Below are 72,089 nucleotides of genomic sequence, written 5' to 3'. Positions count from 1 at the left end.
ACAAAACCCAAGACTCGGAGAGACTTACAAGGATATCAAATCATGCATATTAGAAATCAGCAAAGATTCAAATATATATCATAGATAACCTGATCACAAATCCACAATTCATCGGATCTCGACAAACACACCGCCAAAGAAGATTACATCGGATAGATCTCCATGAAGATCATGGAGAACTTTGTATTGAAGATCCAAGAGAGAGAAGAAGCCATCTAGCTACTAACTACGGACCCGTAGGTCTGAAGTGAACTACTCACGAGTCATTGGAGGGGCGATGATGTTGATGAAGAAGCCCTCCAACTCCAAAGTCCCCTCCGGCACGGCACCGGGAAGGGTCTCCAGATGAGATCTCGCGGAAACGGAAGCTTGCGGCGGCGGAAAAGTGTTTTCGTGGACGCCCTGATTTTTTCTGGATTTTTAGGGAATTTATAGGCCAAAGACCTAGGGCAGGGGAGCGCTAGGGAGGCCACAAGCTTGGTTGCCGCGGCCTCCCCACGTGGCCGCGACAACAGGGCTTGTGGGCTCCCTGTGGGCCCACTTGCTTGGCCCTCAAGCCTCGTGATCTTCTTCCGTTCTGGAAAAAATCATTTTGGGGATTTTATTCTGTTTCGACTCCGTTCCAAAATCAGATCTGAAAAGAGTCAAAAACACAGAAAAAACAGGAACTGGACTTGGCACTGAGTTAATAAGTTAGTCCCAAAAAAGATATAAAAGGTAAACAAAACATCCAAAGTTGACAAGATAACAGCGTGAAACCATCAAAAATTATAGATACGTTTGAGATGTATCACTCCTCGACCTCAGCGACAACAGGAATGGAGCGCGGGGAGTATCGCCTCGCTGCTGGACATGGCGGCGACGCCGGACGTCGACGGAGCAGGAGGAAGACGCCGGGAGTGCTGCTCTCTTCTCTTTGTTACTGATCTACAGAGACTTACCGAGGGGAAGCAGATAAGGAGGGAGATGGAGAGAGGTGGCGGCGCAGATGGGGAGAGAGGGGAACCCTAGGGAAGAGGGGCACGGACGCCCACGCTTTATGGGGTGTCCTCGACGTCTGCGCTTCACAGCGGCTCGCGCACTCTCTCTGCTACCTGACGGAAAGCAGGCGCGGGGTGTAGACGCCATCAGAGGAGGAAGGAGGGACGCGCTGCATGGGCCACCGCGCGAGGGAGAGTAGCTGGGTCACGGGAGGAGAAATGGGCAAAGGCTGGCGACAGAAAGAAAGAAAGGCTCTCTGAGAGGATTTCTGTTTTCTAAATAAGCCAGAGCAGGTTTGAATCCAAAGCAAAACTGATGGGGAATAAAAATAAAACAAATACCCCTGGTCATAAGGGAATTATGACCAATTTGAATAAAATAGAAAAGAATTATTTGGGGCAACTAAATATTTTCAAAACAACATTATCATTGGCTGTTTTGGGAATATTTGCACGTGTTGAAACTCCTTTTAAAACAGCATTTCCACATCTCAAAATCACCACAAAATATGCTAACACATGGGCATTTTTAAAACAGAGAAGAGGCAAAAAAAAATTATTTGGGCTTGAGATAAATAGGAGGGAGATAGTTTTGAAGGCTATGCAAACCACATCTATTCCTATTATCACATGCAATCTACTAGACTTGCACCACACCACACATATCACAAAACTACATATCACACAAGATAACGCATCACCTCATATGACCACAAGCAACAACACATGACACATGGCATGATATGGAATGCATGCATGCAAAGGAAGAAAAATAACAAGGTGACACATGAATTCACATGCATTGATAGCTCTCAAGACAATGACAAGTTGGACCCACATAAAGAAGGTTCCAAAAAGGGAAGGTTACACACTTGGGGCATTACAAACTCTCCCACACTACAAAAAGATCTCGCCCCGAGATCTACGCCTGAAAGAACTCCGGAAATTCAGAACAGAGGTGATCCTCGCGTTCCCAAGTAGCCTCTTTATCGGAATGGTGTGACCATTGCACTTTGAGAAATTTAACAGTCTTGTTGCGGGTCTTGCGCTCAGTCGCGTCGAGAACCGCAATTGGATGCTCACGATAAGATTGGTCAGGCTGAAGGTCGATGTCTTGAAGATGAACAGTGCACTCGGGGGTCTTGAAGCACCTCCGGAGCTGAGAGACATGGAACAAATCATGCACATTTGCAAAGTTTGACGGGAGCTCAAGCTGGTACACAAGGTTGCCTCTCTTGCCAACAACTCTGAACGGGCCCACGAAACGAGGCGCAAGCTTGCCTTTGATGCCAAAGCGCTGCATACCCTTCATAGGCGACACCTTGAGATAGACGAAATCATCAAGCTCATAAGACATGTCATGATGCTTGCTATCATAATAGCTCTTCTGACGGGACTGAGATGCTCTGAGGTTGTCGCGAATGACCCGACACATCTCCTCAGCTTCTTCTATCAAATCATTCCCAAGGATCTGACGCTCGCCGGTCTCGGACCAGTTGAGCGGGGTACGACACTTCCTGCCATAGAGAATTTCAAACGGAGCTTTGCCACAACTAGCTTGATAACTGTTGTTATACGAGAACTCCGCAAAAGGCAGACAATCCTCCCACTTCATGCCAAAAGAGATAACATAGGCTCTCAGCATATCCTCAAGAACTTGATTGACTCGCTCCACTTGACCACTAGTCTGAGGATGAAAAGCTGTGCTGAAGCGGATCTTCGTGCCCATCGTAGACTGAAAAGAGTCCCAGAACTTGGAAGTGAAGATACTTCCGCGATCCGAAGATATCATCATAGGCACGCTATGCAAAGACACAATCCTAGAAGTGTACAACTCTGCAAGCTGAGCTGCTGAAATGGATTCCTTGACTGCAAGAAAATGAGCCACTTTACTCAACTTGTCGATGACGGCGAAGATGGCATCATTACCCTTCTTGGACTTCGAAAACCCGGTGACGAAATCCATCTCAATGTGATCGAACTTCCACTCGGGAATGGGCAAAGGATGCAAAAGACCTGCTGGACGTTGATGCTCTGCTTTCACCCTTCGACATACATCACATTCATTTACGAACTGAGCAATCTCACACTTCATACGAGTCCAGCAGAAGGTGTGTTTCAAGTCCTGATACATCTTGGAGCTTCCAGGATGAATAGAGAGCAGAGGGTTATGAGCTTCTTCCATGATTACCTTTCTGAGATCACCTTTCGGAATGACAAGACGATCCTCAAAGAACAACGTGTCCCTGACATCAACGCTGAAGCACTTATACTTGGGAAGACTCTTTGCCACGCCAATCTTGACTTTCTTCACCATAGCGTCAAGAAGCTGTGCTGCTCGGACCTGATCTTTCAAGGTAGGAGAGATCTGAAGGTTTGCAAGAAATCCCTGAGGTACTAACTGAAGGTTGAGCTTCCTGAAAGACTCACAAAGACCAGGCTGGAGAGGTTGCATAATAAGACTGTTGTAGTATGCCTTCCTGCTCAAAGCATCTACCACGACATTAGCTTTGCCTCGTGTGTACTCAACACTCGGATTAAAATCTTGGAGCATCTCCACCCAACGTGTTTGCCGAAGATTCAGGTTAGGCTGAGTGAAGATGTACTTGAGACTCTTGTGATCAGTGAACACTTCAACCTTACGTTCCAACAAGAGGTGTCTCCAAGTCATCGGAGCGTGTACCACAGCTGCTAGCTCAAGATCACGCACAGGATAGTTCTTCTTCGCTGGCTTCAACTGCCTGGAGGTATAAGAAACCACTTTCTTCTCTTGCATTAGAACTGCACCAAGACCCTGGAGAGAAGCATCGCAGAACACCTGGTAAGACTTGGAATCATCCAGAGGAACCAAGACTGGAGTGGAGGTGAGCTTCTCTTTGAGTGTGTCGAAGGCCAACTGACACTCTGGAGACCAAGCATACTTCACACCTTTCTGAAGAAGACTTGAGAGCGGCTTCGCAATCTTGGAGAAGTTCTCAACGAACCTTTTGCAATAGCCTGCAAGCCCAAGAAAGCTTCGAAGCTGTTTCACATTCTGCGGAGGCTCCCATTCAACAATGGCCTGCACCTTGGACGGATCAACTTTGATGCCCTCGGGAGAGATAATGTGACCAAGATAGACAACTTCTTTCAGCCAGAACTCACACTTGGAAAACTTGGCATACAATTTGTACTCTCTCAGCTTATCAAGCACCAATCTGAGATGTTCTTCATGTTCTTCCTCAGTTTCAGAAAAGACCAGAATGTCGTCGAGGTAGAGCAAGACAAAGTCATTCTTGAACGGAGAGAATATGTAGTTCATCAATCGATAGAATGTCGGAGGAGCATTTGCCAGGCCAAAAGACATGACCGTATACTCATACGAGCCAAAACTAGTCCTGAAGGCCGTCTTCGGAATATCTTCTTCGCGAATGCGAATTTGATGATAGCCCATTTTGAGATCGAGCTTGGAGAAGACCTTAGCACCTTTCAATTGTTCGAACAACTCAGTTATGTTCGGAAGTGGATATTTGTTCCTGATTGTCTTCTTGTTCAATGGACGGTAATCAACACACATCCAGTCCGTGCCATCCTTCTTCTTGACAAACAGAACTCCACAACCCCACGGAGACGAGCTCGGTCTGATCAGACCCAAACGCTCCTGCTCATCGAGTTGCCTCTTAAGTTCCTTCAACCCTTCTGGACCCAATTTGTACGGCCGTTTGCACACCGGCTCGGTACCTGGCTCAAGCTCAATCACAAATTCAACTTCTCGGTGCGGAGGCATGCCTGGCAGCTCTTCTGGAAACACATCTTCATATTCGCAGACCACTGGGACTTGCAAAATAGGATTGATTTCACCCTTTTCATTCAAAGAGAACAGACGGATTGTATCATCGCGCGCCGCGAATATAATCACGTCCTCCGAAGAGTGGGTAAGCTTCACTTCTTTAACTTCACAATCAATCAATGCCTTGTTTATGCCCAACTAGTCCATACCAAGGATCAAATCAATGTCGGAATTGCCCAAGACAATAGGAGACGCCAGAAAAGAATAACTGCCCATTCTGACAGAAACATCCGGGACCCGACAATTGGAATTCATCAATCTCCCAGGAGAAACTACTGAGATAGGCTTAACCAAATCTTGACAAACAAACTCATGCTTTGCAAAGAATGGACGGGACATGAAGCAATGTGATGCACCAGAATCAAATAACACTTTAGCAGGAATATCATTAACGAGGAGGTTACCCATGATCACATCTGACGAGTTTTCTGCATCAGCTGCATTCACCATGTTGACTCAAGCTGACCCGGGGTTGAACTTGACAAGAGCATTGCTTGGAGGTTTGCCTGGAGGAGGAGGCGGCAGACGAAGCTGAGAAGTGCACTTGTTGGCATAATGACCCTTCTGCCCACACTTGTGACAAGTAACATCTGCTGGCTGCCGGTACTGAGTCTGAGGAGGCCCTTGCTTCTGATGCTGGAATCTCTACTAAAAGACTGGGTTGGGTGGGTGGGAAGAACCACGACCACCAGAATGCTTGAGCTGCTGCGAGTGCCGAGGAGGAGGAGGAGACACCCAAAACTTCTGTTGCTTCTGAACCACCTGAGTAGAGGAAGAGCTGGAATCTCTAAATCGCTTCTTAGAATTCTCCACCCTGAGCAAGGCTGCCTCTGCCCTGAGAGCTAAGTTGTAGAACTTGTCGAACTCCTCAGGATCGTGCAAAGCAAGAGCTAACTGCAAATCCTCTTTCAAGCCACCTCTGAACTGATAAATCTTGCTCTTCTGATCAGGGATATCCTGCAAGGCGTATCGGGCTAGCTCGTGGAACTCAATGTTGTACTTGTACACGGAATTACCACCCTGCTTCAAGCGCCTGAACTTCTCACGCATTTCCTCCACGAAGCTGGAAGGAATGTAGTGGGATCTGAAGTCACGGCAGAACTCATCCCAAGTGATCACTCTAGCGCCTCTGGAATCCCTCAACTATTGCCACCAGATAGATGCTTGCCCCTTCAGCTGGAAAGTAGCAAATTTGACGAAATCATCAGGACGAACATTGCTACACTCGAAATGCTTGTGCATATCACGGATCCAACCCTCAGCGTTAAACGACTGGTCACAGGGAGTGAAAGTCTTCGGCTGATTCGACAGGAACTGACTCAGATTAGCAAACTGATTGCCACCATGCTGAAAATTGCCTTGCTGCTGATTACCCCTCTCTTGCAACAACTGTAGCAGCATCTGGGTGTTTGCATTAGTAGCAGCCATCACCTCTTGCCAGGCCTCTGCAGGAGGAGGCGGCGGCGGAGGATTCTCGGGAGGAGGAGGTGGTGGCGGCACATCCTCACGCCCTGGGTTCCGACGAGTTGGTGGAGCCATCCTGAAGACGGACAACACATTAGCCCAGAGAATAAATTGAAGAAATTGCTGAATCAAAATGACAAGAATATCTGAACAGGAATAAGCAATTGCACTCGAACAAAATAGTAAGAATGCTTCCTCAAAGTGACGGTCGACAAAATTCTGATTAAGACCATTGCAAACAAGTATGAGCTAGAACTGCTCGGAACAAACATATGATCGAGATTTCATCCGATATCTTCATGGATAAGATCGCACGGGCTCGAATTTATAGTAGCCATCCTGTGCAAGGTAGTGCACACGACATACGAAGTATCCCCGAGTCGTAGCGAGCTACAAGGACTCTTTAAGACACAACGAGAACCGCTGTAAGACGACCGTGAACAAACACACCCACTGAACATCGAATCCCAACCTCACATCATGCATCTGTAGGAAGAATGTCCTATAAGTTACTACTTGATATCTCACCTATGAATTCCCGAAACATCTGGTCATGCAATCTGGTACACGGATACAAGGAGTAATATCACACAACTCCTACACTAACCCGTCACCTATATCACATCCGTCAACACACAACCAGAATCCCGGACCTTCATCTACAACAGACCCTCGTGATCACAATGATACAAAGTATGACAGTACTCCCGAACAATCTGCACCAGTACTGGGGACATCTCACCACTACTAGTATTGAAGCAATAACGAACATCCTTCGTTCTTAGATACTCAGAAATCTGAATGATGGCGATGTGCGCAAGAATCCCCTGGAGCTCAACTCCCCGGAAGAAATCAAGGTAGACAGGAGGCACCAAGACAGAATTCCATCACATCGAAATCATATAGATTTCACAAATACACGCGTGATCCTAAAAAAAATTTGAGCGAGAAAAGGAGTAGAATAAAGATTTCCTAAGTCGGGAACCTCACCAGAGCATGGAAGAGGAGAAAAAAGAATCCTACTCTCCGATATAACTAAGAATCAAAACATTTTACTAGACTCGACTCGGCCAAGTACGATCACACAAAGAATCCTATGGTCGTAAGGCTCTGATTACCAAATTGTAACGACTAAGATGCGGTCCTTTCCGATTTGGGGATCGAGGCCCCGAATTGGAAAGAAGCGCATCTAAGCGTTTCGCAAACATGGTAACATAACACATACATAAATAATAGAGGAATGACAATAAGGGATTCAACTGTCATCTCATAAATATATCAGATTTGCATCACGCATCCAAACAAGGTAGTTCCGCTACGGACTACAAAACATGAGAAATGATTATGCTACCCTGCATGCTTGCCCACGATCACGACCACGCCTCAGTCTTCTGGATAGTTCACATACAGGCGGTCGCTCTCCTCATCGTACTGCCATGTCAGCTGCGTGCCGTCGGGATCACCTGTCTCGGGGGTACCTGAACCTGTTGGTGTTGTGAAGGAATCTGTGAGCCACGGGGACTCAACAATCTATGACCTCGGTGCCAGAACTAGTTAAGTTATTAGGTTGGAAGATGGAGTGTTTAGGTTGCAGCATCCTAAGCTTTATATGGTGGCTATCTTACGTAGAACATGAATTGAAGGTGGTCTATTCTAGCGGTCGATAATAGATGATCACTAAGTGATCCTGAACACCTACCTACGTCAATCATAACCCCACCGTGTTCCCGATCGAAGAGAGATCTTTGAAGGGGACAGTCACTGTTACACACACAGTTGGCAATTTTATTAGCTTATGTTTAAGTTGTCTATTACCGGATGTTAACAAATATTCCAAGTTGCCACATAACCGCGGGCATGGCTTTCCGACAGATTAAACCCTGCAGGGGTGCTCCAACTAGACCATTACAAACGTACACGGGCCGCAAAGTAATCCTCTATCACGAATCTCGTGATCTCGTCGGATTCCTTAGAGGAAAACCTCAACACTGGGAAGAACCAAAGCTTCACCGGGATTCCTATACGCAAGATATATCGCTAAGGTAAGACAAGACTAGCAAGACCTCCCGACGTGTCGACGACCCTGATAAGAGCTGCGTATCTCAGTCTCAGGACACGCCGGATGGGCACATCGTACAATGGCCTGATAGACATCTCCCGAGTTGCCTCGGGTTGGCCCCGCACACGACTCTAGTTTGGACCAACACTCATGAGGAGCACTCGCCCGGGTTGTTGATTAAAGATCCTCGGGGTGATCATTCCCTATGCAGATTATCATTAAGTGATTAGCAAATTAACACCAATGTTGGGTCCTGCTGGACAAGTCTTATCACTACGCGATTTATCAAATGGGTCCCCACAACAACCCCGAACGTGTTAGGAGCGATCAATATGGAATCAAACACCGGTAACCGGTAACTATGGCGGCAATAACGGAACAAAACACCCGGCAAAAGGCTAGGCCTTCCGTTATTTACCAAGTATATAGGTGCATTAATTAAATAACAGATTTAGCATAATGATATCAAACTCATGTTATCACATGAGACAACTGCACCTGCATCTAGCAACGCTAACATTAGTAGCTGAGCAAAGCCTACTTAGCCATTCAAGATTTGCTAGGAAGGGATAAGTGTTTGGGTTTCATGGCAATTCAGGAGGCAATTATTTCAGTGGTAGGCAGCGATCATCAGATGGAAGAAACGTAATCTAGCATAACAAGTCTAGAGATCAAATCAAGGTCATATCATCTTGCGTGTGATAGCCTCAGCTTGGAACTGCTCTTGTTCGTCCTGCACGTACTCTCCCGAATCCACGTACTCGTTCTCCGATCCCGGTGCTACTCAACATCAAAATAACATCCAATGAACAACATCACCTCAAGATGCAACAAGCACATGATGCATGTGATGAATATGAGCATGCATCACTATTTCTATCACTAGCACAAGCATGAGAAGGGAATGCAAGTTCCTGGACATAACTGTACACTAAGCATAAAACAAACCAACATGGATGGGGTGGTGCAAAGAATATCACCACACCATCAACTATGCACTCACAAACATCAAAATACCAAAACTACACAATCTGCCATAACCAGCATCATAGCACTTTGTGAGCTACATACAAAGCACCTACAGCCACCCAAACATGCCTAATAAGATATGTGGCAATAGCTATCCAAGAGTAATACAAGCACAAGCAAAAATATCACACAGAGGAGTTACATACAGAAAGTTACACAGCTGCAAACTTGCCCAAAAATATCAGATTTCAGGGACGTGGTGAAAATTCCAGATTCCCACTATCTGTTTATGCTCTGAAGCATTTTGACAGCACCCAAAACAATATCTACAGGACTCCAAATGGAATGAAAATTTACAAGGAGCTAGACAAACACATAATCTTCAACTTTCCTGTTGAAAGCTAAGGCTGAATCACAACACATTGACCTGCACAAGTTCATCAACACGAGAAGAAAATATTAACATATTCTCAGACTTCACTAATCTGGAATTTCATCCACATGCCTACTTTGATTGGGCACAACTTGCACATATGGATTCCTAAGCATGAAACAAAACCAATATGTGGTAGATGGGGTCACCCTCTACTACCACAACCAAGAAACAAACCCTTGGGCTCACCACATCACATGGAACAAATCCCTAAACATGGAACAAATCTGAAATATGTCATCTCCAGAAAATGTTCCAAAGGAAAAAATGACTTCAGCAATGGATTCCTGGGATGATTCTACCCCCAAAACATATATAAAACATATGCACTTGCTTGGAACAAAAGGGCACAAACTAGGAAAGAAAAACTACATGGAATCATATCTAGTGAATAGTGCATCATCACATGTGCTATTCACTAGAGCAACACTTGGTCAAGCTCTTTCACATGTCCACAATAACAAAGGTGCACATGAGGGGTAGACCTCATGCTCATGTGCCTTGGCACACCATCATACACCACACACATCAAGCACATGCATAACTTCACCCACACTTGCTAGAACCACTACCAGTAGCTACACACACATCATGCACTCTACTCATACACTAACAAGATAGCACAAGTGCACATGCAAGGCTCACCAAGCTTTGGGCATGGGTAGGTCACCACTCCCTTACACACACATCAAGAGGAGAGCACCTACACAACACAAGGTGGGTGAGGGGGGAAACCCCCACACACACATCACTACACGCACTACTTGCACCACAAGGGGCACAAGCAAAACACCTCCACATCTTATCACCGTCTCACATACACACACTTGCACCACAAACCTATTACACCACTACACCACAACACCACACATAGCTACACAAATGAAATCTTCACATGCAGCAAAATAAAATACACCACAAAAGAAGGAAACAACTAGCATAAATAACCTGACTCACATGCACCTGCAGTCACTGTTGCTAGCAATAGCAATACACAATAAAAGATAAAAACATGAAAAAATATAAGGGCTAGGGGGGGGGGGGGTCGAACCCAAGCCCCTCTGAACCTGCTCTGCTGTTGTTGCCAACCTGCTACTGCCACTGCTTCGACAAAGAAGGGAAGCTTACATAGATATCTCCTCTACTGCAGCTATTCTACTGTCGAAACAGGAAAATAAACAAAAGGGGAGTGAACCAACTGGGATTTGAACCCTGCACCTGACAGAACACACACAACTGCACGCGCTGCTAAACACTAGGACTCTCATCGGGATCTGACAAAGAGAAGGGGTTATGGTAGGTATACTGACATACCACTCTGCTCTACCCACAGCTAGACGCCGGCGACACGGAGGCTGCCGGGGCTGACTGCTACTGCTGCTGCGCCACGAAGGGGGGAGACGAGCACCTGCTGCTACTGCTACACCACGTGCACCAACATCAGCAACTAACTACACAAAGCACACTCATGCAACATACAGGCAGACAACATCTACTTCTGCTCGTGAGAGGGACGCACCGCGAGTCCTCTTGCCGGATCTACTCGAGGGAGAGGGGAGGAGAAGGCCAGCTCACCTAGGGAAAGAAGGATAGTCGCCGATCGGAGGAGGAGTCCGGCTGGAGAGGAAGAAGATGATCTGAAGGAGATCTGCCGTAGAGCGAAGCAGAGGTCGAAGTGCACCGGGGCCGAGGCGTTGGCGAGCTCGTGCCCGTCGGTGAGGTCGCTCCTCGACCTCAGCGATGGCGGGAATGGAGCGTGGGGAGCATCGCCTCGCTCCTGGACATGGCGGCGGCGCCGGACATCGATGGAGCAGGGGGAAGACGTCGGCGAGTGCTGCTCACCTCTCTCTGTTACTGATCTGCAGAGACTTACCGAGGGGAAGGAGAGAAGGAGGGAGATGGAGAGAGGTGGCAGCGCAGATGGGGAGAGAGGGGAACCCTAGGGAAGAGGGGCACGGACGCCCACGCTTTATGGGATGTCCTCGACGTCTGCGCTTCACGGCGGCTCGCGCGCTCTCTCTGCTACTTGACGGAAAGCAGGCGCGGCGTGTAGACGCCGTCAGAGGAGGAAGGAGGGACGCACTGTGTTGGCCACCACTTGAGGGAGAGAGTAGCTGGGCCGCGGGAGGAGAAATGGGCCAAGGCTGGCGACAGAAAGAAAAAAGGCTCTCTGAGAGGTTTTCTATTTGCTAAATAAGCCAGAGCAGGTTTAAATCGAAAGCAAAACTGATGGGGAATAAAAATAAAACAAATACCCCCTGGTCATAAGGGAATTATGACCAATTTGAATAAAATAGAAAAGAATTATTTGGGGCAACTAAATATTTTCAAAACAGTATTATCATTGGCTGTTTTGGGAATATTTGCACCTGTTGAAACTCCTTTTAAAACAACATTTCCACATCTCAAAATCACTACAGAATATGCTAACACATGGGCATTTTTAAAACAGAGAAGAGGCACAAAATATATTTGGGCTTGAGATAAATAGAGGGAGATAGTTTTGAAGGCTATGCAAACCACATCTATTCCTATTATCACATGCAATCTACTGGACTTGCACCACACCACACATTTGACAAAACTACATATCACACAAGATAACACATCACCTCATACGACCACAAGCAACAACACATGACACATGGCATGATATGGAATGCATGCATGCAAAGGAACAAAAATAACAAGGTGACACATGAAATCACATGCATTGATAGCTCTCAAGAAAATGACAAGTTGGACCCACATAAAGAAGGTTCCAAAAAGGGAAGGTTACACACTTGGGGCATTACACTTGAACTCGTGCCAAGTAAGCTTTTGCCCTATACCAACCTTGTGGGGTACGAACTCCTACCTCGCCATTAACGGGCGGCTTCCTCCAGTCCGAGGATTTGCCGTGGAGGCTAATGTGGCCCATCAGGTTTGGACCGTGCGATGGGGGAACCCGATGGACCCATCTCGAATCACGCGAGGGAAGGGTCACGGACACCCCATCAGTTGGAGCAGCTGGCGGCGTCGCTCCTGGAATGGGCGCCGGCTATGTACCCTCCCCGTCGGTCGGACGTAGATCATGCAACGGGAGAAGCCGCTGGTGCCATCTCTAATCCATAGTTTAAAAAACCGAATCGGAAATCAAACCGAAAAGGTTGTCGGTTCAGGTTTTTATCGGTCGGACCGCCAGTTCACCGTTTCGATTTTTGGTTTTTAAGCAAAAAGTAATAAATGTTGAGTAATATATGTGCTAATATAGTGTGAAACAATGGTCAAATAAAATTATTTTCATGTAGTGCACAACAAATTAGAATAGTTGACCTGTTCTTTCACCCGTTTTTCAGAAAACCGACCGGTTTGATCGGTTATCTCCGGTCTGATTGCAGAACGGTCTTATTAGCTTAAAAACCCGATGAGGCTGCCGGTTCCGGTTATTTCCGGTCCGACCGCCGGTTCGGTCTAGTTTTTTAAACTATGCTCGAATCACGCAAGGAAAGGGTCATCGAGCACACCATTAATTGTTTAGCCGGTGGCGCTGTTCGTGGACGGGCGCTGGCAGCGTGTGATATCTCCGGCTCAGCGGATTAATTCTGAGGAGGCGCGGTGACGGATGGGGTGGCACGACACAGATGGCTGGTCTTCCACGGTTATATGCAGCGGGGTGTGGTTCGGCTATACTTTTGGAAACGAAAAGGAACAATCAGGTGATAGTTCATTTGTGAGTTCGACAGTTCGTACAACCCAATAAGTTAAGCGGGATTAGTGATGGAATACCATGCGGGTGGAGGGTTAGTGCTGACGTGGCCGCACGGAATGAAGGCTGACGGGGACAATTTGCATGTTGAAATAATTGGTAGTAGTGGGGATCAACTTCTTAAGAATGTAAGATGTGGCAGAAACAAGTGGGCATACAGAATTATTCTATAGTGGATTACGTTGGCTATGGGTTTTGTCATTTCATTCTTATTGGAGAAAATGATGATGGCTGCAAAATATTCATTTATGCATCCTTTAATCTAACTTGGCGAGAGAGGAGCCTTTGGATGGTGCAGGAAAAGTTGAGAGCCGGCAAGTGATACGTCTCCGTCGTATCTATAATTTTTGATTGTTTCATGCCAATATTCTACAACTTTCATATACTTTTGGCAACTTTTTATACTATTTTTGGGACTAACATATTGATCTAGTGCCCAGTGCCAGTTCCTGTTTGTTGCATGTTTTTTGTTTCGCAGAATATCCATACAAACAAAGTCCAAACGTAATAAAAACTTACGTGGATTTTTTTTGGAATATTTACGATTTTTGGTAAGAAGAGTCAACGCGAGGCGATGCACGGAGTGCCCACAAGCCCTATCGCCGTGGCCAGTGGGTGGGACCGCGGCAGGCAGGATTTTGGCCACTTCTTAAGGCGGTTGGTGCCTTTATTTCGCCGTAAGAAAGATAATATTCGGAAGAAAATCGTGTTAAAATTTCAGCCCAATTGGAGTTACGGATCTCCGGGAATTTAAGAAACGGTGAAACGCAGAATCTGGGAGCGCAGAAACAGAAGGACACACAGAGAGAGATCCAATCTCGGAGGGGCTCTCGCCCCTCCGGCGCCATGGAGACCATGGACCAGAGGGGAAACCCTTCTCCCATCTAGGGAGGAGGTCAAGGAAGAAGAAGAAGGAGGGGGGCTCTCTCCCCCTCTCTCCCGGCGACGCCGGAACGCCGCCCGGCACATCATCCTGTGAAGGCGATCTACACCAACACCTCCGTCATCTTCACCAACATCTCCATCATCTTCCCCCATCTATATTCAGCGGTTCACTCTCCCGCAACCCGCTGTACCCTCTACTTGAACATGGTGCTTTATTCTACATATTATTATCCAATGATCTGTTGCTATCCTATGATGTCTGAGTAGATTATCGTTGTCCTATCGGTGATTGATGAATTGCTATGATTGGTTTAATTTACTTGTGGTTATGTTGCTGTCCTTTGGTGCCCATCATATGATCACGCGCGTGGATCACACCATAGGGTTAGTTGTATGTTGATAGGACTATGTATTGGCAGGCTAGAGTTACAGAAGCTTCAAACCTAGCATAGAAATTGATGCATATGGGATTGAAGGAGGACCAATATATCTTATTGCTATGGTTGGGTTTTACCTTAATGAAGATTAGTAGTTGCGGACGCTTGCTAATAGTTCCAATCATAAGTGCATAGAATTCCAAGTAAGGGATGACATGCTAGCAGAGGCCTCTCCCACATGATACTTGCTCTCGATCTAGTAACGTAGTCAATTTCTTAGGGACAATTCCGCAACTCCTACCACCACTTTTCCACACTCGTTAGACACTCGAAGTTGTTTCTTTATCTAACCAGCCCCTAGTTTTATTTACGTGTTCTTTACTTTCTTGCAAGCCTATCCTATCACTCCTACAAAGTACTTATAGTTTCATACTTGTTCTAGGTAAAGCGAACGTAAAGTGTGCGTAGAGTTGTATCGGTGGTCGATAGAACTTGAGGGAATATTTGTCCTACCTTTAGCTCCTCGTTGGGTTCGACACTCTTACTTATCGAGAAAGGCTACAATTGATCCCCTATACTTGTGGGTTATCAAGACCTTTTTCTGGCGCCGTTGCCGGGGAGCAATAGCGTGGGGTGAATATCCTCGTGTGTGCTTGTTTCCTTTATCACTAAGTAGATTTATTTGCTGTTCTAAGTTGTTCTCTATCTTTAGTTATGGATATGGAACACGAAATACCAAAAAAAATAGGTGTACTTGCTACTCATGGAGATGGGGAACCTCCTAAAACCCTCGAGGCTCGTTATGTGGAAAATATTATGCACTTCTTTAATAATCCCGAGGAAGCCCCATTCAATTATATAATGGGATACACGTTGGATCAACGTGAATACTTTAGGGATTATCTCTTGACTCAAAAAGGGAAACTTTTATGGGATCAAATCCATTTGTTGAAATGGTATGCTTGGGAACTATGCAAGAGATATGGTGTTACTTGTTGCTCTAGGATGAAGGCTCCACACCTTCCCTTTTCTGTGAATTTAATGATCATAGAACCTTGGCTTCTTATGCTAATGGTATATATGATTACTATGATGTGGATCAAATAGAAGAGTTTGTTGCTTTTATGGGTGCTTATGAAATCGAGGCTCTATTTAAAAGGTGTGATGATAATGATGATGCTCCTTACCGATCTGAAAAGTTGGCTATGCTTCGTTATTGTTATACTAATTATGAATATAATGCCCATATTGAACGATTTAAGGAGAAATCCTATGCTGCCCAAGAAGAGACTATTATTTTGCAGGAAACTATGGAAGAATAAAATGCTGAAATTGTGAGCTCATTAGATGAAAAAGATGAAGAGGAGAGTGAAGAACAAAAGGAGGAAGAGCGGACTAGCTAACCGTGTCCACCTTCTAATGAGAGTAACTCTTCTGCTCATACATTATTTAATTTCCCTTCGTTCTTACCGAAGGATGAATGCTATGATCCCTTGTATTCGTTTGAAATATCCCTTTTTGATGAACTTGATGCTTGCTATGCTTGTGGCCATGATGCCAATATGAATGATGCTTATGGAGATGAACTAGCTATAGTTCCTTATGTTACACATGATGATTTTGATGAATATAATATGCATGTGCTTGCTGCTCCTACTTGCAATTATCATGAGAGAGGAACTACATCTCCACCTCTCTATGTGCCCAATACGATAAAATTGCAAGAAACTGCTTATGCTATGTATTGGCCTTTACTTGGTGTGCATGAATTGTTCTTTTATGACATGCCAATGCATAGGAAGAGAGTTAGACTTCGTCATTGCATGATATATGTTACCTTGTGCTCACTACTAAATTTCAAATCATTGCTAATTAAAATTGGCTTTGATACACCTTGGGATCCGGGTGGATCCATTACTTGAGCACTTTATGCCTAGCTTAATGGCTTTAAAGAAAGCGCTGCCTGGGAGACAACCCAGAAGTTTTAGAGAGTCATTTATTTCTGTTAAGTGCTTTCATTTAGTTTAAAAACAAAAAAATATAGAGGGAAACTTAAAACTTTTTCAAAAAGAGAAGTGATTGAAAGGTGATGCATTGTGGAAGTGAGGGTCGACCTTGAACACTTGTGTTCATGCTCATGGAAACAATGTAGAATTTTTCATGGAAGTTTCTCACAAAAATAATTATCCCCTTGTACAATTCCTTTGTGTTTTTTAAAAATAATGTGCCAAGCAAAGCCTTTACGATTAGTTTGGGTGATAGTTGTTTGATCACGCTGAGAAAAGACAGAAACTTTCTTCTCACAAAATTAATTTTCATTTTTATTATGGAAGAGATTTTGAGTTGATTCTTTTTCTGATGATTGATATGCAAATTTTACAGACGTTAGAAATTTGTCAGATTTTTTGAGATAACATAAGTATACGGAATATACAGATTGCTACAGACTGTTCTGTTTTGACAGATTCTGTTTTCTATGCATTGTTGTCTTATTTTGATGAATCTATGGGTAGTATCGGGGGGTATGAACCATGGTGAAGTTGTATTACAGTAGATATAATGCTAATATGAATTTACAATGAGTTCACAACAGTACTTGAAGTGGTGATTTATTTTATTATACTAACGGGTCTCACGAAGTTTTGTTGAGTTTTGTGTGATTGAACTTTTCAAGTTTTGGGTGAGAGCACTATGGATGAAGGAATAAGGAGAGGCAAGAACCTAAGCTTGGGGATGCCCGAGGCACCCCAAGGTAATATTCAAGGAAGACTCAAGCGTCTAAGCTTGGGGATGCCCCGGAAGGCATCCCCTCTTTCGTCTACAATCTATCGGTAATTTTACCCGGAGCTATATTTTAATTCATCACATGATATGTGCAAATGCTTGGATCCTCCTTTGTGTTTTTTTCCTTTTTATTTTATGCACCATGCTGGTATGAGATAGTCCTTGGTTGGCTTTATAGAATGCTTCTTATGCTTCACTTTTATCATTTGAAGTTTGGATTGCCTGTTTCCCTACACATAGAAAACCACCATTTGTAGAATGCTCTTTTGCTTCACTTATATTTGTTAGAGCGGGGCATATATTTTGTAGAAAGAATTAAACTCTCATGCTTCACTTATACCTATTTAGAGAGTTAACAGGAGTTGGCCATTCACATGGTTAGTCATAAAATCCTACATAAAACTCGTAGATCACTGAATATGATATGTTTGATTCCTTGCAATAGTTTTGCGACATGAATATGTGATATTAGAGTCATGCTAGTGAGTAATTGTGTATTCGTAGAAATACTTGTGTTAAGGTTTGTGATTCCCGTAGCATGCACGTATGGTGAACCGTTATGTGATGAAGTCGGAGCATGATTTATTTATTGGTTGTCATCCTTTGTGTGGAGGTCGGGATCGCGCGATGGTTAACTCCCACCAACCTTTCCCCTAGGAGCATGCGTGTAGTACCTTGTTTTGATGACTAATAGACTTTTGCAATAAGTATGTGAGTTCTTTATGACTAATGTTGAGTCCATGGATTATACGCACTCTCACCCTTCCACCATTGCTAGCCTCTCTAGTACCGCGCAACTTTCGCCGGTGCATTACACCCACCATATAGCCTCCCTCAAAACAGCCACCATACCTACCTATTATGGCATTTTCATAGCCATTCCGAGATATATTGCCATGCAACTACCACCGTTCCGTCTCATGACATGTGCCACCACTTCCATATTGCCATTGCATGATCGTAAGATAGCTAGCATGATGTTTCCATGGCTTGTCCGTTTTTTGATGTCATTGCTATGCTAGATCATTGTCACGGTACACTACCGAAGGCATTTCATATAGAGTCATCATTGCTCTAAGTGTTGAGTTGTAAGTGTGATGATCATTATTAATAGAGCATTGTCCCATGTGAGGAAATAAAAGAGGCCAGCGAAGCCCATTTACAAAAAAGAGGCCAAAGATGCCCACCAAAAAAAAGAGAGGCCAAAGAGCCCACAAAAAAAAGAGAAAAGAGAGAAGGGACAATTGCTACTATCCTATTTCCACACTTGTGCTTCAAATAGCACTATGATCTTCATGACAGAGAGTCTCCTATGTTGTCACTTCCATATACTAGTGGGAAATTTTCATTATATAACTTGGCTTGTATATTCCAATGATGGGCTTCCTCAAAATTGCCCTAGGTCTTCATGAGAAAGCAAGTTGGGTGCACACCAACTAGTTTCTTTTGTGAGCTTTCATACACTTATAAGCTCTAGTGCATCCGTTGCGTGGCAATCCCTACTCACTCACATTGATATCTATTGATGGGCATCTCCATAGCCCGTTGATACACCTAGTTGATGTGAGACTATCTCCTCCTTTTTGTCTTCTCCACAACCACCATATTCTATTCCACCTATAGTGCTATGTCCATGGCTCACGCTCATGTATTGTCTGAAAGTTGAAAAAGTTTGAGAACACTAAAGTATGAAACAATTGCTTGGCTAAAACCGGGGTTGTGCATGATTTAAATACGTTGTGCGGGGAAGATGGAGCATAGCCATACTATATGATTTTGTAGGGATAACTTTCTTTGGCCATGATATTTTGAGAAGACATGATTGCTTTGTCAGTATGCTTGAAATATTATTGTCTTTATGTCAAATGATAGACTATTGCTTCGAATCACTCGTGTTTTAGTACTCATGCCATGATTAGATTATATGATCAAGATTATGCTAGGTAGCATTCCACATCAAAAATTATCTTTTTTATCATTTACCTACACGAGGACGAGCCGGAATTAAGCTCGGGGATGCTGATACGTCTCCGTCGTATCTATAATTTTTGATTGTTTCATGCCAATATTCTACAACTTTCATATACTTTTGGCAACTTTTTATACTATTTTTGGGACTAACATATTGATCCAGTGCCCAGTGCGAGTTCATGTTTGTTGCATGTTTTTTATTTCGTAGAATATCCATACCAAACAAAGTCCAAACGTAATAAAAATTACGTGGATTTGTTTTGGAATATTTATGATTTTCGGGAAGAAGAATCAACGCGAGACGATGCACGGAGTGCCCACAAGCCCTGTCGTCGTGGCCAGGGGGTGGGCCAGCGGCAGGCAGGCTTGTGGCCACTCCTTAAGGCGGTTGGTGCCGTTCTTTTGCCGCAAGAAAGATAATATCCGGAAGATAATCGTGTTAAAATTTCAGCCCAATCAGAGTTAGTATATCCGGGAATTTAACAAATGGTGAAACGCAGAATCTGGGAGCGCAGAAACAGAAGGACACAGAGAGAGAGAGATCCAATCTCGGAGGGGCTCTCGCTCCTCCACCGCCATGGAGACCATGGACCAGAGGGGAAACCCTTCTCCCATCTAGGGAGGAAGTCAAGGAATAAGAAGAAGGAGGGGGGCTCTCTCCCCCTCTCTCCCGGCGGTGCCGGAACGCCACCCGGGACATCATCGTGTGACGGCGATCTACGCCAATACCTCCGTCATCTTCACCAACATCTCCATCATCTTCCCCCATCTATATTCAGCGGTTCACTCTCCCGCAACCCGATGTACCCTCTACTTGAACAAGGTGCTTTATGCTACATATTATTATCCAATGATGTGTTGCTATCCTATGATGTCTGAGTAGATTATCGTTGTCCTATCGGTGATTGATGAATTGCCATGATTGGTTTAATTTGCTTGTGGTTATGTTGCTGTCCTTCGGTGCCCATCATATGATCGCGCACGTGGATCACACCATATGGTTAGTTGTATGTTGATAGGACTATGTATTGGCAGGCTAGAGTGACAGAAGCTTCAAACCTAGCATAGAAATTGATGCATATGGGATTGAAGGAGGATCAATATATCTTATTGCTATGGTTGGGTTTTACCTTAATGAGCGTTAGTAGTTGCGGATGCTTGCTAATAGTTCCAATCATAAGTGCATAGAATTCCAAGTAAGGGATGACATGCTAGCAGAGGCCTCTCCCACATGATACTTGCTATCGATCTAGTAACGTAGTCAATTGCTTAGGGACAATTCCGCAACTCCTACCACCACTTTTCCACACTCGTTAGACACTCGTAGTTGTTTCTTTATCTAACCAGCCCCTAGTTTTGTTTACGTGTTCTTTAGTTTCTTGAAAGCCTATCCTATCACTCCTACAAAGTACTTATAGTTTCATACTTGTTCTAGGTAAAGCGAATGTAAAGTGTGTGTAGAGTTGTATCGGTGGTCGATAAAACTTGAGGGAATATTTGTCCTACCTTTAGCTCCTCGTTGGGTTCGACTCTCTTACTTATCGAGAAAGGCTACAATTGATCCCCTATACTTGTGGGTTATCAGGAAGGAAACAACATATTCACATCTAAAACATCACGGCAATGTGGCGATCAAGAGTTCAGGAGGTAGAGTAATAACTCTAGCAGACACTCTAAAATCAATAGCTTTTATAGGGCTCAAACGGTTTGGAGGAAACAATAGGACAGGAATTTGATAGGATGACAAGTGTCCTAAGGGTTTGCCTTGCCTCATTCCTATGCAAAAGACGAGTTTTAAGTGGATGTATAGTTTCCTCAAAACACACATAAAATGAATAGTATTTTAAGGGGTTCCTGTGTGTTTCCTATATAAAATAACACACCAATGAAATCTCTATGAAAATCCTCCGCACTGAGTGACGCTTATAAGCTTTGCTAAAGTTTTTAGAGTGCACTCCCAAATCAGAAACTATAGGTTATTTACCTTATCTCCCCTTTCTTCTCCCAGGTCATATACTTGCGACGAGTTAGGGTTTTTAGAGAGGAAATGCGGACAAGGACGACTGCCCTCGGCATGACAACCTCCTTAGCAAGTCGGGAAGGGCAGAGGGAAGCCCACGTCGAGCTCCACGACAACGATAATGGCAGGTGAGGACGGAAAGGTGATATGAATGGAATTTTTGGATATGTCAACAACAATACAACGGTGGTGTAGCGAGATGGTGGAAGGCGAGTTGAACGTGAAAATTCGCTGGCACAAAAAGGATCCGAGTGCCCTCTATATTATTCCATCTTCTCTAAATGAGTCAAAATGAGCGTTTTTAAATGACTCTCTAAAATTATAGAATAGATGATTTTTTGGAAAATCTGTTAAGAGTTGTTTTCCTCTTCTTCTTTTGTTTCTTCTATAGAAGCCAAGACACTACAACCAAAAGGAGTTTACACCCACCATTTGCATAACAAGATTTACATAATCATCTATTCACATCATCGATCAAAATAGATTTGTAATTACCGAACTCATTCGGCGGAATAGACCGATAAACCTAGTAGAAGGAAAGTAGGGTCACAATAACCACCACATATGTGGTAGGAGTAACAACAACTTACACCCTCAATGAACAATTGTTGCGCCACGTCATCGCATGCATGCACGAGTGAAGAAACTGATGATGTGAACAAGAACCTTTTGTATTTTTAGTTTTTAAAATGTTTTATCTCTTAAATAAAAAATTTGATTGAAAAACATTTTCATCATTAAATCCGTCGTGACGAGATCTTTGAAACTAGATTTCACATCGATATGTTTCGATGACTTTTTTCCATTAAAAGTTCTCATGTCTATTGCACATGAAAATGAGGCCTAGGGTCCGTACTTTCGCTAGTGCAATCTCTAAAGAATGTTAATATATTTGGATCACATAACAATCCCTCAACGTGCGATGAAGAATCACTCCAAAGTTCCTATCTAACGGAGAACATAAGAAGAAATTGTTTGAAGGGTGTGAAACCACCTCAAAGTTATTCTTTCCAATCAATCCTTCCAAGAGTTTGTACTAGAATAACAAGTTGTACTTTCCGAGCAAACTATTCAAGAGTTCATACTAAAATAACACCACTGATACATATCAATCAACCCTAATGTCACCTAGATACTCGAATGTCACCTAAAGTATCCGTGGGATAATTATACAACATGCATCAAACAATTTCAGATTCTTCATATTCAATCGAACACAAAGAACTTCAAAGAGCACCCCAAGATTTCTATCGGAGAACATAGTACGAAAACGTGCATCAACCCTTATGCATTGATTACCCCAATGTCACCTCGGGAATCCACGAGTTGAGTGCCAAAACATATATCAAGCAAACCACTTGAATACCCCAATGTCACTACGGGTATCCGCATGCAAGACATACATCATATGCTCCCAAACCTGAATATTCAATCCAATGTAACAAGAGAGAGAGAGAGAGAGAGAGAGAGAGAGAGGGTGGGAGAGAGAGAGGGAGAGGGAGGGAGGAGAGGGAGAGGGAGAGGGAGAGGGAGGGAGAGGGAGAGAGAGAGAGAGAGAGAGAGGGAGGGAGGGAGGGAGGGAGGGAGAGGGAGAGCGAGGGAGGGAGGGAGGGAGAGAGAGAGAGAGAGATCTACTTGTACAAACCCATAGCCCCAAGGGTGGACTACTCCCTCCTTGTCATGGCCTCCGCCGGGATGATGCCGATGGCCACCGGAGATGATCTACCCCTCCGGCAAGGTGTCGGAACGGGCTCCCGATTGGTTTTTCGTGGCTACAAAGGCTTGCGGCGGTGGAACTTCTCATCTAGGTTTATTTCTAGAGGTTTCCCTATTTATAAGATTTTTGGGCGTTGGAATCACACCAAGATGGGCCACGAGTGGCCCACTAGATACCATGGCGAGCCAGGGGGCCGGCGCTCCGTGGTGCCTAGTGGGCACCAGGGGGGCCTCTAGTGGTTATTTGCTCCAGTATTTATATTTTCTTCCAACAAAATCATCAAAAAGTTTGATCCAATTCCGAGAACTTTTCTTCTACACAAAAAACAACACCGCGGTAGTTCTGCTGAAAACAGCGTCAGTCCGGGTTAGTTCTAAATAAGTCATATAAAGTGCACCAAAACCATATAAAAGTATTGTAAACATAGACAAACATGGCATGAATACTTCATAAATTGTCGATACGTTGGAGATGTATCATCATGCATCTAATCGACTCTACCTTTGCAAACGTTTGAACAAGACTCCTTGTGAAATTCTTATTGGTAACAAGCCCAACCTCAAGTTCTTCTTGGTGTTCGGTTGTAAGTCTTTCATTCTCAAGAAAGGTGTCTATTTGACTAAGTTTGAACCTAGAGCTCAATAGGGCACATTTGTTGCTTATGCTACAAACGCTCGTGCTTATCATGTCCTTAGCAAGTCCAATGGACTCATTGAGAAGATGCATAACGTGGATTTTGATGAAAATAATGGCTCCCAATTTGAGCAAAGTGGTCGTTCTGATGTAGGTGATGAAATTCCTCCCCAAGCCATAAGAAGAATGGGTGCAGGATACTTTCTACCCATTGAGGAACCCCTTGTGGCCGAAGGAGAAGGACAATGTTCCACTCTAGTGGAACCATCAATGACGCAAGACCTACACGCTTCCAAAGAACAAAGTAAAGGCCCTCAACCTTGTGATCAAGATCAAGGACAAGATTAACCTCATGATGGTAGTACACCAAGTGATGTACTTGATAAATCTCACTCCTCCGAGCAAGCTCAAGATCAATAGCAAGCCCAAGATCAAGAGGAAGCTCAAGATCAAGATCAAGCTCAAGATCAAGAGCAAGCTCACAATGGCGGTCGCGGTCACAAAAATGTTCCTCCTCAACCTTCCATGAAGGAGATTCTAGAAAGACGTGTGATATGTCTCCATAGTATCTACTTTTCCTAACGCTTTTGCTCTTGTTTTGGACTCTAATTTGCATGATTTGAATGAAACTAACCCAGACTAACGGTATTTTAGCAGAACTACCATGATGTGGTTTTTTGTGCGGAAATAGAAGTTCTCGGAATTTGACGAAACTTTCTGGATTTTTTCATGGAATAAAAGAAAAATACAGGAACCAAGATCCATTGGAGGGGAGGCCCTAGGCGCCCACTAGGCACCAGGGCACGCCACCCCCTCTTGGCGCGGCCTGGTGGGTAGTGGGGCCCACAGGGCTCGGCTGAGCCAAGCTCGAGCACTATAAAATCCTATTTCTGGAGAAAAAAAAATAGGAGAGTAAGTTTCATCATGTTTCACAATACGAAGCCGCGCCACCTCTTGTTCTTCATTGGGAGGCCAGATCTGGAGTCCGTTTGGGGCTTTGGAGGGGGAATCTTCGGTCTTCAACATCACCAACCCTCCTTCATCGCGAATTCCATGATGCCCCCACCGAGAGTGAGTAATTCCTTCATAGGCTTGCTGGTTGGTGAGGAGTTGGATGAGATTGATCATGTAATCGAGTTTGTTTTGTTAGGGCTTGATCCCTAGTATCCACTATGTTCAAAGATTGATGTTGCTATGACTTTGCCATGCTTAATGCTTGTCACTAGGACCCAAGTGCCATGATTTCAGATCTGAACCGTTTATGTTTTCACCATTATATCTATGTTCTTGATCCGATTTTGAAAGTCACATGCATCTACTACGTGTTAGGATGCGCATACCCCAAAGTGACAATAATTGGGATTCTTTCCAGTGATTACCGTAGTATGAGGAGTTCATGTATTCACTATGTGTTAATGCTTTGTTCCCGTTCTCTATTAAAAGGAGGCCTTAATATCCTTTAGTTTCCTTATGGACCCCCCTGTCATGGGAGGGTATGACAAAAGATGTCATGGAAGTTCTTTTTTATAAGCACGTACGACTATTTACGGAATACATGCCTACAGTATATCGGTGAACGGGAGCTAGTTCTATGTTGCCATATTTATGAATGATACATGATGGATATCATCTAGCAAAGTCACCGATCCATTGCCTACAAGTTTCCACATATTGTTCTTGCTAAGTTACTACTGTTGCTATTGCTGTTACAACTGCTACAAAGCTGCTATCACGATTACCGCTATAGTTATTACCGTTACCACTACTATCAAAACTACCATATTACTGTGCTACTAATCACTGTGTTGTAGATACTAATTCTCCAAGTGTGGTTGAATTCACAACTCAGCTGCTAATACCTGCAAATATTCTTTGGCTCCCATCGTGTAAAATTTATAAATTTGGGTTGAATACTCTACCCTCGAAAACTATTGCGATCCCATATATTTGTGGGTTATCAACTTGCCGCCAAGAATGCTGCCAAGATTAAACATAAACAACATATCCTGGAGAATGTCCATGGTAGCTTGAAGAGAGGGGTAACCACTTGTAGACCATTAACAAACTTTACTGCTCATCATGCGTTTGTTTCTTGCATAGAACCCCTAAAGGTACAAGAAGCGCCCGAGGACATGGAGTGGCTTGAGGCCATGCATGATGAACTCAATAACTTCGAGCACAACAAAGCTTGCGGTTGGTGCCAAGGCCAAAGGAGAACCACAACGGCATTGGAACCAGATGGATCTTTAAGAATAAGCAAGATGCAAACGGTTTCACCATTCACAACAAGTCAAGATTGGTAGCACAAGGCTACTCCCAAGTCGAGGGTATCGACTACAATGAGACATTTGCTCCCGTTGCTCACCTTGAATCTATTCGCATGTTGCTTGCATTTGCTTCTCATCATAATTTCAAATTATATCAAATGGATGTGAAGAGGGCATTTATTAATGGTCCCCTTAAGGAGTTGGTATATGTCAAGCAACCCCCGGGGTTCGAGGATCCCAAGTTCCCCAATCATGTATACATTCTTTATAAGGCACTCTATGGCCTCAAACAAGCCCCATGTGCATGGTATAAGCACCTTACCGAGATGTTTGCAAGATCATGGAGGTGGAGGTTAGGGCGCCTTTGTCGTCGTTGTCGTTGTCAGTGAGGCATGACTTGGCAGTTGACGATGCCGATACACCGCCATGGAACGCGACCTTCAGAAATGAAGGCTTATTCCTGGCAAAAAGGAGAGTAGATCAGCAGGAGGGCCGTGGATGAGACACCAGCATGGAACGCGACCTTCAGAAATGAAGGCAAATTCCAGAAAACAAAGCACAATATATCAGCGACGGGGCCATGGAGGAGATCCACGTGGGTTGAACCTGAGGGGGTGGGGGTGTGCCATCTAACCTATGTCATGTCCCGCATCAAGTCTTCGTTGTCGATGAGCTCGATGTTGTAGCGGGCTGCCATGACATATAGACATGCGTGAGCCCGCTAATTTAAATCCTCGGAGATTCATCATACTGAGCTTCCCAGGGGGCCTCGTAGGGCACCTCGACGTTGTCCAGCGGACATGCCTCGATATACCTCCTTTTTTGCCATTTGAGCTCCCCACGAAGCATAGTCGGGCTGCAACGCTCTAGAGTGGGGGTGGGGGTAGAAATGGGGATGGGGATCTGTGGGAAAGGGGGTGTTTCATAGGCTCGCACAAGGGGGTGGACCCAAGTCATACGTGAATTCGACATGGATGAAAACTATTGTCGAATGCACACACGACTCTAGTCCAACCCCTTGTGATGGATCTTCATGAGGACAGTCGGGCCGGGCGGCGGCGCTGGCGGTGACGATGATCTAGCTAGGGTTCGAGCGAGGGAGGAGTGGTGTGTGTGAGCGAAGGTTTTCCTCTTCTTCCTTTTGACATAATCTGAGCAAAGTTTTTGTGGTGCGGGGAGGGGACGGGCAAGTGGTGTTTGAGGAAACGTCGCGGCTACTGAAAATTTTACTAGACGGGAGTGTAATGCCGGGATGCCGGGGCTACTGGAAATTTAGATTACAAGATTGAAGCAGCACGGCCCGTGCGGGAGTAACAAACATGGCACACAGCCAAAACGTAATAAGTTTGTGCTATCAAATAGGAAAAACCTGCAGAACCGCCATTTTTCAAATTGCTCAAGGTTGTAGATATTTTTGAGAATGTGAGGGAGGTCTCGTGGAGCCCAATCGTGTGACCATGCTAATGTGACACGACACGACCGTGGAACACGGGTAGTTGGAGCCTCGGAGGAATGATGTATGTTGAGTGTACAATCACAAACGGTTGTTTTTTTGGAATCGTCTGCTATTTACTCCTATAATAATAATGTAAATGAGCATTTTCACCACACAAATGCAGGAAATGGGTCAGAACACAAATGCACCTGCATGTGGAATAAAAATATGCATGCAAAGGGTGGTTTGATATGTTCAAATACCCAATGCACAACTTTAAAGTGGCACATGTCTAGCGTGCCGCCACTTTGTGTCGGCGAGAGGGAATCATAGCTATGAATACATTCCCCAAACTAGGTCTCACGTCACATCCTGCCGTAGCACAAAAATCAAACCTACATGAATCCAGCATGGTTAAACCACCCCGTCTCGCTTCTGGTCGAAGGTGGACAGTGGAAGATGCGCCTCGCAACACGGTCATCCCTGGCCCCACCTAGGTTCATGACACACACGCATTATAGTCCCCCACCCACACACAGAAAGAGAGAGAGAGACTTCGATCCGATTGGAGGGCATCTCACCAAAACTTTCTCTAACACGGACCAAATAATTAACCTTGGTCAAACCTCTCTTGCTATCGGTCAAAGTGATGGACATGTGGCACACACATATGTTCGGAAGTGTTGCATTGCATTTGAATTAATCATGTGGTGGAGTGTCCAAGGACGGCAATCACATGCATGTGGCACATACATATCTTCGGAAGTGTTGCATTGCATTTGAATTAATTAATATGTGTGTCACATGCTTTGGAATCGAAAAGCCACCCCAACACACAAGAACAAGGGTTCATGACGCATATAGCTAGTATGTCGAGCACCGATGGGAACGATTCACACGTACGTAGTCATGCGCTTAGACTTTGATAATTAAGAAACTCATTGACCTAATATATATATATATATATATATATATATATATATATATACGCGATGTACTTTTTATAATATGCCCTTTTCACATATAAATAAAGCAGTATATACGTAAACCTTTAAAAATATGTAAATTCAGATGAATTTTTTCATGAAACACACTTTAAGCTATCTAGTAATTATTAATGAAGTATATTAAAAATAATAATGAGGTATAAAAGACTCATCTATGGGTACATGAGGAGCGAGAGTACGTACTTCCAAAAATATATAGCCAATTTCCTATATATATATATATATATATATATATAGGAAAAATACATTCTACCACCCAGGGGTAGTTACCCCACTTGTTCAGTATACTACCATGCGGGAGTATATATACTAATTTATCATTTTAATTATGTTCATATACTATATACAAGATTTTTCAAAGTGAGTTACATGAAAATATTACAAGTTGACCCATAGTTTTTATTATATTTGTGAAATACATATATATTTGTATGTAAAAAAGAGCATACACAAAATATGATACATACTACAAAAAAAACAGTATATATACTACCTAAACATGATTATATACTACATACTACACATACATACTCTTCAATTTGATACATACTCCATACAACATACAAAACGCAAGTGGTGGTAACTACCACCGGTGGTAGATAAAATTTGTCATATATATATATATATATAGGTAAATTATCTAGGGCACCTAGGTACCTGGACACCTTGATTGTTTTAGGTATGTATCACTCCACAATGAATGTTTGATTTGTTTCCTAACTATTCTTCATGCAAGACTTTCCATACTTATATTTTATTTATGTTTTAAGGATTAGGCATGCAAGACTTGCCATACAATAAGTTGTATTAATTTTTGATTTTGTTTCCTGAATTGGTGGGTATCTAATACATGTATTTTTGTTTCCTAACGATATAATAGGGGTATCTAATACTTACTAAAGAAATTACGTACATACGCATGCTTTTTTCCTATGTATATATGCCCATGCATGATTTTTTTTACGTCCATATATCCACTCATGATTCTTTTTAGTTTTATTAGAAATGTATATTGCATGCCAATACCCACATATGATTCTTTTCATACATACAAGGACCTAAGATTGCATGCCCGCATACAATTTTTTAATGCACACATGCTTTGGAAATATATACAAAACTATATACTTTGGATGGTTTGTACCCAAAAACTGATACACTCTTTTTAATAGACGTATATTATTTTGAGACATACCCACAAATGATATTGAAGATATATCTAGAAATACATGTACACACACGATATTATGTATTTATTGTCTAGGGGTATATACTCATAAATTTTATGCCGAGGTATGTAAATACGACGAGTATGCACTTACAAAAACAATACTGTGTACTCTAGGTATATATAGACACAAAAAACAAATCTATATATACTAAATAAGTGAATCCATACATACGTAATCCATACATAGGTTATATATACCATAACAAAAATCAAGAAGAATCCACCGTGATAACCACTTTCTTGTTTTTAGTCAATGCGATGGACATCCACACGGGCCCATGAATGGCTTCCCATCGACAACCTTATGATGGACTGTCCGAAGACGACTACCGTCTAAACGTGGATCTACATATGGATGGAAATATTGTGTGATGTTTAAATACCCAACACACAAACCTTGATGTAGCACCCTCGCTAATCACAAAGTCCCCATGCGGAGCGAGGTTGAGGACACATAATATTATATGCCCCCCAATTCGAGCTGAGAGGAGGCATTCATGCGTACACATCCGCTCAAATTGTACCATAGGATAATCTCACATCATGACCTACCGGATCCACTGTAATTAATCTATTTCGTTGCGGTCAAAGTGATGGACCGCACACACGAGGTCATAGATGGGAGCGACGCTGATAACTACATGAGAGGGGCGATGCCCGATGACAACCTCCGCCTCCATGCTGTCCTAACATATGTATGGAGGTCATGTGTGATGTTTTGAATACCCAATGCACACCTTTTATGTGTCACCTTTGCAAACCGGACCCCTCCCCCATAGGTGCACGACGTGTACACTTACTTGTAGCCGGTGGGAGCACATGTACACATGCGCTCAAGCTTTCATGTGGAATCTCACCATGATCTAGACCGAAACACATACCAAAAGACGAATCTACCTTTGATCAACCCATGCTGCGCCATCAAAACTGAAAGGCCGCGGGGGGGGGGGGGGGGCAGCGAATGGGTGTGTCGGTGATAACTGCACAAACATATGCGTGAACAGGGCATGAGATGCTTTAAATACCGAATGCATGACTTTTGATTTGGCATGTACCTCACAAACTGGACAACCCCACATGGTGGCTTACGACACATACTATGGTGGACCCATCCCAACCCATCCCACCACACCACCGCCACTTCGAGGCATGCATGTCCAACTTTTTATCTAGTGAACATGTGACAATAAGAGCGTTGTGGTAAAATTTGTAGTTCTAGAGAACATTAATACATTTCTTACATTAAATTGATTCCTTAGGGATTTAATTTATAAATTTTAAATTTGAACTATAAACACATGCGGTTGTGCGCCAGAATGGATTAGAAATCAAAGATTACATCTTGGGTGCATTTTTAGTCGCCATGCAAACACAGACAATAAATTTCAAACATCTCGGCATCCTGGGTCGGCCACAAACCTTGAGAGTCTTGGTTTTCAAATTCCAGAAAATCACCAGCTAAGTTAGAATTCATGAAGCATTGACATGATTTCATGATATGGAACAAATAGGTCGTGGTAAATAAATTGTACAATTTGAGATAAGTTTTCATCTAGGCTTAATAGATGCAACACACAACTAACACGGTAACACCACAAATGGTTTATTAATCCAACCCATTGAATTTACAACAACACTGCACGTGTTGTAGCTTCGGTTAAGTAATAATCAAGCGGTAAAATTAATCCTCAAAAACGAAAAACAATACACGCCCCGCAATCCGTGCAAGCATTTCTGATTTGACGAGACACATGCTAGGAGGCCGCCGCACAGGCTGACCGGGAGGTGTGCGAACACGTGTGTGAGTTGATGGGAGGTGTGTTTTCTACGTAGTCTCACAGGGAGACGTGCCACCAGGCGTGTGAATTGATGGTACGCAGGCTCACGAGGAGGCGACCCACCCCTTTGAACCGTTGCCCGCCTCCCTCCGACTGCTCTATTAATGGTGCCCAAGCCGCTGGTTTTAATAGGCGGCATTACTCCGCATTATTGCTACATATACACAATCAACTCCCTGCATCCTCCTCATTGTTCTCAGTCGTCATCAGTAGCCTCCCCTAAGTGCACCATGAAAGGGAGTGACCACGTCGGGACCGGCAAAGCACCCGAGCACAGCGTGAAGCGGGGCATAAAAATTGTCTTCACTGCTGATGATGTGTCGTGTAGACAACAGCGCGGCCTTGACGTTATCCCTACTGTCATGCTTCCCCAGTCGGAGCCGGTGACCCATAGCGACTCTGATGACCACTTCGGTGATGATAACCACTCCGATGGAGAACTGGTTGGTCATCTATACCCATTTTTGGTAAATACATTGTAGATAGGGTTTCTCTTGTTACAAATGGTATCTACAAATGATTTTGCTAATAATTCGATCCACTAGGATAGGTGATCGCTCTAATAATTTGTACCCAGATCTTACAATCCATTTGAATGTCCTACATAGATGACTGACATTTTTTTGGACATGTACTAGTGTTTGCAATCCATTTGTGTAGCCCGATCTTACAATCCATTCATAGCTAGATCTCAATTTATGCATTTCTTTCACCAATATCACTTGAGATTTAGGGTTCACACTGTCACATAATATATTATGTTTCATAAACTCTACCTCGCTGAATTCACAATATAAAATATACCAACGTCACATTTTTTACTATATGTATAAGTGCTATCTAACGATGTTGACAACCAAGATGAAGACATCCATGAGAGGTTCAAAAGGCAAACCCTCAGGGAGCTTAAGGCTGGAAAGCATAATAGGCGTGTCTGGAAGAATGGGAGCTATGGATGCCCGTTCTGCAACCATAAGATTAACAAAATGTATACTAGTGTTCTGGCGCATTTAAGAGGACGAGTCGTTGGCTCCTTTAGGCAGAAGTATTCTCATAGGACGGCGCATGCCGCGTACATCTCTAGAATCTTAACGTCAAGCATGATAGTGAGATGTTTGATTGAATCTATCTAGTTTGTGTGTATTATATCTATGCCTCTATGCTTGACTGTATATGTTCATCAGTTGTACTACATGCTGGTGAGAATATGTCTAGTGAACTAATAGTGCAATGTAATTGCGGTCTTAAGCTGCGATCAATATGGTTTATTTGATTTTATGCATATCTTAGACCAACCTATGGTACACCATAGCGCAAACAACTTATTAGCGTGAATCCTCTTTGTTACTTTCAGTCTTCCCACACAATTTTATAATAGGAACCATCTGCCCACAACACACACAACTTTGGAACCGTGTGCGATGACTTCCATCACTTGTGTTCTGATTGTCCACAATGCATCCTCACGGATCTCACGTTTGAACCGCAGGATGAAGGCAGATCAAACAGATGTCCGTATCTCCATCAGACCGGAGTGCTAGTTTTTTTGAGAGTGATATTTTAGATTTATCACACACTGTTGGGTCTGTAAACTTTTGCCTCCGAAGTACATTATATTTTGGGATGATATTTACGCTTTATCGCACACGGCTAGCTATACGAACTGTTGCCTCGAAAGCACATTATTCTAGGACATAAAACCCTCAGCACCCACACGTCACAAAACCCTCACCACCCCCTCCCCTTTCCCGTCTCCAGTAGAACCTACAGTACTCCTCCGGGCCTCTGCATGTCACCGCCTATCCCCACGGTGACCACTTAGCTCGATGCATGTCGCCGCCGCCGCGCGCCGCCAAACACCCCAAAATTTCGCCCCTGCCGCTTGCCGGCGCTTATCGGCACTAAGTTTCTTGATGCTGCTCAACCGATTGGGGAATCTTTCGTACTAGTCCCCCCATGGATAAGCAGGTAATTACAATCTACTTAAATATTTACGCTCATCTCTTATCCCAGTCCGTCGGCCCCTTTTAATCACCCGACCAAAATCGTCGTGGATTCACGTTCCTTCTAGCTCCGGGGTTATCCTCCTTTTTCAAAAAATGTTCCTTCTAGCTGATTCGAGGGTTTTCATTAATAGAGTGTACAATGCAAGGACACATCAGGGCTATGCGGCCTCGGACAGACAGCCGAGGAGTTCCATCTCACCATACCAGATGACTTCATGAAGCGCACAGTATGTTCAATTTCACACTACCTGGGTTGACATGGCCTATACTTTTTCTGAACCTATGCTATATATTTCTACATCTGAATAAAAGGTGCCACATGCACCATATATGTCAAAGGTGATGTCTTCTTCTTCTTCTTCTAAATTAGGCAAATTAATGTTATATTGTTCTTCCGTTTACTCTCATATATATTTGAATGACATCATGGTTACATTATCTTTTTACTTATAATTTTTTGTCCTTTCATATCAACTCATGTGATGTTCTTTTAACTACTCCCATACTAGCATGTTGCCATATTCTTTAACAATCTTATTAATTCCTGAAGTACATCCCTTGTTTTGCAACAACAACTGTAGCAATAAATCTTGGACTTTACATAATTGAAGACTCTAGGGATGTCATATTGAGCACAAACCATGGATTTACAATCGTTGTTTCTGTAAAAATTGATGAAGACTGTCACTCCTATTTTGATATAGGACTTTGGCCAGAAATTTCTAAGTTTTATGTACTGAAAGCAGACACTAAAATTGCGCTGCACCTAAAAGAGCCTCACACCATCCATACTTTGTTGGAAGTAATTGTTCTTTCTAGTATCTTCATGTTGACTTGCGCAGCAATATCAAAGTAATCGTGTAGTATTTGAGCAACCAATTGGGATTTCATTTTCTGAATCTGTTAAATCTGTCCCTACCTAGTAACTTGTAATTACCAATGCACTACTCATCTGCCCTGATCTAGCTACATAATCACTATCCTCCCACTTCTCTACACATGACAGAAAGTGCCGCCACCGTTGATACTCTGGAGGTGGAGGACGAGGTTTCCAACAAGCGAAGGCGGGCCGAGCCAGAAACACAAGCACCTCCGGCATGTCTAGACTTCACGAACAACCTCCTTGACGATATGTTGACAGTGTTCATCTCCCTCCTTCCAATCGAAGATGACATGCGCACAACCGTCCTCTCTCGATGATGGCGCCCCCTATAGAATTGTGCTACTCTCAGCCTCATCAATGAGCACTGATACGTCTCCAACATATCTGTAATTTTTGATGGTTTCATGCTATTATCTTGTCAAACTTTGGATGTTTTGTATGCCTTTTATATTTTTTTGGGACTAACTTATTAACTCAGTGCCAAGTGACAGTTCCTGTTTTCCCATGTTTTTGACCCTTTTAGGGGAGGATTTTAAACGGAGTCCAAACGGAACGAAACTGCCAAAAATATTTTTTCTGAAACAAAAAAAGATCGGGAAGCCTGAGAATCAGGGCAGGGGGCCTGCAGGGACCCCACAAGCCCCCTAGCCACGGCCAGGGGGGCCCGCGCCTCCCTGGCTTGTGGGCTCCCTGGGTCACCTCTGCCCTAAGACTTTCGTCTATAAATTCCCTAAAATCCTAGAAAAAATCAGGAGATCATCGAAAGTACTTTTCCTCCGTCGCAAGCTTCTGTCTCCGCAAGATCCCATCTGGGGCACATTCTGGTGCCCTGCCGGGGGGGGGGCTTCGGATACGGAGGGCTTCTTCATCAACACCATGACCTCTCCGATGATGCGTGAGTAGTTCACCATAGACCTACGGGTCCATAGCTAGTAGATAGATGGCTTCTTCTCTCTCTTGGATCTTCAATACAAAGTTCTCCATAATCTTCATGGACATCTATCCGTTGTAATCTTCTTTTGCGGTGTGTTTGTCGAGATCCGATGAATTGTGGATTTATTATTAGATTATCTATGAATCTTATTTGAGTTTCTTCTGATCTCTCTTATGCATGATTTCATATCCTTGTAATTCTCTTCGAGTTGTGGGTTTTGTCTGGCCAACTAGATCTATGATTCTTGCAATGGGAGAAGTGCTTTGTTTTGGGTTCATACCGTGCGTCGACCTCACCCAGTGACAGAAGGCGTAGCAAGGCACGCATCATGTTGTTGCCCTCAAGGGTAAAAAGATGGGGTTTTCATCATTGGTTTGAGATTATCCCTCTACATCATGTCATCTTGCTTAAGGCGTTACTCTGTTTGTCATTAACTCAATACACTAGATGCATGTTGGATAGCGGTCGATGTGTGGAGTAATAGTAGTAGATGCAGAAAGTATCGGTCTACTTGTCTCGGACGTGATGCCTATATGTATGATCATTGCCTTAGATATTGTCATGACTTTGCGCGGTTCTATCAATTCCTTGACATAATTTGTTCACCCACCGTAATATTTGCTATTTTGAAGGAAGCCTCTAGTGAACACTATGGCCCCCAGGTCTACTCCACACCATATTTTCAGCCTTACACTTTTTCTTCGTTGCACTTTCCGCCTTCAGATCTCACTTTGCAATCAATCTTGAAGGGATTGACAACCCCTTTATAGCGTTGGGTGCAAGCTCTTTTGTGTTTGCGCAGGTACTCTGGACTTGACGAGATTCTCCTACTGGATTGATACCTTGGTTCTCAAACTGAGGGAAATACTTACTGCTCCTGTGCTGCATCGCCCTTTCCTCTTCAAGGGAAAAACCAACGCAAGCTCAAGAGATGACAGAAGGATTTCTGGCACTACTGCCGGGGAAGAACTTTTGTTGCCCTAGCAGAAGAATTTCTGGTGCCGTTGCCGGGGAGGATCAAGTCAAGAACTCATCCAAGTAAGTGTCGCAAACTCATCTCTTGCATTTACTTTGTTTGCCAGTTGCCTCTCGTTTTCCTCTCCCCCACTTCACAAATTTTCCTTTTTTGTTTGCCTTTTTCGTTTGCCTTTTCGTTCGCCCTTTTCTCCCGCTTGCTCTTTGTGCGCTTGTGTGCTTGCTTGCTTGCCGAAGTCACCATGACTGAAAACACCAAACTTTGTGACTTCTTGAATACTAATAATAATGATTTTATTAGTACTCTGATTGCTCCCGCCACTAGTGCAAAGTCATACGAAATCAATGCCGCTTTCCTGAATCTTGTTATGAAAGAGCAATTCTCCGGCCTTCCTAGTGAAGATGCCGCAGCCCATCTTAACACCTTCATTGAGCTTTGCGATATGAAAAAGAAGAAAGATGTGTATAATGATGTGATTAAATTGAACCTTTTTTCCTTTCTCGTTGCGAGATCGAGCAAAAACTTGGTTTTCATCTTTGCCCAAAAATAGTATCGATTCTTGGGATAAGTGCAAAGATGCTTACATATCCAAGTATTTTCCGCCGGCTAAGATTATCTCTCTCCGTAATGATATCATGAATTTTAAGCAACTTGATCAGGAACATGTTGCACAATCTTGGGAGAGAATGAAATTGATGATTAGAAATTGTCCCGCTCATGGCTTGAGTCTTTGGATGATTATACAAATCTTCTACGCTGGCTTGGATTTCGCTACTAGAAATATCTTGGACTCCGCCTCAGGTGGAACGTTCATGGAAATCACGTTAGGAGAAGCCACAAAACTTCTAGACAATATCATGACAAACTACTCTCAGTGGCACACTGAAAGGTCACCTACTAGTAAGAAGGTACACGCTATAGAAGAAATTAACTCGTTGAGTGCTAAGATGGATGAGTTAATTAATTTAGTTGCTAGTAGAAGTGCTCCTTTAGATCCTAATGACATGCCCTTGTCTTCTTTGATTGAGAGTAGAAACGCTAGCTTGGACGCTAATTTTGTTGGTAGGAATAATTTTGGCAACAACAATGCTTTTAGAGGAAACTAAGTTCCTAGGCCTTTTCCTAGCAACTCCACTAATAACTTTGGCAACTCCTACAACAATACTCATGGAAATTACAATATATTACCCTCTGATCTAGAGAGTAATATCAAAGAGTTCATCAACTCGCAAAAGATTTTCAATGCGTCCATAGAGGAAAAACTACTCAAAATTGACGATTTGGCTAAGAGCGTTGATAGAATGTCTAGTGATGTTGATGCTTTGAAAGTTAGATGTGCTCCTCCCAAGATCAATATGGATGAACCTTTGAAAGCTATGCGTGTTTCCATGATTGAGAGCAAAGAAAGAACCGCCCAAATTCGTGCTAGACATGAATGGCCTAAAAAGGCGTGTTCTCGTGATAAGAATCACGAAGATCTTAAAGTGCTTGGTGTGAGTCCCATTGAATCTTTGTTCTCTTGTGTCAAACCTAATGATGACGGGGCTGGATATGAATCCACTCTGGTTGAAAAGTGCCCCAATTATTCGGAGTCCATCTATCTTGATGCTAAAAGCATTGAAAGTGGAGTAGAAGATATTAAAACTTTGAGTAGTAATGAAATTTCTACTTTGGATTTCAAGGAAGTCAATTATGATAGTTTCTCCTTGATTGAATGCATTTCCTTGATGCAATCCATGCTAAACTCTCCACACGCTTATAGCCAAAACAAGGCCTTTACCGATCATATCGTCGATGCCATGATAAAATCTCTTGAAGAGAAACTTGAATTGGAAGTATCTATACCTAGAAATCTTCATGATGAGTGGGAACCTACTATCAAAATCAAAATCAAAAACTATGAATGCAATGCTTTGTGTGATTTGGGTGCTAGTGTTTCCGCGATTCCAAAGTCTTTATGTGATTTTCTGGGTTTTAATGAGATTGAAGAGTGTTCTCTTAATTTGCATCTTGCGGATTCTCCTATCAAGAAACCCATGGGAAGGATCAATGATGTTCTTATTATTGCAAATAGGAACTATGTAACCGTGGATTTCATTGTGCTTGACATTGATTGCAATCCTACATGCCCTATTATTTTTGGTAGACCTTTCCTAAGGACCATCGGTGCTATCATCGATATGAAGGAAGGGAATATTAGATTTCAATTTCCTTTAAAGAAGGGCATGGCTCAGTTTCATAGAAAGAAAATAATATTGCCTTATTAATCCATGATGAGGGCCACTTATGGTTTGAGCACCAAAGACGACGATACGTGATTCTATTGCTTTTATGCCTAGCTAAGGGCGTTAAACAATAGCGCTTGTTGTGAGGCAACCCAATGAATTTATTTCTTTTTATTTATGCTTTTTTGCGTCCACACCATCATAATTCTGTTGTGATTGTGTTTTTTGTGTTTATTTTTGTGTTTGAGCCAAGCAAAACCTTTATGACTAGTCTTGGTGATGGTTGTTTGATCCTGCTGGAAAAAGGCAGAAACTTTTCGCTCACGAGATGATTTTTCATTTTTATTCAGAAAGATATTTTGAGTAGATTCTTGTTGCTGCTGGTTGATATGCCTTTTTCCCAGGCATTCGTAATTTTTCAGAATATTTTAGTTACCAGAAGTATACGAAGTATACAGATTGCTACAGACTGATCTGTTTTTGATAGATTCTATTTTTTGTTGAGTTGGTTGCTTGTTTTGATGAAACTATGGTTAGTATCGGGGGTATTAGCCATGGAAAAGTGAGAATACAGTAGCCCAACACCAATATAAATAGAAATCAAGATTTCTACAGTACTAAAGAGGTGGTAGTTTGTTTTCTTGTGCTAATGTTATCACGAGTTTCTGTTTAAGTTTTGTGTTGTGAAGTTTTCAAGTTTTGGGTGATGTTCTCATGGACAAAGAGATAAGGAGTGGAAAGAGCTCAAGCTTGGGGATGCCCAAGGCATCCCAAGCCAAACTCAAGGACACCAAAAATCCTAAGCTTGGGGATTTCTACTACGACAAAAGACCTTCCAACGGCGCCAGAAACAAGCGTGCTGACGGGAGACTATTCTTGTCTTGATTCTCCTCAGCAACGGCACCAGGAATCCTTCTGCTACGGCTACGCCTTTGGGGACTTCCAAGGAAAATATGCAAAGGATTTCCCCGTGGCATTGGATCCTTGCATTGGTGTTCCCTCAAAGCGGAAAGGGTGATGTAGCACAGCGGTGGTAAGTATTTCCCTCAGTTTTGAGAACCAAGGTATCGACCCAGTGAAGGAGTATTACAAGTGCCTGCACAAACACAAAGATCTTGCTACCAACGCTATGAAGGGGTTGTCAATACCTTATAGATTGTTTGCCAAGTGAGAACTGAAAGCAACAAAGTAACAAAGCAAAGTAAAAGCGAAAGTGGAAACGATAGGTGTGAATAGACCCCGGGGCCGTAGTGTTCACTAGTGGCTTCTCTCATGAAAGCAAGTAGACGGTGGGTGAACGAATTACTATCGAGCAATTGATAGAACCGCGCAAAGTCATGACGATATCTATGGCAATGATTATATCTATAGGCATCACGTCCAAAACAAGTAGACCGATACTTTCTGCATCTACTACCATTACTCCACACGTCGACCGCTATCCAGCATGCATCTAGTGTATTAACTCCAAAAGAACAGAGTAACGCCTTAAGAAAGATGACATGATGTAGATGGACAATCTCATATCTACGACAAAGCCCATATTGTTACCCTTGATGGCAACTACACGATGTGTGCCTTGCTGCCCCTACCGTCACTGGGAAAGGTCACCACACGGTAAGAACACAAAACCAAGCACTTCTCCCATTGCAAGAATCATAGATCTAGTTGGCCAAACAAAACCCATGATTCAGAGAGACTTACAAGGATATCAAATCATGCATATAAGAAATCAGCAAAGACTCAAATATATATCATAGATAATCTGATCACAAATCCACAATTCATCGGATCTCGACAAACACACCGCCAAAGAGAATTACATCGGATAGATCTCCATGAAGATCATGGAGAACTTTGTATTGAAGATCCAAGAGAGAGAAGAAGCCATCTAGCTACTAACTACGAACCCGTAGGTCTGAAGTGCACTACTCACGAGTCATTGGAGGAGCGATGATGTTGATGAAGAAGCCCTCCAACTGCAAAGTCCCCTCCGGCAAGGCACCGGGAAGGGTCTCCAGATGAGATCTCGCGAAAACGGAAGCTTGCGGTGGCGGAAAAGTGTTTTCGTGGATGCCCTGATTTTTTCTGGATTTTTAGGGAATTTATAGGCCAAAGACCTAGGGCAGGGGGGCGCCAGGGAGGCCACAAACTTGGTTGCCGCGACCTCCCCCCTGGTTGCGGCAACAAGGCTTGTGGGCTCCCTGTGGGCCCACTTGCTTGGCCCTCAAGCCTCCCGATCTTCTTCCGTTCTAGAAAAAATCATTTTGGGGATTTTATTCCGTTTGGACTCTGTTCCAAAATCAGATCTGAAAAGAGTCAAAAACACAGAAAAAACAGGAACTGACACTTGGCACTAAGTTAATAAGTTAGTCCCAAAAAAGATATAAAAGGTAAACAAAACATCCAAAGTTGACAAGATAACAACGTGAAACAATCAAAAATTATGGATACGTTTGAGACGTATCAAGCATCCCCAAGCTTAACTCCTGCTCGTCCTCGAGTAGGGAAGTGACAAAGAATGATTTTTTGATGCTTTCATGATACCTAGCATAGATGTCATTTGTAACTCCTCTTATGTGGCGTGAATGTTCAGATCCATTAGATTCAAAACAATAGCTTGCTATTGACGTGGAAACAATAGTACTTCAAGCAAACTAGCAAAGTAATCATGAACTTTCAAAATAACAAGGCTAAAAGAAAGTTATCCCTACAAAGTCATATAGTCTGGCTATGCTCTATCATCATTGCACAACGAATTTAAATCATGCACAACCCCGGTATTGGCCAAGTAATTGTTTTCACACCTTTACTTTCTCAAACTTTTTCAACTCTCATGCAATACATGAGCGCGAGCAATGGTTTTAGCACTATAAGTGGTGTGGAGTGTGGTGGAGGTTGCAAGACAAACAAGGAGAAGATGGTCACATTAACTAGCCATATCAATGAGCTGTGGAGATGCTCATCAATAGATATCAATGTAAATGAGTAGGGATTGCCATACAAATGATGCACTAGAGCTAAGAATATGTGAAAGCTCTTAAAGAAAACTAGTGGGTGTGCATCCAACTTGCTTGCTCACGAAGACCTAAGGCAAATTTGAGGAAGCCTATCATTGGAATATACAAGCCAAGTTATATAATGAAAATTTCCCACTATCTATATGGTGGTGACAAAAAGAGAGACTCTCAATGATGAAGATCATGGTGCTTAATATGCACAAGTGTGGAAAAAGTGGTAGCATTGTCCCTTCTCTCCTTTTCTGTCATTTTTTTGAATGGGATCTTTGGCCTCTTTTTTTATTTATTTATTTTGGTGGGCATCTTTGGCCTCTTTTATTTCCTCACATGGGACAATGCTCCATCAATGATGATCATCATACTTACAACTCAAAACTTAGAGCAACGATGACTCTATATGGAATGACTTCGGTAGTGTACCGTGACAATGATCTAGCATGGCATGGACATTAATGGAAACATCATGCTAGCTATCTTATGATCATGGAATGGCAATGTAGACGTGGTGGCATATGTCATGGTGGTAGTTGCATGGAAATATATCTCGGAATGACTTTGAAAAAGCCATAGTAGGTAGGTATGGTGGCTGTTTTGAGGGAGGCTAATGGTGGGTTTTGTGCACCGGCGAAAGTTGCACGGTACTAAAGAAGATAGTGATGGTGGAAGGTGAAAGTGCATATAAACCATGAACTCAACATTAGTCATGAAGAACTCATATACTTGTTGCAAAAGTTACATTTGTAATCGAAACAAAGCATTCAACGCATACTCCTAGGGGAAGGGTTGGTAGGTATAAACCATCGCGCGATCCCGACCGCCACACAAAGGATGACAATCAATAGACTAATCATGCTCAGACTTCATCACATAGCGGTTCACCATACGTGCATGCTACGGGAATCACTAACTTCAACACAAGTATTTCTAGATCCACAACACCTCACTAATATAACTTCAATATTACCATAACCACAACTCAAAACTAGTTGAGATGAATCAAACTTCTCTAACTATTCAATGCACATGAAGGTGGAAGTTTTCGTATCCCTTTGGATAACTACCCCTTTTGAGACTACTTTCAAAGCATAGATCAACTACCAAGCCACACACCGCCGTGCTCTAAAATATATAAGTGAAGCACATAGAGCAAACGCAAATAGCTCAAAAGATATAAGTGAAGCACATATGAGCTGAATTGTCTAACAAAAGGATATAAGTGAAGCTCGACAAAATCACGGTGAGTGCATGTCTCTCTCTCTAGGTGTGCATCAAGGATGATTGTGACACAACAAAAATAAAAGACTCCTACGATACAAGACGCTCCAAGCAAAGCATATAACATGTGGTGAATAAAAATATAGCCCCAAGTAACGTTATCGATGGATTGAAGACGACAGAGGGGATGCCTTCCCGCGGCATCCCCAAGCTTAGGCTTTTACGACATCCTTGAATCATCTTGGGGTGCCTTGGGCATCCCCAAGCTTGAGCTATTGTCACTCTTTATCTTTTTGTCCATAAGAACTTCACCCAAAACTTGAAAACTTCACAACACGAAACTTAAACAGAAACCCGTGATAACATTAGTATAAGAAAGCAAACCACCACTTCCTTAGGTACTGTAGCAAACTTGAATTATACTTATGTTGATGTTGGGTTACTATATTTTCAATCTTCCATGGCTAGTACCCCCGATACTATCCATAGTTTCATCAAAATAAGCAACCAACACAACAAAAACAGAATCTGTTAACAGCAGACCAGTCTGTAGCAATCTGTATACTTCGTATACTTCTGGTACTTCAAAAATTCTGAAAAATTACGAAACTCTGAAGAATTTGAGTAGAAATTCGCATACAAAATAATCAACTCAAAAGATCTTACAGAAAAAAATGAAAATTCTTTTCGTGAGCAAAAAGTTTCTGTCTTTTCCAGCATGACCAAATGATCATCCCCAAGACTAATCATAACGGTTTTGCTTGGCACAAACACAAAAAGAAACACAAAAAACACAATCATAACAGAATTATGAAAGTGTGGAAAACACAAAACAGAAAGAAAAAGGATAGATTCATTGGGTTGCCTCCCAACAAGCACTATTGTTTAACGCCCTTAGCTAGGCAAAAGGTGATGGAATCACGTATAGTCATCTTTGGTGCTCAAACCATAAGTAGCCCTCATCATAGATTCATAAGGCAATCTTATTTTCTTTCTAGGAAAGTGCTCCATTCCCTTCTTTAGGGGAAATTGAAATCTAATATTCCCTTCCTTCATATCGATGATAGCACCAATAGTCCTTAGGAAAGGTCTACCAAGAATAATGGGACATGAAGGATTGCAATCTATGTCAAGTACAATGAAATCCACGGGTACATAGTTCTTATTTGCAACAATAAGAACATCATCAATCCTTCCCATGGGTTTCTTGACAGTAGAATCCGCAAGATGCAAATTAAGAGAACACTCTTCAATCTCATGAAAACCAAGAATATCACATAAAATTTTTGGAATCGCGGAAACACTAGCACCCAAATCACACAAAGCATTGCACTCATAGTTTTTGACCTTGATTTTGATAGTAGGTTCCCACTCATCATGAAGTTTTCTAGGTATAGAGACTTCTAGTTCGAGCTTCTCTTCAATAGATTTCATCATAGCATCTACGATGTGCGCGGTATAGGCTTTGCTTTGGCTATAAGCATGTGGAGAGTTTGCAATGGATTGCATCAAAGAGATGCATTCAAACAAGGAGCAATTATCATAATTGAATTCCTTGAAATCCAAAGTGGGAGTTTCATTACTACCCAAATATTTGATTTCTTCTACTCCACTCTCCACACCTTTATCATCAAGATAGGTGGACTCCGAATCATTGGGGCGTTTTTCAACCAAAGTGGATTCATATCCAGCCCCTTCATCAATAGGTTTGACACGCGAAAACAAAGATTCAAGAGGAGACACACCAAGCACTTTAAGATTTTCGTGATTTGCATCACTAGAACGCACCCTTTTCAACCATTCATGCCTAGCGCGAATTTGGGCAGTTCTTTCTTTGCTCTCATTCATGGAGACACACATAGCTTTCAAAGTTTCATCCAAGTTGACCTTGGGAGGAGCACATCTAACTTTCAAAGCATCAATATCACAAGACATCCTATGAACGCTCTTAGCCAAATCGTCAATTTTGAGTAGTTTTTCCTCTACGAACGCATTGAAAATCTTTTGAGAGTTGATGAACTCTTTGATATTACTCTCTAAATCAGAGGGTAATTTGTTGTGATTTCCATAAGTGTTGTTGTAGGAATTGCCATAATTGTTAGAGGGGTTACTAGGGAAAGGCCTAGGAACATAGTTTCCTCTAAAAGCATTGTTGTTGCCAAAATTGTTCCTACCAACAAAGTTAACGTCCACACTAGCGTTGCTACTCTCAATCAAAGAAGATAGTGGCATGTCATTAGGATCTAAAGGAGCGTTTCTACCAGCAACCAAATTCATCAACTCATCCATCTTAGCACTAAGCGAGTTAATTTCTTCTATAGCATGTACCTTTTTGCTAGCAGGTGACCTTTCAGTATGCCACTGAGAGTAGTTGGTCATGATATTGTCTAGGAGTTTTGTAGCGTCTCCTAACGTGATTTCCATGAACGTTCCACCTGAGGCGGAGTCCAAGATATTGCGAGAAGCGACATTCAAGCCAGCGTAAAAGATTTGTATAATCATCCACAAACTCAAGCCATGAGCGGGACAATTTCTAATCATAAGCTTCATCCTCTCCCAAGATTGTGCAACGTGTTCATGATCAAGTTGCTTGAAATTCATGATATTGTTACGTAAGGAGATGATCTTAGCCGGCGGAAAATACTTGGATATGTAAGCATCTTTGCACTTATCCCAAAAATCGATACTATTTTTAGGCAAAGAAGAAAACCAAGTTTTTGCGCGATCTCGCAACGAGAAAGGAAAAAGCTTCAACTTAATCACTCCATTATCCACATCTCTTTTCTTTTGCATATCGCAAAGCTCAATGAAGGTATTGAGATGGGATGCGGCATCTTCACTAGGAAGGCCAGAGAATTTCTCTTTCATAACAAGATTCGGCAAAGCTGCGCTGATTTCATACGATTCCGCACTAGTGGCGGGAGCAATCGGAGTACTAATAAAATCATTATTATTGGTACTCGAGAAGTCGCAAAGTTTGGTGTTTTCAGCCATGATGACTTCAACAAACAAACAAGCACACAAGCAAGCAAGAAAACCGGCAAAGGAAACCGGAAAAAAGGCAAAAGGCAAAAGAAAACGGCAAAGGAGAAAGGCAAATGAAAACGACAAATGTGAACTGGGGGAGAGGAAAACGAGAGGCAACTGGCAAAAAAAGTAAATACAAGAGATGAGTTTGTGAGACCTACTTGGATAGATCTCTCCTTCCCCGGCAACGACGCCAGAAATTCTTCTTGCTACTGCGAGAAAAGACCTTCCAACGGCACCAGAAACAAGCGTGCTGACGGGAGACTATTCTTATCTTGATTCTCCTCAACAACGACACCAGGAATCCTTCTGCTACGGCTACGCCTTTAGGGACTCCCTAGGAAAATATAAAAGGGATTTCCCCGTGGCCTTGGAGCCTCGCATTGGTGTTCCCTCGAAGCGGAAAGGGTGATGTAGCACAGCGGCGGTAAGTATTTCCCTCAGTTTTGAGAACCAAATTATCGATCGAGTGAAGGAGTATCACAAGTGCCTGCACAAACACAAAGAGCTTGCTCCCAACGCTATGAAGGGGTTGTCAATCCGTTATAGATTGTTTGCCAAATGAGAACTGAAAGCAACAAAGTAAGAAAGCAAAGTAAAAGCGAAAGTGGAAACGATAGGTGTGAATAGACTCGGGGTCGTAGTGTTCACTAGTGGCTTCTCTCATGAAAGCAAGTAGACGGCGGGTGAACGAATTACTCTCGAGCAATTGATAGAACCGCGCAAAGTCATGACGATATCTATGGTAATGATTATATCTATAGGCATCACGTCCAAAACAAGTAGACCGATACTTTCTGCATCTACTACTATTACTCCACACGTCGACCGCTATCCAGCATGCATCTAGTGTATTAAGTCCAAAAGAACAGAGTAACGCCTTAAGCAGGATGACATGATGTAGATGGACAATCTCATATCTACGACAAAGCCCATCTTGTTACCCTTGATGGCAACTACACGCTGTGTGCCTTGCTGCCCCTACTGTCACTGGGAAAGGTCACCACACGGTAAGAACCCAAAACCAAGCACTGCTCCCATTGCAAGAATCATAGATCTAGTTGGCCAAACAAAACCCAAGACTCGGAGAGACTTACAAGGATATCAAATCATGCATATAAGAAATCAGCGAAGACTCAAATATATATCATAGATAATATGATCACAAATCCACAATTCATCGGATCTCGACAAACACACCGCCGAAGAGAATTACATCAGATAGATCTCCATGAAGATCACGGAGAACTTTGTATTGAAGATCCAAGAGAGAGAAGAAGCCATCTAGCTACTAACTATGGACCCGTAGGTCTGAAGTGAACTACTCACGAGTCATTGGAGGGGCGATGATGTTGATGAAGAAGCCCTCCAACTCCAAAGTCTCCTCCGGCAGGGCACCGGGAAGGGTCTCCAGATGAGATCTCGCGGAAACGGAAGCTTGCGGCGGCGGAAAAGTGTTTTCGTGGACGCCCTGATTTTTTCTAGATTTTTAGGGAATTTATAGGCCAAAGACCTAGGGCAGGGGGGCGCCAGGGAAGCCACAAGCTTGGTTGTCGCGGCCTCCCCCTGGCCGCGGCAACAGGGCTTGTGGGCTCCCTGTGGGCCCACTTGCTTGGCCCTCAAGCCTCCCGATCTTCTTCCATTCTGGAAAAAATCATTTTGGGGATTTTATTCCGTTTGGACTCCGTTCCAAAATCAGATCTGAAAAGTGTCAAAAACACAGAAAAACAGGAACTGGCACTTGGCACTGAGTTAATAAGTTGGTCCCAAAAAATATATAAAAGGTAAACAAAACATCCAAAGTTGACAAGATAACAGCGTGAAACCATCAAAAATTATGGATACATTTGAGATGTATCAGGGATGCCCCGGGAAGGCATCCCCTCTTTCGTCTTCAATCCATCGGTAACATTACCTGGAGCTATATTTTTATTCACCACATGATATGTGTTTTGCTTGGAGCGTCTTGTATAGAATGAGTCTTTTCTTTTTGTTGTGTCACAATTATCCTTGCTGCACACCTTTAGAGAGAGACATGCACTCATCGTAATTTTGCTAGAATGCTCATCGTGCTTCACTTATATCTTTTGAGCTAGATAATTTTGCTCTATGTGCTTCACTTAGATCTTTTAGAGCACGGCGGTGCGTGACTTGGTAGTTGGCTTATGCTATGAAAGTAGTTCCAAAGGTGATAGGTACCGAAAGAGGATATAAAAACATCCATATTCATGTGCATTGAGTAGAAAGAGAAGTTTTGATTCATCTCAATTAGTTTTTAGACGTGAATTTGGTAATATTAAGAGTTATCTTAGTAGGGTGTTGTGAATCTAGAAATACTTGTTTTGAAGTTAGTGATTCCCGTAGCATGCACGTATGGTGAACCGCTATGTTAGGAAGTCAGAGCATAATTGATCTATTGATTGTCATCCTTTGTGTTGAGGTCGGGATCGCGCGATGGTTAACACCTACCAACCCTTCCCCTAGGAGTATGCGTTTAGCTCTTTGTTTCGATTACTAATAAAAACTTGCGCAACAAGTATGTGAGTTCTTCATGACTAATGTGAGTCCATGGTATAGATGCACTTTCACCTTCCACCATTGCTAGCCTCTTGATACGTCCATTTTGCATCATGCTTTCATGTTGATATTTATTGCTTTATGGGTTGTTATATTACTTTGTGGTACCATATTTATGCCTTTTCTCTCTTATTTTGCAAGGTTTATTTGAAGAGGGAGAATTCAGGCAGTTGGAATTCTGGACTGGAAAAGGAGCAAATCTTAGTCCACTATTCTGCACAACTCCAAATGCCCTGAAAATTCATGTGGAATTTTTTGGGATTATATAAAAAATACTGGGCGAAAGAAGTACCAGAGGGGAGCTACCATGTCACGCCCAAGATGCGGCCCTATCCTCAATTTGGCAAGAAGGCCTCGTCAGGGATAGAAGCGCATCTCGTCGTGTCGCAAGAGTGGATATCGTTACAAGTACATGTACTGAAAATAAGAGATATATAATAGAAATGGCTTACACTCGCCACAAGCTACATCAGAGTCACATCAGTACACTTCATAATCATCACGAGTAAGAGCAGGGTCCGACTACGGACGAAAACAAACGAGAAAAGAAGAACGACGTCCATCCTAGCTATCCCAGGCTGCCGGCCTGGAACCCATCCTAGATCGATGATGATGAAGAAGAAGAAGCAACTCCAAATGAACAATCAACGCGCTCGCGTCGAGTAACATTTACCTGTACCTGCAACTGGTGTTGTAGTAATCTGTGAGCCACAGGGGACTCAACAATCTCATTTCCAAAGGTATCAAGACTAGCAAAGCTTAATGGGTGAGGTAAGGTTAAGTGGTGAGGTTGCAGCAGCGGCTAAGCATGTATTTGGTGGCTAAACTTACGAGTACAAGAAATAAGAGGGGGAAGATCTACGCATAGCGGACGTGTCTACTGATGATCAAATGAATGATCATGAACACCTACCTACGTCAGACATAACCCCACCATGTCCTCGATCGGAGAAAGAACTCACAAAAGAGACAGTCATGGTTACGCACACAGTTGACATATTTTAATTAAGTTAACTTCAAGTTATCTAGAACCAGTGTTAAAAAAAGTTTCCACGTTGCCACATAACCGCGGGCACGACTTTCCGAAAAGATTTAACCCTGCAGGGGTGCTACAACTAGTCCATCACAAATTACCACAAGCCGCATAGAAATCCTCAATCATGAAGCTCGCGATCTCGTCGGATTCCCTAGTTTAAAAACCTCAACTCTGAGATTACCCAAAGCATCACTGGAATCCCGATGCACAAGATATCTCGTCAAAGGTAAAACTAATCCAGCAAGGCCGCCCGGCGTGTCGACGATCCCGATAGGAGCCGCGTATCTCGTTCTCAGGACACGACGGATAAGCGAAGCGTACGGTGGCCTGATAGACATCACCCGAGTTGCCCCCACGGTGCTCTGTTTTGGACCAGCACCATGAGCACCGGCCCTCCCTGTATTATGCAGTATTACTCCTCGGGTTCATGACGCCCTATGCTTTTAGTATTAACAAAATTATTATGTTGGGCAAAGGTAGTACCAAAGTTGGGCCTTGCCAAACCAGCTTTAATCTATAACGTATTATCAAGGGGGTCCCCACAACAACCCCAATCGTGTTAGGAGCGCTCAATTATGGAACATAACACCGGTAGCCGAAACTAAAGGGGCAAAGGTGGAACAACACACCAGGATAGAAAGGCTGAGACTTCCACCTTTTACCAAGTGTATAGGTGCATTAAATTAAATAGCAATTAATATGGTGATATAACAAGGAACCCATGTTATCACATGGAAGAAACTACACCTGCAACTAGCAACGCTAACAACATGCTTAAGCAAGCGACAACATAGCCAATCAGTGGTTTGCTAGGTCGAACAGGTTGAAGGTTATCATGGCATGATTGAGAGGCTGATATTGAACATGTGGTAGGCAACGAGACATAAACGATAGAAGCAGTAAAACTAGCATGGCAATGATAGTAATGGTATCTTGGGAAATGGTCATCTTGCGTGAGATCCCGCTTGGATGAAGAATGACTCCGTGAAGCAGACGAACCGACGTAGTCGAACGGTCCTCACATCCGACACACTGGCGGAACTCTATCGAGACGGAGCAAACCGGAAACAAACATCAACACAAATATTCACCACACCAAAAGTAAGACATGATCCATACCCTAATATGATACATGATCAGTTCAATGATGCAGGCATGGCATGGCAATTCACCTCATGCAAACACCACACATTAAGTGAAGCTCGATATGCAACGGGTTGCATATCGACGAAACTCCACGTTTAATTATTTAATTCACTCCCGATTACTTACACGACAATATTTAATTGTTGTTAACATGGCAAGGGGTGAAGCGACGGTTCTACGTGGCATCCTAGTCGGGTAACACGCGAGACATAGAACAGAGCTACGTCACAAGAAACATGCAACACAATATATATGCCATGAATGCATCATGCATGCAAGTTCAAACATTACGGGCAAGAAGAGAAAGAAACAAGTGTCGCCACGACGAGCGAGAGGGAACCATGGCGGCAAACGGAAACGATGCCACGACAACGATCCTACCACGATAACTCGTCGAGATATCGTGCCAACGTATAGGAAGCGTGTGCGGGAATGTTAAAATAAAGATGGGGTGATCCCGTATCTCGGGTTCCCATGTGTCGAGGCACAACATAAGAGGGAAAACATGCAAGGAACAACATACGGTGCAAACATACATACAACTCATACATCACATTCGTTACACGACACGTCTCATCGGTATACCTTCGACGCGTGCATTTCGGAGCGGTTCGGTTCGGTGAAGGAGTACAACGGTCGTCGTGGAAGTCGGGGAAGTTGGGTCTCGTCGACGGTAGTCGTTCGCTCGGCGTCGTGGTTCTCGGGTATTCGGCGTCGGTAGTCGATCATGACTCCGTCGATGTTCGGGGTTCGTCGAGGCGTCGTCGTACTCACCGATCTTGTCAGCGACCCACCGTGGCGGGGATGGTGCACGCGGTCTTCGCGACGTTCCAACAGGCAACCGGGCAAGGCAACAGCAAGCGGCGACGGCAAGCGGCAGTACAAATAATAGCTAGCACCTAAGCAACTAACAACATTATCTAGCAACATCAACTAAGCAGCAGCTAGCAAAACAACAAGGCAAGCAGCAACTAGCTCGGCAGCATCAGGAAAGCTACAAAGCAACAACAAGGCAATGAGCAGCAACCTAGCAACTATAAGCACCAGCAGCTATCGGCAGCAGCTATGGCACCACAACAGCAACAGAACCGGGCAACCCAAGCATCAATTTACCAACGACAAAGCGGAGCAGCAGATCAGCGGCAGCTAAGCAACAACACGCCGCAGAACGCACGCACCAACAGCGGCAAGCAAGCAGGCAGGCAGCAGCACAGAGCAGCAGCTCGAGCAACAACCTACAACACAACCAACCGGCACAGCGCAGCAGCAGAACAACGACAGCAACAACACTGCATCGCGGCAGGCAACGGAGGCAGCAGCAAGCAGCATGAGCAGCAACTCGGCAGCAGCAACGGCGACAACCACAACAGCTGTGGGAAGCGGCAGCAGCAACACACGACGACACAGGGGTCTCGGGCCAGCCGGGAGGAGCCGAGAGGAGGAGGCCGGGGAGCAGGGAGGCGGCGACCTGGGTGGGCGGCGCGGCGACCACGCAGGCACCAGCAAGAGGAGGCGAGGCCTGGAGGGGCCGGCGCGAGCACGGCTCGGGGCTGGCGAGCTCCTGCACAGGAAACGCCGACGGCAGGGGCGACCTCGACGGGGAGGCCTGCCATGGCGAACGGCGGGGCTTGGGCGCAAGGGCGCTAGAGCGGATCAGGCGAGGGAGGCCACGAGGGAGAGATGGGGATCGACAAGGCTGACGGCGCACGGGGAGATGGGGAAGGAGGAGAGGCATCGGGCCTTGGCGCTAGGGCAGGGGGGAGCTGGGCCTTGGCCTGCTCCCTCCCCCTAATAGGTTTTTTTAAACACTTTTAAAACAGAAACCTTTTTTTTAAATAAAGAAAGGCTTTTAACAAAGAGGAAAAAAAATAAAAAAATAAAAAAAATGCCTTTGCTCCATTTAAAATACACCCCAAGTTTAAAAATAGTTTGGGCATTTCTAAAAGAAATAAAATAAAACCTTTTGAAGAAATAAAATTAAAACCCGTTTACAAAAGATTAAAAATCAAACCCCTTTGAAGAATTAAATAAAACCTCTTTATTTAAAGAATAAAATAAGAGCCCTTTAAAAGAGAAAAGAAAATGAGAGGGTTTTAAAATAACACCAAGGAGAAATAAAATAAAACCCAAGGGTTGCCCCCACATTTAATAAAAGGATTTTTTAAAAGAAGACGTTTTTTCAAAAGGGGTTAAAACGGAAACTTAGAAAAACACAAAACGAAATAAGAGGAGAGATAGGGGGAACTTCTATCGCTCTACGACTCGGTGATCACTCGAAGCACAACACTCAAAACACCACACGTGACAAACGATGCAATCTACATGATGATGCAACAAATAAAACTAACCACACGATGGAACGGAATAGAAGGGGGAATCTTCTGGGCGTCGGTCTCGGGCTATCACAACTCTCCTACACTACAAGAGGATCTCGCCCCGAGATCCAAGAATGAAAGGGGGGAGAGGATGAGAAAGCACAAGAGGTAAAACTTAGTCGCTTCTTTGACAAACGAGTGACACCAACAATCCTTGAAAGTTGCAAAGAGATGAGGAATGATATGAGAAAACAAGCAAGAATTCACAGAAAATTTCGACAGCACTTCGGTAGGAAAATGGGACAAAAAATTCGATAAGAAGAGAGAATTAGAAAATATACATAACAAACAATTAAATAGAGCAAGGGAACACCATGATCTTGATAGAACAAGATGATAGACCCAAAAAGCAACATCACAATGCCTCTGGAACAAGAGAATATGAACTAGCTCAAGTGGAAGAAGAGAATGAAGAAAAGAATGACAACTACTAACTCCAATGAACTTGGCAAGCATCCTTGCAAGAAGAATTGGACGGAGTTGTTGGAAAAACAACAACGAAAAGAACAAGACAATAGTGGGCTTATGAAAATCATCTCAACAAATATGAGGTCACAACCAACCACTAAAAGAAACAAGGATAGTTGAAAGCCAAGATATCGAAACTTCTTACACCAAGGGTGCATTGAGAACTTGGGTAAATGACAAGCACCATGCTAGCATAATCCATAGGAAAAGCTTTAGGTGAAATCCAAATCAAGATAGCTCAATGAAGAAATCATGGGTTGAAAATATCTCATGATCAAAGAATCAATGGATTTAATTATCTCATTCTCGAAAGGAAAACTCTTCGAGGCTCCTACACTAACAAGAATGCTATAATACCACCTCAAAGGATAAAGGAAGAACAAATGCACTAGAGATGCAAGAGAAAGAACTTGAGGTATTCCAACAGGAATCTTGAAGAACACTTCAGAATGAATGAAATCTTGACGAACCACCAAGAAGGACCTCCGTATACAAATGAATGATGCAAATATATGGAGGTAGAAAAGAATAATATTATGACCTTGTCAAGATTTAGATGAAGCCTCACAAAGAGATTCTTGAGAAAACTTGGAACTCCGGAAAAGAAAAGATAATAACAGTTGAGAAAAAGAAATTGATATCATGAGCCACTCCGGAAGAAGAATTGAAATCATTCAATGAAGCAAGAATAAGAATTATGTTATGCTTATCCTTCATCAAGTTTAATTGACGACAATCAAAGGATTTAGCATATCACTTATTCCTCTTGAAAAGATTAAAGAGAGATAGATAAAGCAGAAAATAGAAGAATGTTGTAAGAAACACCGGTAAGAATTCACAATTGAATGGGAACACCACGAATTAATGGAGAAACATGAGAATGAAGAGCTCATGAGCCACCTGAGAGAAAACTTGAACAAGGCACCGGAAAATCGAGAGACGAACGAAGAGACAACAATGGAGAAGAATTGAGGATGAAAGATGAAAGCTGAGAACGAAGAATCTTCAAAAATGACGGCCCTCAGAGGAACGAGAAATAAAAACAACTCAGAACTGCACCGGATAACAAGAAAGGGATACACATTATTGACAACAATTAAGATTATGACACAAAGCTGAAATGATGAATCTCCAAGAGAATGGACCAAGATCTGAGAGAAACACTCCTTCGGTCTTGAAGCTGAAAATGACGAGGAGAACACCACCAAGAATATCTGAGACACTCTGGAATAAAGAAGAATGCAAGCTTGAGCCAAATATGAGAATTAATTCGAATATATTTTGGAGAAGGGATATGACTGATAAAATTCATACTTACGTCATAGTTGAAAAGAATTAATGATCTCCGAGAAAATATTAAAAGAGCCAGATAAGATCTTGGGAAAACCTGTGGGTTATGGGCCCACTCAAAGAAACCACCGTTAGAAAAGATTGCTTGGAAGAGAGATATTGCACCGGTATGAAGAGAAGTAGATGAGGTTAGCACGTCGAAATAACTAAAGAATTGAGAACAAGAATTCTGAGATAACTTCAACGCTCCGGATAGAAAAAAGAGGAATGAATAGCAAGATAGGTTGACAAAAATCTCCAATATGGGAAAGAATTTAAAAGACGAGAATGATATGAGAAACACGAATAACTGAATTGAATTCACCGGAAAGATAACAAGTTTGAATAAAGAAGAACACGAAGCTTGTGAGAATCTTCACAATGAAACACTGGTTACGAAAGGAAGAAGAGATAGCGGAAGCCTCGCTGAAAATAAAGGCACTTGGATGAAGTCCAATCACCGAAGAAAAGGGCGGGAGGGCGGGGAAAACAAAGACAACATGTGACAGATGAGATGAACTCTGGAACAAGAATAGAAAGATTGATGTTGCAAAATTAGAGAGGATTGCATTCCTGAAGAGAAGCACACCGATTGAATTTTTTTTTGATATGACGACTCGGGTTGACAAAATTGATAAGACAATTGATTGAGCAAAAGGATTAGCACTCTCATATGAATATGAGAACACTGCTCAGAAAATATCTGAAATCACCACTTGACATCGAAGCAACACGAATTTGTTGGAAGATCGTCCTATAAGTAACTACTTGAATTCCCACCTATGTATTCCCGAAATATCTGGTCATGCAATCTGGTACACGGATACAAGGAGTAATATCACACAACTCCTATACTAACCCGTCACGTGTATCACATCCGTCAACACACGACCAGAATCTCGGACCTTCATCTACTACAGACCCTCGTGATCACAACGATACAAAGTATGGCAGTACTCCCGAACAATCTGCACCAGTACTGGGGACATCGCGGTTATCTCGCCACTACTAGTATTGAAGCAATTACGAACATCCTTCGTTCTGAGATACTAAGAAATCTGAATGATAACGATGTGCTCAAGAATCCCCTAGAGCTCAACTCCCCTGAAACTCAAAGCAGATAGGAGGCACCAAGACAAAACTCCGTCACATCGGCATCATATCGATTTCAAAAATATCCGCGTGATCCTAACATTTTTTTTAAGTGAGAAGAGGAGTAGAATTAAATTATTATGTCAAGATTCCTCACCAGAGCATAGAAGGGGAGAAAAAAGAATCCTACTCTCCGATATATAATTAGACTCAAATAATTTTTCACTAGACTCGACTCGGCCAAGTTCGATCAATCAAGGGGGCTCCTAGGTCGGTACTGCTCTAATACCAACTTGTCACGCCCAAGATGCGACCCTATCCTCAATTTGGCACGAAGGCCTCGTCAGGGATAGAAGCACATCTCATCGTGTTGCAAGAATGGATATCGTCACAAGTAGATGTACTGAAAAGAAGAGATATATAATAGTAATGGCTTACACTCGCCACAAGCTACATCAAAGTCACATCAGTACATTTCATAATCATCAATAGTAAGAGCAGGGTCCGACTACGGACGAAAACAAACAAGAAAAGAAGAACGACGTCCATCCTAGCTATCCCAGGCTGCCGGCCTGGAACCCATCCTAGATCGATGAAGAAGAAGAAGAAGAAGCAACTCGAAATGAACAATCCACGCGCTCGCGTCGAGTAACATTTACCTGTACCTGCAACTGGTGTTGTAGTAATCTGTGAGCCACAGGGGACTCAGCAATCTCATTTCCAAAGGTATCAAGACTATCAAAGCTTAATGGGTGAGGTAAGGTTAAGTGGTGAGGTTGCAGCAGCGGCTAAGAATATATTTCGTGGCTAAACTTACGACTACAAGAAATAAGAGGGGGAATATCTACGCATAGCGAACGTGTCTACTGATGATCAAATGAATGATCCTAAACACCTACCTACGTCAGACATAACCCCACCATGTCCTCGATCGGAGAAAGAACTCACGAAAGAGACAGTCACGGTTACGCACACAGTTGGCATATTTTAATTAAGTTAACTTCAAGTTATCTAGAACCAGCGTTAAACAAAGTTTCCACATTGTCACATAACCGCTGGCACGGCTTTCCGAAAAGATTTAACCCTACAGGGGTGCTCCAACTAGTCCATCACAAATCACCACAAGCCGCATAGAAATCCTCAATCACGAAGCTCGAGATATCGTCGGATTTCCTAGTGGAAAAACCTCAACTATGAGATTACCCAAATCATCACCGGAATCCCGATGCACAAGATATCTCGTCAAAGGTAAAACTAATCCAGCAAGGCGGCCCGCGCGTGTCGACGATCCCGATAGGAGCCGCATATCTCGTTGTTAGGATACGACGGATAAGCGAAGCGTACGGTGTCCTGATAGACATCACCCGAGTTGCCCCGGCTTGGCCCCGCACGGTGCTCTGTTTTGGACCAGCACCATCAGCACTGGCCTTCCCTGTATTATGTAGTATTACTCCTCGTGTTCATGACGCCGTATGCTTTCAGTATTAGCAAAATTATTATGTTGGGCAAATGTAGTACCAAAGTTGGGCCTTGCCAGACCAGCTTTAATCTATAACAAATTATCAAGGGGGTCCCCATAACAACCCCGATCGTGTTAGGAGCGCTCAATTATGGAACATAACACCGGTAGCCGAAACTAAGGGGGCAAAGGTGGAACAAAACACCAGGCTAGGAAGGCCAAGCCTTCCACCTTTTACCAAGTATATAGGTGCATTAAATTAAATAGCAATTAATATGGTGATATAACAAGGAACCCATGTTATCACATGGAAGCAACTACACCTGCAACTAGCAACGCTAACAACATGGTTAAGCAAGCGGTAACATAGCCAATCAGTGGTTTGCTAGGTCGAACAGGTTGAAGGTTATCATGGCATGATTGAGAGGCTCATATTGAACATGTGGTAGGCAACGAGACATAAACGATAGAAGCGGTAAAACTAGCATGGCAATGATAGTAATGGTATCTGGGGAAATGGTCATCTTGCCTGAGATCCCGCTTGGACGAAGAATGACTCCATGAAGCAGACGAACCGACGTAGTCGAACGGTCCTCACATCCGACACGCTTGCGGAACTCTACCGAGACGGAGCAAACCGGAAACAAACATCAACACAAATATTCACCACAACAAAAGCAAGACATGATGCATACCCTAATATGATGCATGATCAGTTCAATGATGCAGGCATGGCATGGCAATTCACCTCACGCAAACACTACACATTAAGTGAAGCTCGATATGCAACGGGTTGCATATCGATGAAACTCCACGTTTAATTATTTAATTCACTCCCGATTATTTACACGGCAATATTTAATTGTTGTTAACATGGCAAGGGGTGAAGGCGACGGTTGTACGTGGCATCCTAGTCGGGTAACACGAGAGACATAGAACAGAGCTACGTCACAAGAAACATGCAACACAATATATATGCCATGAATGCATCAAGCATGCAAGTTCAAACATTACGGGCAAGAAGAGAAAGAAACAAGTGTCGCCACGGCGAGCGAGAGGGCACCATGGCAGCAAACGGAAACGATGCCACAACAACGTTCCTACCATGATAACTCGTCGAGATATCGTGCCAACGTTTAGGAAGCGTGTGCGGGAACATTAAAATAAAGATGGGGTGATCCCCTATCTCGGGTTCCCATGTGTCGAGGCACAACATAAGAGGGACAACGTGCAACGGACAACATACGGTGCAAACATACATACAACTCATACATCACATTCGTTACACGACACGTCTCATCGGTATACCTTCGACGCGTGCATTTCGGAGTGGGTCGGTTCGGTGAAGGAGTACAACGGTCGTCGTGGAAGTTGGGGAAGTTGGGTCTCGTCGACGGTAGTCGTTCGCTCGGCGTCGTGGTTCTCGGGTCTTCGGCGTCGGTAGTCGATCACGACTCCGTCGATGTTCGGGGTTCGTCGAGGACGTCGTTATACTCACCGATCTTGTCAACGACCCACCGTGGCGGGGGTGGTGCACGCGGTCTTCGCGACGTTCCAACAGGCAACCGGGCAAGGCAACAGCAAGCGGCGACGGCAAGCGGCAGTACAAACAATAGCTAGCACCTAAGCAACTAACAACAGTATCTAGCATCATCAACTAAGCAACAGCTAGCACAACAACAAGGCAAGCAGCAACTAGCTCGGCAGCATCAGGCAAGCTACAAAGCAACAACAAGGTGATGAGCAACAACCTAGCAACTACAAGCACCAGCAGCTATCGGCAGCAGCTATGGCACCACAACAGCAATACAACCGGGCAACCCAAGCAGCAATTTAGCAATGGCAAAGCGGAGCAGCAGATCAGCGGCTGCTAAGAAACAACACGCCGCAAAACGCACGAACGAGCAGCGGCAAGCAAGCAGGCATGCAGCAGCACAGAGCAGCAGCTCGAGCAACAACCTACAACACAACCAACTGGCACATCGCATCAGCTGAACATCGATAGCAACAGCACTGCATCGCGGTAGGCAGAGGAGGCAACAGCAAGCAGCATGTCTAGCGCAGCAGCAGCAACTCGGCAGCAGCAACGGCGACAACCACATCAGCTGTGGGAAGCGGCAGCAGCAACAAACGGCAACACAAGGGCCTCGGGCCGGCCGGGAGGAGCCGAGAGGAGGAGGCCGGGGAGCAGGGATGCGGCCACCTGGGCGGGCGGCGCGACGACCACGCGGGCACCGGCAAGAGGATGCGAGGCCTGGAGGGGACGGTGCGAGCACGGCTCCGGCAGCGGAGCTGCGGCGGCTCGGGGCTGGCGAGCTCCTGCGCGGGGAACGGCGACGGCAGGGGCGACCTCGACGCGGATGCCTGCCATGGCGAACGACGGGGCTTGGGCGCAGGGGCGCTGGAGCGGATTGGGCGAGGGAGGCCACGAGGGAGAGATGGGGATCGGCGAGGCTGACGGCGCACGGGGAGATGGGGGAGGAGGAGAGGCATCGGGCCTTGCCGCTAGGTCACGGGGAGCTGGGCGTGCTCCCTCCCCCTAATAGACTTTTTAAACACTTTTAAAACAGAAACCTTTTTTAAATAAAGAAAGGCTTTTAACAAAGAGGAAAAAAATAAAAATAATAATAAAATGCCTTTGCTCCTTTAAAAATACACCCAACTTTAAAAATAGTTTGGGCATTTCTAAAATAAATAAAATAAAACCTTTTGAAGAAATAAAATTAAAACCTGTTTACAAAAGATTAAAAATCAAACCCCTTTGAAGAATTAAATAAAACCTCTTTATTTAAAGAATAAAATAAGATCCCTTTAAAAGAGAAAAGAAAATGAGAGGATTTTAAAATAACACCAAGGAGAAATAAAATAAAACCCAAGGGTTGCCCCCACATTTAATAAAAGGACTTTTTAAAAGAAGACGTTTTTTAAAAGGGGTTAAAACGGAAACTTAGCAAAACCACAAAATGAAATAAGAGGAGAGAGAGGGGGAACTTCTATCGCTCTACGACTCGGTGATCACTCGAAGAACAACATTCAAAACACCACACATGACAGACGATGCAAGATGCCATGCATGATGCGACGATGCAATCTACATGATGATGCAACAAAAAAAACTAACCACACGACGGAACGGAATAGAAGGGGGAATCTTTTGGGCGTCGGTCTCGGGCTGTCACATACCAGGGCGCCACAAGCCTGGTAGCCGCCACCCCCCACTACTGGAAAACAGTTTTTTGCCATCTGCCTAATCTTTGCCGTCTGCTAGCTGATGGCAAAGAGTGTCTTTGCCGTCAGCTTCCACAAAGCAGACGGCAAAGCACTGGCTGATGGCATATAGTGTTTTTGCCATCAGTCACATCTTTGCCGTCAGCTAGCAAACGACAAAGAGTCTCACAGCAGACGGCAAACATGTAGATGGGCCCACCTGACCACGGGGTGGTTAGGTCAAACTGGAGTCCCTTCTTTGCCGTGTGCTAGCGGACGACAAAGAGTCCGGAGGCAGACAACAAAGAGCTAGCTCCGTTAACGTCTCCTTCCCCCCGTCCCTCTCTCTCTCACCCACAGTGTGTAATGGCTCACCCCTCCCCCCTCTCTCTCTCCCAATCCCTGACGCCCACCGCCGCCACCACCGTCGCGCCACCGCCACCACCGTCGCGCCACCGCCCTCGTCGCGCTGCCGCCCCCGTCGCGCTGCCGCCCCCGTCGCGCCGCCGCCCCTGTCGCCCCCACCGCCGCCCCTGCCGCCACCGTCGCGCCACCACCACCGTCGCGCCGCTGCCCCACCTTGCCCCCGCTGCCGCTGCCCCACCACCGTCGCGCCACCGCCCCTGGCGCCCCCGGCGCCGCCCCGGCACCCCCAACACCCCCGGCCCCGCCAAAGCCACCACTCCCGGTGAGCCCCCACACCCCACCCCCCACACCCGCATTATTTTTTGGAATTAGATTATAACTACCGACGTGATTTTTTATTGTTGTTGTAGTAGTTGTTCTTGTTAGTAGTTCTAGTGGTAGTAGTTTTAGTAGTTGTTCTTGTTAGTAGTTTTAGTAGTTTTTCTTGTTAGTAGTTTTAGTAGTTGTTCTTGTTAGTAGTTTTAGTGGTAGATTTAGTGGTAGATTTTGTTTTGTTAATTAGTGGTAGCTTGTTAAATTAGTTAGGTTAGTTAGTTAGCTTGGTTAGTTAGGTGGAGGAGGAGAAGAGGAGAAGAGGAGGAGGAGGAGGAGGAGGAGAGGAGATGAAGAAGAGGAGTAGAAGGAGGAGGAGGAGGAGGAGAAAAAGAAGAAGAAGAGGATAAGAAAAAAATAAGAAGGAGAAGAAGAAGAAGAAGAAGATAAGAAAAAAATAAGAAGGAGAAGAAGAGAAGAAGAAGAGAAGAAGAGAATAATAAAAAAAATAAGAAGGAGAAGTTAGTTAGCTTGGTTAGTTAGCTAGATTCTTTTTTAGTTACTTAGTGGTAGATTCTATTTTGTTTTTTTTGCTGTTTAGTGCTATGTAGGTTTAGTGATAGGTTTAGTTAGCTTGGTTAGTTAGGTTAGTTAGTTATTTAGCTTAATAGAAAGAATAGGAAGAAGAAGAAGAGGAGGAGGAGGAGAAGAGGAGAAGAGGAGGAGGATGAGAAGAAGAAGAAGAAGAGGAGGAGGTGGAGGAGGAGAAGACAAAAATAAGAAGGAGTAGAAGAAAAGAAGAAGAAAAGAAGAAGAGAAGAAGAAGAGAAGAAGAGAAGAAGAATACCATCTCCTCCTTCTCCTTCTTCTCCTCCTTCTCCTCCTCCTCCTTCTCCTTCTTCTTGATTTCTTCTTCTTCTTCTCCTCCTCCTCTTTGTTCTCCTCTATCTTATTCTCCTTACCTTATTTTCCCCAACAATGAGATAATTAGCCCATTTAGCTACAAAATGGCATAAAAACCTTGGTTAGCTCATGAATATTATATTCATAACTTGTTTTCCTCTAAAATGACATAATTAGAATATTTGTGTTGATCGGGTGGATTTACATGTGATAGTTGTCTCGTTGCTGTGAGGTATGCTGTGCGAAGACCTCCCCGTGCGTTGTACGAGCTCTGCCCCTGCATTCGTGGGTCAGTACAAATTTCTTCTCCTCCCCGCCCCTTCATTTACTGTGGCTCGGTTTCCGGATGAAATTTTCTAGATTTAGGTAATTAAATTAATTTATCAGTATGCGTGACCAGTATGCGTCTCCCGTTCGAAAGGGCGACATCTATAAATATGCATGTCTTTGCATATTTATAACCGCCATCCTTTAGAATTGTCCAACATTATCCATGGACAACCCGAGTATGTGTAGATTGGGTTCGTTTTCCCGTATGTTGTGCTCTGAATCCGATGCGGAATTTCTTCAGTGCCTCCCTGTTGTTCTCCGGATGCACATCCTCTCTGTTTATTGCGGAGACGTGTATCAGGAGAACAACGGGGAGGTGCTGCCGAAATTTTGCGTTGGATCCGGAGCAGAGCATGGGAAAACGAACCCAATCTACACATACTCGGGTGGGATTAGGACCTATCTTTACCTATTAGCGTGTAGGTTGCCTGGACGTAATAAAAATGGTGAACCTGATTAACCGATGAATATAAATGCTAAATTATATATAAATATATTTCTTCTGTCTTTAGTAGCTAGGCAAGATGAGTGATCGTGCGTGGATGTATACTGGTCACCCTAGTCAGAAAGAGATGACGAAAGAATGGTTTGTAAAAACAAAGGAATTTGTGAAAGCCGCATTCGCAAATGGCCAGGAAAGAAACTATTGCCCCTGTCCTGGATGCGACAACTGTAAAAAGACGACAGAGGCTGTAATGATTAAACACCTGCAGAGGAGGGGTTTTAAGCCTAATTATACGGTGTGGACATTTCATGGTGAGTCTATACAACGCACAAGAGCTGGGGTGGTCCGTCGTCGCATGGACGAGCATGGTACCGGGATCGAAGATATGGTGCAAGACTTTGATGATGCTCTGGATTCGGAAGATGAGATGGAGGAATCTGCAAAGGCCTTTTATGAAATGTTGGAGTCTTCAAAACGTCCTCTCCATGAGCACACTGAGCTCTATCAGCTGGATGCAATTGCACAAGTAATGGCTCTAAAGGCTCAGTTCAACTTGGGAAGAGAATGCTACGACGCGATGATGACACTATTTGGACGCTTCCTACCCAAAGGCCATGTCATGCCTGCAAACCTGTACCAGTCGGACAAAATACTTCATGTACTTAAGATGTCCTATGAGAAGATAGATGCATGTGAGAAAGGATGTGTCTTATTTAGGAAGGCGGATGCACACTTGGACTATTGTCCCAATTGCGAGTCTTGCAGGTATCTTCTGGTAGACAACGATATGGGTGAGAAGAGGCAGACCAAATTCGCAGTTATTGTTCTTCGGTATATGCCAATCGTACCAAGACTTCAATGTCTTTTCATGGTCGAAGAGACAGCCAGACAGATGACATGGCACAAATTGGGCAAAAGAACCGAACTAGATGCGGATGGGAATAAGATGGTGGTACACACATCGGATGGGGAAGCGTGGAAACATTTCGATGGATTGCATCAGGATAAAGAGGCAGATCCAAGGAATCCTCGAGTCTGCATCGCCACAGATGGTTTTAATCCCTTCGGCATGACGGCAACCAAATATAGTTGTTGGCCTGTATTTGTCATTCCACTCAATCTCCCCCCCGGACAGATTATGCAAAGAAAGAACATATTTCTGACGTTGATAATTCCAGGGCCCAATTATCCGGGGAAGAATATGAATGTGTACCTTCAGCCGCTTAAGGATGAATTGGAAGACGCTTGGGATAATGGGGTCAAGACATACGATGCCACTAGAAAACAAAACATCAAAATGCATGTGTGGTACATGTACTCTATGCATGACTTGCCGGCGTATGCACTATTCTCTGGATGGTGTGTGCATGGAAGGTTCCCGTGCCTCCAATGCAAGGCAGCTCTTCAGTTTCATTGGTTGCAGGAGGGTCGGAAGTATTCTTGCTTTGACTTGCATAGACAGTTCCTGGATCCTGACCACCAGTTGAGGAAAGACAAGAAGAACTTTACCGAAGGTAAAGTTGTCAAAAACTTGGCACCACCTGCGTTGACAGGCCAACAGATCCTGGATCAGTTAAACGCCCTCGAGCCTGATCTAGAGCGTCCAGGGTATTTCAAGGGGTATAATTCAAAACACGCCTGGACTCACAAGCCATGCTTCTGGGATGTGCCTTACTTCAAAGACCTCCTTCTTCCACACAATATCGACATGATGCACACTGAAAAGAATATCGGAGAGGCTATTTTTGGTACATTGTTCGACATAGTTGGGAAGACAAAGGATAATACTAAGGCTAGAGTCGATCAAGAGACACTATGTCATAGACCGTTACAAAACATGCGAGAAGGCAAAGGAAAGCAGAAGTGGTCGAAGCCAAAGGCCTGGTTCAATCTTGGAAGGCCAGCTATGAGGGAAATTATCTTGTGGGTCAAAATGCACTTGATGTTCCCCGATGGGTATGCAGCGAATCTAAAGAGGGGAGCGAGTCTTGAAAAATTAAAAATCTTTGGTCTCAAGAGTCATGATTGGCACATATGGCTAGAGCGGGTAATGCCGGTGATGTTACGTGGCTTTATTCCTGAGGATGAATGGCTAGTACTGGCGGAGATGAGCTATTTCTTCCGTGTTCTTTGTGCAAAAGAATTGTCGCCTGGCGTGGTAGAATACATGGAGGAGTTTGCACCGGAGTTGTTGTGCAAGTTAGAGAAGATCTTTCCACCGGGCTTCTTTAATCCAATGCAGCATTTGATTTTACATCTACTGACCGAGGCAAGATTGGGTGGGCCCATGCAAGATCGTTGGTGCTATGCAACTGAGAGGATGCAGAAGACCCTTCGAGCTAAATGTAAAAATAAGTGTAGAATTGAAGCATCTATGGCTGAGGCATTCATTACTGAGGAGGTGGCAAACTTTGTGACAGCACACTACGAAGCCAAAAATCATCATTTGCATAATCCGAAGCCTCGACACAATGATGCAGACCCTAAAAAGGTGGGTCCAACCTCAACCTTTTCAAAGGGAAGCCCGCACCAGCCGGTTCTTCGAAACCAATAACATTGGATGTGGAAGAATGGCGGAACATTTTGTTGTATATCTTCAACAACCTAACAGAAGTGCGGGCGTACATCGAGTGAGTTCTCGGCACATTTTCTCGTAACTTCTAATTCATTTGAACTGCTCTTATTCCCGGATATTTCAAACAGCCATTACGTCGCCAAATTCTCGGATGGAGCGGTGATAAAAAATGATTCCGTCGAAGAGTATGAGCTTCTGTCAAAGACAGGAGGCGGCTATCCCGGTTTCATCTCTTGGTTCAAACAAACGGTGATTATCAATAATGGACCATTTAATTTCTTGGTCTAACTTGCGGCTAACGCAACAATCATTTCGTATTAAACTTGTAGGCTAATTCAGAGTCCATGGATGCCGAATTAAGACAAGTCGCTAATGGTTTTGACTATAAGGTCCGTTCATTTGAGAAATACAACATCAACGGGTATCTCTTTCGTACCTTTGGCAAAGAGCTATCTATGCCCGACCTGAAATCTACAAATTGTGGTGTCTCTGCTATCGGCGAAGGTGTTATCGAGTATTATGGAAGAGTTGAAGCAATTTATGAACTTCAATTCTATGGGGAAAACCCACCGAACGTCGTAGTCTTCAAATGTTATTGGTTCCAGCCGAAGGAGCCTAGAAGGACTCATGAACATATAGGACTAGTCGAAATCAATCCAAACACCCATTTAGATGTTCCCGATGTCTATATTACGACTCAACAGGCGACCCAAGTTTTCTATCTACCGTGGGCATGCCAAACGGATAAGAATCTGGAAGGTTGGTATGTTGTTTATGAAGTGCCGCCACATGTCAGACCACCTCTCCCAAATGAACAAGATTATGAACCTCACATTAACCTAGACACATATGATGGATAATTCTTCCAAGAAACACGTCTTTCCAAGAAACGTTTCAAGAACCGCCGTGCTTCACCCAAGAACATGGAAGTAGACAGCGACAATGAATCCGACTCCACCCCTGAGCCGGAACCAGAAGACCTGGAACTCGTAGAGGTTACTGATGCGGATGACCTGTCAATGCTTCAACGATTAAACAAAGGCCTTTCACAACTTCACGCCGTTGAAGCCGACGAGCACGTCATTCATGAAGACATGCGTGATAGTGATGATGATGATGCATTTATTGATGATGATTATTAGTTTGTAAGATTCACAACTTAAATTATATATATTTTAATCTTTATTATTCATGTACATATTATTATTCATGTCAGTTATTCAATTTTTTTATGTTGTACTAATTTCTTTTAATCTTTATCATGGCAGGTCACCAGGTGTTGAAAGATGGTGGGCGCTGGTCCAGAGCGCTCGACGGGTTCTTCCCAGCCGCCCCGCACGAGGGGTGGTACTTCCCTTCCACCCCTATGTCTCCGTAGAGCCTTGGCAGACAGTCTGTCGACACCACCCGTGGGTTCTTCTTCGTTGGCGGCATTGCCCACTGGGAGAGGTGCTGGTCGGGTAGGGAAGAAGGGGAAGGGTACAGGGAGAGGTGGTGCCCGCGGAAGATCCAGGAGGACTGTTGAGCCGTCCTCGCCACCACCACCAGCTCATTCACCCAAGCATAGGACTACTATGGTCGACCGTTTGCGGAGGAGGCTACAGGGACTTCGGTCCAGGAGCCTGGTGTTGACGGGCATTCGTTCCATGAGACTCCGGTCTAGGATCAGCCTCGGGTCGAGGTGCATTCGGCCCACAAGACTACGGTTCCGGAGGCTTCACCCGACGTGGAGAGGCCCGTATGGGATACCTGGCCGGATCGGACCGAGTTGCCGGATTGGACCGAGGGTCCGGGTGGCTCAGGGGGCGGGGATGGCGGGGATGAGTTTACGGATAGTGGGGGCGATGTGCAGGTGGACGGGGCCACCATGTACAAGCGTGGTAGTACACGTCTCCCAGTCGTGCCGGCTACCCGCGAGCAGAGGCTGGTGACTAAACCTGAAGGAGATAGGTAAGTACATTTACTCTTTTTTTAGCTTTTGCCTTCAAGTTTGTTCAAATATCTAATGTGTTGACCTTATAATACTGCAGGGGATGGGTACACCCTCTTGGAGTCCGCAGGCCAAACTCCGTCCTTGGTGTGCTTTGCCGGACAAATTTCCCGGGGTTTGTCACGTTGCCTCGTGAGTGTCAGGTTCCTACACTAGGATTTTCCTAGGAGCACTACTAGGCTGCGCAGGCCCCGCCGGAGGAGATTATAGATGGTGTCTTGTGCCACACGAGGGCCGAGATGGTGATTAAGAGCTTTTGGGTAAATTATCCTTTTACACAATCTAAAATTAACAATATAGCTAATTATTGTACTAATCGGTGTTTTCACGTTTGATTGCAGACCTTCTATAGGTGTGAGGATGGATATGAGGAGGAGGCGGCCAAGGTTCTCAAGGCCGAGTGTAGGCGGTTACTACAGAACTTACGCCACGAGGCTCGGCCGCAGGCTATTCGAGACTACAACGTCACGCGTGGTATTAAGAAGCAGAAGAAGGATTGCCGCGGAAAGTTTCTGAAGAAGGAGCAATACATGAAGGTAATTACCTATTCTTAAGTCCTTCTATGTAGGTTTCTTGATTTCATTCATAGGCGTAGAGCTCAAAATTCTTTCTAATAACTTACAGGTGCCCCCGAGATGGTGTGCGGATAAGATGGATTGTTGGGAGGCGTTGGTTGATGAGTGGTGCAAAGGCAGCTGGCGAGCCGTCCACGAGAATGCGAAGGATCGGCGTAGCCAAATGGTTGGTGTGCCACACCATCAAGGCAGCACCAACTTACTTCAGTTCGGACGAAACTGGGTATGTGATTTGCTTCATGATTCATGCAATTCATTCTTCATGCTAATATTTTGTTCCTCTCTTTTAGGCGCATCACAATAAGACGAAGATGCCACACTTGTACGACCTTTATGGCATGGCCCATACTGCCTCATGCAAGAAGGCGAAGGCATTCTGTGAGTCTGACCTGGATGATCCCAATAACTTCACCAACATATCATCCCACCACAAGCTCGTGGCATACAGGGACGCGGGGAAGGCTACGAAAGGGGATGACTTTAACCCTAGCCAAGAACCTTTGGATCCAGAGCTGGTGATGATATCTGGTGGCGGGAGGCCCCATGGCTCGATAGCCATTGGAGATGGGATAATACGTTGTCCACTCACTCTCCCGGAGATCAAGGCGTGCTAGTCGAGCAGCTGTCCTAAGATAACGCGTCGTCCACGGCCAGTCGATCTTGCCATCGAGGTTAGTTGTACGGACTAAGAACACTTTCATCCATTTCATTATGTGTGTCACCATAGATCATTACTGTGGTAACGAGGAATGGTGTTTCAGGCTGCTCTTCAGAAAGAGAGATTGGCAAACCAGGCTGCTCTTGAGAAAGAGAGATTGGCAAACCAGGCTGCTCTTGAGAAAGGGAGATTGGCAAGACAGGCTGCTCTTGATGAGAGGGACCAGACCACGACACGATTGATTGAGGAGTAGAGGTCCCGGAATGAGGCGGGTCAACGGGCCCTGTACGAGCTTTTTGTGGTAAGTTTTTTTTCACATTAGCCAAATCATGTGTGTAATGTATGTTTCATTACTAACTAATACGACACACTCTTCAGGGTCTGTGCGAGAAGAGCGGTCAAGTCCCTCCGCCGATGCTCGTCTTCTCTTCGATTGACACGGTGAGTTTCATTATAAACTAGTATTAATAATTGAGTGTCATCATGCTAACTGAGACATTACAAAAATATCTATTCTGCAGAATAACTCCCGAGCGGCATCGCACGACCCTTCTCCAGGTGTTTCTCCTCCTTGATGACCACTACGGTAAGTTTCTCTTCTCCTCTTTCATATTCTCCTTGCCTTAATTTTCCCAACAATGACATAATTAGCCCATTTAGCTCCAAAAAGACATAGTTAGCTAATTTAGCTCCAAGAAGAGGAGAACAAATAGGAAAAATGAAAAGAAAGAAGAAGAAGAAGAAGAGAAGAAGGAGGTGGAGGAGGAGGAGGAGGAGGAGGAGAAGGCCAATGACCTTCTAGTCCTTCTCCTCCTCCTCCTTCTTCTTTATTTCTTCTTCTCCTCCTCCTCCTCCTCTTTATTCTACTCTTTCATATTCTCCTTGCCTTAATTTCCCCAACAATGACATAAGTAGCCCATTTAGCTCCAAAATGCCATAATAACCTCAAAATGGCATAAGAACCTCGGTTAGCTCATTAATATTGTATACTTAGCTTGTTTTCCTCTAAAATGACATAATTAGCCCATTTAGCTCCAAAAAGACATAGTTAGCTAATTTAGCTCCAAGAAGAGGAGAAGATGAGAAATGAAAAGGAAGAACAAAAAGAAGAAGAGAAAGAGAAGAGAAGGAGAAGGAGAAGAAGGAGGAGGAGAAGAAGAAGAGAAGAAGGAGAAGGAGGAGAAGGAGCCCTCCTTATTCTCCTTCTTCTTCCCTCCTTCTTCTCCTCTTCTTCTTCAATTTAGCTTATTTTCCCCAACAAAGACATACTTAGCCAATTATCAGCCAAAATGACATAATTAGCTTAGTTAGGTAAAAACATCATAAGAACCTTGGTTAGCTCAATAAAATGACTAATTAAGCTCCTAAAAGACATAATAAGCTCAAAATGGCATAAGAACCTTGGTTAGCTCATTAATATTATATACTTAGCTTGTTTTCCTCTAGAATGACATAATTAGCCCATTTAGCTGCAAAAAGACATAGTTAACTAATTTAGCTCCCAGAAAAGGAGAAATGAAAAGAAGGAAGAAGAAGAAGAAGAAGAGAAGAAGAAGAGAAGGAGAAGGAGAAGGAGAAGAAGAAGAAGAAGGAGGAGTAGAAGAAGAGAATAAGAAGGAGAAGGAGGAGAGGAAGGAGAAGGAGCCCTCCTTATTCTCCTTCTTCTCTCCTCCTTCTTGTCCTCCTTCTTCTCCTTCTTCTTCTCTTCTTCTTTTTTCTTCTTCTCCTCCTCCTCCTCCTTCTCCTTCCCCTCCTCCTCCTCCTTCTTGTTTTTCTTCTCCTTGTTCTGTTCTTGCTTCTTCTCTTTCTTCTTCAATTTAGCTTATTTGTCATATATATGTTGTTGTTCTTCTTCTTCTGAATTTCTTATTCCCATTTTGCAGATTGGATGTACTACATGCATGGAAGCTGGCATTGGAGTGCTTTAGTTCCTGTTTTTATTTGAGTTGATGAACAATGTGGAACTATATGTATATGTATATATGGATGAACAATATATGTGCAACTATATGTATGTATATATGGATGAAACTTTGTATGTGTTGGTTCTTTTGATATATGGGATGTACGTTGATGAACAAATGGCATTGATGAGCTTTATATGTATATCATATATGTGTTGTGACCTATTTATCATATATGTGCTATGAATTATATATATATATATATATATGTGCTGTGAAATAGAAAAAATAAACAAAAATGTGACAATATAGGCTCTTTGCCGTCTGCCAGCTGATGGCAAAGGCCTTTGCCATCAGCTGACCGACGGCAAAGGTGCCACGTGGCGCCCAGCTGTGCAACCTGGGCAGCAGCAGCTGGCCATATAGTATCTTTGTCGTCTGCTTCTAGGGGGGCAAACGATAAAGAAGAGGGCACACAGGAGGGGGGAGGAGGAGGTAGAGGCTGACGGCAAAGAAGAGGGGGAGGCAGACGGCACAGAAGAGGGGGGAGGCAGACGACACAGAGGTGGGGGAGGAGGAGGGGGAGGCAGACGACAAAGAAGAGAGGGGAGGCAGACGGCAAAGCCTCCATTAGCCCCTAACGGAGGCAACGCCTGCCGTCTACCGTCTCGACATATTTGCCGACTGCTCTCATGGAAAGCTGACGGCAAAGCTCTTTCTCGTCCGCTTCGGTGAGGCAGACGGCAAAGAAGCTACAATGCTGTCGTAGGCTGACGCAGAAATTTTGCCGACAGTGGGATTCCTTGCCGTATGTGATATACTCTTTGCCGTCTGTGATATACTCTTTGCCGTCTGTGATGGCAGAAGGCAAAGAAGCTAATTCCTGTAGTGCCCCTGGTGGCGGCTACACGGCTTGTGGGCTCCCTGACGGCCCACTGCCCCCCTGTTTTGCTATATGAATGGTTTTGTTCCATAAAAACCAATCAGGAGCTTTTTCGTGGTTTCGCCGCCGCCACGAGGCGGAACTTGAGCAGATCCAATCTAGAGCTCCGGCAGGACGATCCTGCCGGGGAAACTTCCCTCCCAGAGGGGGAAATTGTTGCTATCGTCATCACCAACACTCCTCTCGTCGGAGGGGAGGCATATTCATCAACATCTTAATCATCACCATCTCCTCTCCAATCCCTAGTTCATCTCCTGTAACCAATCTCCGTCTCGCGACTCCGATTGGTACTTGTAAGGTTGCTAGTAGTGTTGATTACTCTTTGTAGTTGATGCTAGTTGGATTACTTGGTGGAAGAGTTTATGTTTAGATCCTTGATGCTATTCATTACACCTATGATCATGATTATGATTATGCTTTGTGAGTAGTTACTTTTGTTCCTGAGGACATGGGATAAGTCATGCTG

Source organism: Hordeum vulgare, chromosome 3H (assembly GCF_904849725.1).
Source record: "Hordeum vulgare subsp. vulgare chromosome 3H, MorexV3_pseudomolecules_assembly, whole genome shotgun sequence".
In the NCBI taxonomy this organism is placed as follows: Eukaryota; Viridiplantae; Streptophyta; class Magnoliopsida; order Poales; family Poaceae; genus Hordeum; species Hordeum vulgare.
Note: the sequence above shows the minus strand (reverse complement) of the source record.